This window comes from Ruditapes philippinarum, unplaced genomic scaffold (assembly GCF_026571515.1).
Source record: "Ruditapes philippinarum isolate M1 unplaced genomic scaffold, ASM2657151v2 ctg5942_1_1_1_1, whole genome shotgun sequence".
Lineage (NCBI taxonomy): Eukaryota > Metazoa > Mollusca > Bivalvia > Venerida > Veneridae > Ruditapes > Ruditapes philippinarum.
Genome location: NW_026853223.1, coordinates 1 through 55,238, shown reverse-complemented (window position 1 = coordinate 55,238; position 55,238 = coordinate 1). Strand labels below are relative to the sequence as shown.

Sequence of the window (55,238 nt, the reverse complement as noted above, 5' to 3'; positions counted from 1 at the left end):
CACGTCTGATACATTTCACTTACGACGTTCAGAATTCCTGTTCTTCTTTCTTCAGTTTGAGATCATCATCTGATATATGTCTTCAGACAGCATCGAAGCATAGGCACTTGATGGCAAAAAAACGTTGTTTTTTTTCGAATACCCATTGTGACCGACTACCCGCCGTGATTTTTATATTTTTTGTCTATAACACACACATATATCAATTCATTAAAAATCTACCGACAAAACGTCTTTTGTAAAAATAGATATATCTGCTGTGTATATTTAATGAATTGATCAGCGTGTGTGTTATAGATAAAAAAATATAAAAATCACGGCGGGTAGTCGATCTCAATGGGTAATCGTGCCTATGCATCGAAGCATTCATCACGTTCACGTTGTTTCATGCCCTAATACAAAATTAAAAAGTCAACATTGATTGCTGCTAACCATCTTTCCTCCGGTAGCCCATTCGATATTATACAATTATTGACATCATTGAATATGATGTGATATTCACCGGCAGATGACATATTGACCGAGGCGATTTAGTGAGCCATTGAATATGATGTGATATTCACCGGCAGATGACATATTGACGGAGGAGTGAGCCATTGAATATGATGTGATATTCACCGGCAGATGACATATTGACGGAGATAGCCATTGAATATGATGTGATATTCACCGGCAGATGACATATTGACGGAGGCCTCCGTCAATATGTCATCTGCCGGTGAATATCACATCATATTCAATGGCTCACTAGTCAATAATTGTTTTATTATATGAATTTTTTTGACGTTCTTTTTTATGGGATTTTTTTCTTATATTTGGCGCAACAACATAGAGTTCTTTCTGTTTTCAAATCTACTATATAACTGACTAGGAACTTGTTTTTCGTTGATCTTCACAGTAATTATTGTCAAACTAACAGTTTTAAGTATATGTAGATTTATATGTATATGTTAGCTATAGGAATTCAGTTTTGCACAACATCTTTCTATTGACGAACAATCTCGTTGCAGATCTTCATGTTTGTTCATAGTGCAGTTCATACTGCATGCAAATAGGATTTCCCCTTTGGGGATAAATATGATGCTCATAACTTTTGTTGTTGATCTATTTCCTTTTTCCGTTCCGGTCTATATAGGTCGAACACCTAAAGAACGCAATAAATGTTGTTGGCGTATATTCATTAAATGCATAAGGTTTAAGACTCTTTTCTTAACTTTAATTTAGTTTTTTTTTCAAACAAATTGATAAAAATACGCTATTCTTCAAACACTGCGCAAACATATTTTTATGGATTGTCCTGAATAGCTTCATCTTGAGTAAGCGCAAACAGGTTTGCTATACAAAGTTTACAACTACACACAAAAAGGATTTTTCAGTACGGCATTTCATTTTTTCATCCGGCTGACACCAGTATTAATCATTAGATTTAGTCAGAATAATTAAAACATTGTAACATCAACAATAACAACAGCTTCTTTATAAAGTGGTTTTAACTAGCATTTCAATTTCTATTATGTATCTACATGTAGTTGTAAAATGAAAAGAGGACTTTTACAGTTTTGAAATGTCAAACATTATTTGATAGTAATAGGTAATTTGTTCATAACATAACATGACATATATTTTATTCAACATAAATTGTATACAAACAATTTACAGTCATACTGTGTGGTGTAAAGTTTTACATGTTACAGTAAGTTAGCCGAGAGTATAAACAAGGGTTACGACATATCTAACAAAGTTTTTTTTATACATGTAAGAAACTAAGAAGAAATATATTTATTAACGTTGCATTATATCGTTATCCACCAATTAAACACCAATTACATGTATTGATATTTCTAAGATGACATAGCCATTATATATACTAAGCATTTGTTGTCGTAGTTATCTCCCTTTTACCAGTCTTCATAAGAAAAAAGTGTTTATGGATACTAAGGGCCAACATCTAAATCTATGTCCTTTCTTTAAACTCAAAACACATAATTATAACTTGCCAGATTATTAATAGTTTTGATATTTGTGCTTGTCTTTAGTGCATTGTAGGCAATCTACAAAAAATATGGTTTAAAAAACTTTCTACGTAACTAGTAATATTTTAGCCATTTTAATAAGAAATGATATTCTGTTTCTACCAAATTTAACGGACAATTCCGATATTTTCTATTTTCTCTTGGAATATTATCGTGCCTTCCCTTTTCTATCTCCAGCTTGTGAGTCTGTTAGAATTATTGATGTTTGACTACCAATTTTGTTTGTAAATATCTAAAATTCTAAGTTTGATGATACATACATTTATATTTAAATTGTCTTGTTGTAGCCAGACGTTAGACATGCCAATTTGATTCAGTATATTTTTTGTTTGATAAGCCCAGTTTCTTTCCCTGTGTGATAGCTCATTATCTGCATCTTTTTAAAGCATGCTATACATTTTTTAAAAAATTGAGACATCAGGTGACTTAAGCATTTTAATCCAATATTTAAATTATAATTTTGATTATATTTACGAAAATTAATCCTTAAGATAATTAGAGGGGGGGGGGGGTACAATAACTCTCCCGGCCTATGCTTCGAATAGTCGAGCTTTAAAATAAGGATAATTTGAAACTAAAGAGAGCATTTCTAACTTGGATGTGTTAACATATATCTAGCTTGCATTTTCAAAAGAAACAAAATATACAAATGTTGTTTTACAATAAAATGCATGCGCGACTTTCTGGTTCAAAACTATGATTTTTTGGTCTTGGTTTTATTTCAGTGTTTATAGAAACAACCTTATTGCAAAAATCGCTAGACTCAACAAAATCAGCCACAATTATATTCACATCACCAAAACTAATGTCTTTATCCATTGCCCAGTATAAGATAGTCTTTGTAGCTGGCATTGACAACTTATGTTTCAGAGTGCCATGGAAATGTGTGTCTAGATAAGTCCTGGTGGGAGTCATCACGCCATTTTGACACAAGAACATGTGTGGCGATCGCCCATGTTGATATTTTGATTCTAGTTTCTCAAATAAATCTTTTGCTGATTGACTTTCTGTTATGACGTATTCAGTGCAATCGTTTGGCCACACAGATGAATATCCATATGTACACTAAAATAAAATAACGGCGACTTTTTAATTTGAAAGCAAGACGTGATAATAACAAATTGATTTCACTGAAAATCGGACCGTGCCTAATTCAAAACAGGGCATGTATATAATTCAACAGAGTTAAGGTTAGATATACATTCAAATAAGACATGCTTGCCGGACATTGTTTGAAAATATGTCACGAACAAGTATCTTATTTGATACAATTTCCCATTCTTAAAATACAGATAAACAGAACAAGAATACTAAACCGATATTTTTCTTTTATAATACTGCACGTTTGTAACGTCGCTTTTCATTGGATAATCGTGACGTTAATATAGTTTTATATCCACGACTGTTGTCGATTCATGAAGAAATCTTACTTTTTTCTCTAAAAAATAATGTTTGCTGTATTATAAATTCGTTATATAAAGATTGTTGACAGATTATAAGGCCGTATATAAACGGCTGTTTACAATATAACCCTCGCCTACCGGCTCGGGTTATATTTACAAACAGCCGTTTATATAGGGCCATATAACCTGTCAACAATCTTTATAACTAATAATATAGTTCCTTTTATGTACAAACAACTCTGATTAAAACATATCACAATATATAAGAGTATTATTTAATTAAAATAAAACAAGTATTAGAATTTCCAAAAATTCTAGGAATCGCCGTTCAGCCGAGTATTCATAAAAAATTGTCGTGAAATAGACTCCTTTCTGAACATTTGAGCTAAGACTACACCAAAATTTAACAACAAAATAGGTAGGATATATAGAGATAATTATTAAATCACTATGAGTTATATTTACCTCTTTCGGGTATATAACAATGATTTGCTTTGCTAACGACCACATATTCCTTAAAGTTATTCCCTTCACGTTACCTGTGTACGGCAACAATTTCTCTTCAAACAAATCTTGGGTAATGTTTGCCAGAAGGTACTTGTGATGCAATGGGCTCATTTTGTTCACAACCCGAAAGTCTATAATGATGACCTCTTGTGGATGCATTCCAATCCACACTTTGAATTCTTTTAGAGCTTGCAAGACGTTTGGACCGTTTCTTAGGTAAACGTTTTTATCCTCCTTTTCCTCGCCACGTGCTGTCACTCTTATATCAAAGTATCGGATACCAAGATTGAGTTGTTGTGTGAATGTGGTTGTTTGAGTAACAGTCCATCTGTAATAATGGATATAACATGAACCACAAATTTCTTCTTTATGTTTTTTATGTTGGTTATCCATGTAAATTGTTACTATACGTGCAGAGCAGACAAGGTCTTTCTGTATTGTATATGAAGGATATTCATGATAATAATGAAAAATTCTTCAACCTCAAAAATGTTAGTTGTGTGGGTTTTTTCATTCGATCATGTGTATTTTATTATTGTTATTGTTCTAGTCAGTATTGCCGAGGGGTCAATGGCATACCATTCAGAGCCTTACAGTACTTTATTTGTAATCTAATGCATTGTAGTGTGACGGAAATGTACCTTATAGTTAATTTGATTGCCTCTCCTTTTTTTTTAAGTTCGCCGTTTGCATAAAAAAAATACAGTTCATTCGTAGATTTAATTAGATAGGAAGAGTAGGATTTTTAGTTGTTTTTATCGTCAAATATATATAAGTTAAAAGAATCATCCAGTGTTTATATTTTGAATTGTTTCTTTACTCACATCAATTTTTATGTAAATTTACTTCAAGTGACAGACGCTGATAAGGTTTAGTAAAAGTCCGTTTCATGAAACGCTTTATTATTTTAGCCAATCAAAATGATTGTTTTTATTCACTGCGGGGATGATGCTTCACAAGCATATAAATTGAGCGTGTTCAGTGTAAAAAAAATCAGCACCCTTCTCACTTCCCCTCGGATCGTGCACGTCGCTAAGAAGGCACAAGGCAAGAAAAAAATATTTTTGAATATTTCAAATCAATTCGGATAAGTATCCCAAGAAAAATTATATATTTGCATTTGAGAATATTGTGATTTTATTTTGTAGCTATAGATTAAATAATCAACAGCTCGGTACACGCTACAGTAGTATATGATGATAAAAATACAATGTTACAATACTTAGGGAAAGTATCAACAATTATCACACTAAATGTCATAAGAAATTTCATTCTTTTCGGGAAGATTTTTATTTAAATTATACATTTATGCTTACACTATAGGATCCTGGCAGGTTTCTCGTGGTTTTCATTTAATTTCCATGTTTCTGGCAAATACATTTTAAATGTAAATCTGTGTTTAATAGTAACAACATCAATAAATAAATCTATGAATATATATATATATTTGTATTGCCAACGAACATAATGAGTTTTATTGTCTCTTAATGTTAACAAAATGTTTAACCTGTAAGATATTTCGCCTGCAAGCTCACCAAATTCCTCAACAAATTGTCTGTAAATTGGATCACTTGGACGGTCTATTCTTGCTTCCTTGTCCGTGTAGAAACTGAAGGAATGATGGCTTCCTGGTGACAAGAAAGATATAAATATTAGGATCAAATTTTTTATCGCGACTCTATGTAAAATGATTCAAACATATTTTATTGCTCTTTTTATACACATTTATAACAGTATGTTATCATTATATTTACCCAAAAGAATCAAAGGATTTAACCACGAGTTATTACAACATCAGCAAACGGTTCTTCATAAGTGTCACCTTGGCCTTGAAACTAGGGGTCTATGTCAAGTGCTCGACACATCGTCTTATCATACTTCATATTTGTACCAAGTTATCTTAAAATCCCTTAATGCATAACGAAGTTATGGGCCGGATAAGATTTTCGAACACATATTCTCGCAATCACGCAGACAGGGGTAACACTATATGCCCCCTCCCCCCTCCTTGTCATAATCATGGCGTGGGCATAGTAATATAAAAAGGAAGTATTTGATAATGCAATGTTTGCAACTAGAGGAAGCATGTTTATGTTAATTTGGAAAATACAGATCTTTCTTTACATTTCAAATTTTAATTAGGTTGAACAGGATTTAGTTTACTAAAATAGTTTTAGTTTATTTAAACCAATGTATGTATATAATAAGTATAATACAATATCCGATTTGTTAATCATCTCTACGCTGCACCAATAACAGACTGATATATTTTACTATATTCCAGTGACAAAAAATGTGCAAGCGACTCGGATATGACATTACAAAAACTGTTAATATAATAAATCGCAGAAAAAAAAATTGCTTCCAGAGAAGAAAGGTTTACCGAATATTGAAACGTTTCCCTATATTGACAGCTGAAAAACATAAAATTAACTAGAGAAAGGCTTATAATTATTTACTAAACTATCACAGTTAGTCACAGAAACATTTTTTTCACTTAGCAAAGACAGACGTATTGGATCTGCTGTCCTTAATGTACCATTAATAACAAGTGATCACTCCCGAATTTCGAAATCTAAAATTCAATGTAAATGATATACGTAAGTGCGAGCTATTGTCGTAAAAGGTTGAACAAGAAATAAAAAATATATACAGACCTGGTATGGCCAAAGAGTTTAAAGGGTGATCCCATAATACAGGTGGGAGCTTCGACATCCAATCTGGTCCCGCCTTTAATTTTTTCTCCATTTTTATAACACGTCTCCTTAATTATCAAATGAATTATCCATACCATTCTTAAATATGATTTGAATACATGTCAATATAATACTTGTTTGTATGTTTCGTATAACTGAAATGATTTCAAAACAATACTTTATAGTGTATGTTACTTGATCCAAAGAATGACCTGCTTTATATTCGTGTCACTATGTCACTTAGCAAATCTATACTTACCCTTATACCTTTATTAATTGGTTGTTTAATTATTCTTGAATGCCTAAAAATTATGTATGTGTAAATTTAGTATTTTCCCTTTGCACGTTGAAGAAAATATTTTCTTTTAAAAATACCGTATGCTTTTTATTTTTATCCAGTTCCTCAAAATAAAAAAAAAGAATAATTTATTAGAGAAATTTGGCAAAATTTGTCCTGCTTTAGCAATAACCGATATTGATTAACCTGAGCAATGGCCGATGTTGATAAACTTAGCAATGGTCGATGTTGAGTAGCTTAAACAATGGTCGATGTTGGTAAACTTAAACAATGGCAGATGTTGATTAACTTTATCAATGGTCGATGTTGGTTAACTTAATCAATGGTCGATGTTGGTTAACTTAAACAATGGTCGATGTTGGTAAACTTAAACAATGGCCGATGTTGATTAACTTTATCAATGGTCGATGTTGGTTAACTTAAACAATGGTCGATGTTGGTAAACTTAAACAATGGCCGATGTTGATTAACTTTTATCCAGTTCCTCAAAATAAAAAAAAAAAGAATAATTTAATAGAGAAAATTGGCAACAATTTGTCCTGCTTTAGCAATGACCGCTATTGATTAACCTGAGCAATGGCCGATGTTGATAAACTAAGCAATGGTCGATGTTGATTAACTTAAACAATGATCGATGTTGATTAACTAAATCAATGGTCGGTGATGATTAACTTAATCAATGGTCGATGTTGATTTACTTAAAAAATGGTCGATGTTGATTATCTTAATCAATGGTCGATGTTGGTTAACTTAAGCAATGGTCGATGTTGGTTTACTTAATTAATTGCCGGTGTTGATTAACTAAATCAATGGTCGATGTTGATTAACTTATGGTCGATGTTGATTAACTTAAACAATGGTCGATGTTGATTAACTTAAAAAATGGTCGATGTTGATTTACTTAATCAATAGTCGATGTTGATTTACTTCATAAATGGTCGATGTTGATTTACTTAATCAATGGTCGATGTTGATTAACTTAATAAAAGGTCGATGTTGATTTACTTAATCAATCAATGGTCGATGTTGATTAACTTAATAAAAGGTCGATGTTGATTTACTTAAATAATGTTCGACGTGGATTAACTTAAGCAATCGTCGATGTGGATTAACTTAAGCAATCGTCGGTGTTGATTACTTTAATCAATTTTATTCAAATTTTTGTCATATATTCTTTTCATAGTTGTCAAACAATTGACCAAGAAACTGGTCTTCAAAATTGCAGTCAAAGAGAATAAGATGACTTTTTTAACAAAGTTGTCTAGTGTGTTGTCATATGCAACAATATAATAATAAGCCAAACGTCTGTCACGTCAAAAAGAACCCAAATCAAGTCACTAAGACAAAATGACATTTTTATATTCAATTCTATACGTTAACATGATCTTACGCTATGAGTAGAATATGAGTTAAACACATAATCCAGTATTTTAATCAACAACAAATAAAACCAAATAATAACTCACTATTTATTGGTAACAATTCTATTTCTTATCACAAATTACCCTTTTCCTATATTGTTTGGTTATAAATGACAGTGTGTAACAAACTTATTTTGTAAAAAGAAATTACTTTATTATATTTGTTTCCTTTCCGGAGATTTTACCAACAAAAGCAAAACTGAAATAATTTCGCATTGAAAATCAATACATTTCTTTATTGGTATTGTTTTAGTACATTTAAGTCCATGCTAAATTTATTTCACATCTTTGTATCGCATCAGACCGCCGCCGAAAGGTTTTTGAAACGTCCGTAGTTTCAGTTTAAATAGGAAAATGTATCTAGACTTTTCAAACGTGACGGCGATATCGTCGGTTTTCATACTGTAAGAAACAGACGAGGGTTTATACGTTAAGTCGGTCACTTTTGTGACTCCTTTGTCTGAATTCAGACGATATACGCTCCCGGGCTTATTGAATGTTCTTCTCTCCAGGGCAAGCGTGTAAAGATATCCGTATTTGTCTACAATAATATCTGTTGTTTGAGCCTGAAGCTCAGTAAATTCTTCTACAACGCTGAAATCTCTGATGTCATATACGGTAACGCTATCAGCATTTGCAGCGTACAATCTACTCTTATCAATACCAAACGTAAGATAGTTTGGTGGCTCTATTATTCCGTCACGAACAACTCTTCTTACTTCACCATCAAGTCCGTAGATTTTAATATAGACACCTTCCCTGTCTGAACTACAGCCTACGTAAAGATTTTTATCAATGTTGTTGAAAGCAAGTCCTAAACATTCACCATAGTTCGATTCAAAATTTATCACTGGAATAACTCTCTCTATCTTTATAACCATGGTTGCACCAACGGTTACCATGTAGATGCATCCATTATCCGCGGTAAATGCGACAGAATGTGGTCCAGTCGCTGTTATATCAAAAGGCTTTGGGCGTTTTTCATCCCATTTGTTCTGTTTGGGAATCAGAAAACTGGCAACAGGTTTACGGGTATAGTCAGAACTAAAAACACGGATTTTAGAGTTTGTGAAATCTGTTACAACCAACTCTCCATTCGGAAGGAATGTAGATCCTTTTAGAGAACATTCCACATCGAATTTAATCGTCCCAATTTCTGTCAGTTCTGGGTAAGGTCCTTGATTCGGTGTTGTAAGGAATGTCTTGCTTATTACAGACACACTATGTCTGTTCAACTTCACATCCTTTGTGTGCCCAGATGCGCATTCATGACATAAACCTACTTTACAATCTTGGCAATAGTAAGCACCTTTGGTTTTTCGTCCTCTGCGTTGGCATGAGGTACAGTGTACATCCTTATAGCTGACCGTATCGGACAGACCATATTCTGACTCATTTTTTGATCCTGATGAGTTTTCCTGTATTAAATCTGTCAAGGTAGTTCCTGAAGCCATTTTCAACACGTAGCTATATTTTCGGCAAAATCAGTGTTACCAATACAGCTTTAAAACGCAATTGAACATCAATGAAAAGGAATAACTTTTACAAAGCATGTGAATAAACTAAAAAAATAAGTTAGCGCTTATTGTCAATCAAAAAACTATTCAACGGTATACTATTGCAAGTTGAACATCGAATAAAGAATGTTTAGAGTTAAAACTTTAATGTGTATAACGAGGTTAAATGATTTCTTCAATTGAAAGCACCTATTGTCTTTTAACGCCAGGTAAGTAGATAGTGACACTCGAACAATGACACACATTAAATTGTAACAGTGTACTAGTTATATTTACATATTTAAATATTCAATACAAATGTAAGAAGAACTACATACTTTGTTATTATAACCTATACATACAGTTACCTCGTTTCACACAATCAATACATTTACAATTTTGTCAAAGTCACGTGACTTAAAAGCAAAATACAGAAATTCAAGATGATATAAATTTAGGATTACATGTATTTTAATCATAAAAAGTATTTGATATTTGTTATAAAGCGTTTGATGTGCTATATGGTCGTGTATAAAAAGTTGTTACTTATATAATACTGGACCATATATTTTCTTCAAACTTCATTACTAAGAACGCATTAAGAATGCGCTGGGATTGAATTTAGATGTTTGCATCTTTGATTCTTAGTGCATTACTTCCAGTTCCTTTTACGTGTTAGCTTGAAAGCATTGCAACTCGTGTGATATTATACACTTAAAGAACTCTTAGTCATATTGCATTGCATTTACTTTATATTTATGGAAATCCTTTTGATATAGTAAGTATAATATATACAAAAGAAAGATAGCGTGTATATGATAGATATATTAAGTTAATAAGGCATTAAGTTTATACTAGATTTAAGTTTAAGATAAAGGTATTGTCATTTATATTCCAGAAGAAATCAGCCATATTCGAAGGTAAACTCTTGATTCTACAATTTCTGATGAAAAATTTACGGTTTTAAAATTTAAACATCAAAACTATCCAAGTGAAATGAAGCCCGCAATAAAACATTTTAGCGATCGTCTTTGTTCAGAAATTTTCCTCCTTGTCCACTTTCAAAAGTCCTGTTTGGGGGAAATACTTAAATAAAGCGTTCAGTTGTTCCCATTCTCATCCTTTTTGTACTGATCGTATATGTAATGTAAAATTTGTTCTGTTCTTGCATATCAGACAGCATTATCTACTGTTTACACCACTGCTAGAAAAACCTTTTTTACACCCCCATGTAAGACAAGTCGCGGGTTCTAAAGAACGTCAAAAACGACAAACTTGAAAAAGGAGCATTGAACCAAACTCCTGCCCCTGGTGTGTCCTTTCGGTCAGAAATGAGAAATAATTTGTGCACACAAAACAACTTTTAAAGTCATCATATTATAAACAGACAAGCGGAACATATGCAATTGATACAATTAAAATATGACCAACTTAAAATGGGACACTTAAAAAAATTGAAGATCTATTTTCTAGACTTCAACGGATTTTGTGTAATTCCGTACCGGGTTGACATCATATATTGCGTATTAAATAAAATATAATTCTTTACATAATTTCTAGTTCACGTTCATTGTATGAAATAAGTAAGTTTTATGTCACGCCGACTGTATTCTTGTAGTGCCTGACCCATCCCACAAAATACCGGCATTTTTATTTAATACACGTGCAGAAGCAGCAGCTATGCTTGAGCTTGATGAACAGCTATATCATAAAGAAACTAAACTCGAACCATCATACACAGTTATCTTACCCAGTTATTGGTAGAGATGAGCAGGGGTATATAGTATAAACCATTCAGTATTAAATGTGAAACTACTTTAGATGTTTAAAGAGTTTATAAATCGTATTATTATAATAATTGGACAGGTAGTCAACCAATCGGATAGATGACGTTCAGTCAACCATAAAATGTTGGAAATTCCCGTCTTATATCCACACAATTTTCGCAAAATGGTGCGTGCATAAACGTCAGGGGGCACATTTTGGTCTTTGGGAAACTTAATTCTGGTATAGACGTAGGCGTCGTAATATTGATAATAAGGTAAATAAATGTTACTTTAAAATGTTTGTTTTTATGAATTTATTGTGTTTTCAATATTTGCGTATACGAAAATGATCTAAATGAGTATGTATATACATGTATAAGATAAAGTTGTTACAGATAATCTAAAGTTCGCAGCTGTATTTTTATTCTAAGCGATGCAATTTACAAGAGTGAGTGTATAAATGTACTTGGAACACACAATGTCACCTTGTCCCATTGTTAACGGCACATTATGCCTTAAACATTTTTTTCTCTTTCCGTAGAAAGGGCAAACATGCCTTTGACAATGTTATGATACAATAGATTTAGAACATATATATGAGATGCTTGTGCACCTTAAGGAAATAGGGCTGTATTCAAATAGTTGTGTTAAAGGTAGAAAAATGTAATTAAAACAGTATTTTTACCTCCATACAAAACACTATAACATAACGCAAAAGAAACAAAAGATAGCAGAGCAATATGGTCAATAAGTATCAATTTGGAAACTAATAGGACGAAAGATCGAGAAAGCTTTTAGAAAACAAATATAATAGCACATTGGCCCTTTTACATAGATTATTCATTAATTATATGATTTTCTTTATAGTGTTAATTGATTTAACATTTATTAAATTGAAGAAACACACGTCTGTGGAATTATAGGCGAATATCATATTAAAATTTCCAAAAAGTCTTCAAAAATTTATAACTATTTTGGTCTAATTATTAAAGTTATTCATGTGCATCTCCACTTGATTACATCAAAACATCTTCTATACTTATGCAACATGAAAAAACTTCTCTAGAATTAGGAGTTATACAATATATAGCATGTACAAATGTCAATACTTCTCCAATACTCCTCCAATATCATATTCGTTCTATTTGGTCCAATTTTTCTTGTTAAATTGGGCCGGGGACATATACGTGGTGATTTTTATGTTGTTATTATTCTTAAAGCTGCATACCACCAGATGAGTCAAAATATTTCATTAAAATCAAACTTGAAAAATATGTACTACGATTTTAGGAAAAGCAAAATGATTCAAGATTCAAGTAATATTTTACATGTTATGTGCGGTTAATGACTGATTTGTCAGTATTAACAACTATATTTCTATTGTGTTACTTTTTGACCAATTTTTTGGTAATTTACGTGTGTTGTAAGTGCCATTGATCATGCGCAAATTGCTTCCTTTTGGTTATTTCACAATATCATACATTCAAAAACATTTTCAAATTTTTCATGAAAATTAGCGTGAATTTTTTTTATATTATATTATATTAAATATTATATTATATTATATTATATTATATTATATTATATTATATATATTATATTATATTATATTAAATATTATATTATATTATATTATATTATATTATATTATATTATATTATATTATATTATATTATATTATATTATATTATATTATATTATATTATATTATATTATATTATATTATATTATATTATATTATATTATATTATATTATATTATATTATATTATATATATTTATATTATATTATATTATATTATATTATATTATATTATATTATATTATATTATATTATATTATATTATATTATATATATTATATTATATTATATTATTCTTTGTATACATGTTTCTACAGAAAACATGAAAATTTCACAAAACTTTAAAACATTTAAAAAAAGTTTAGACAAATGATTTATTTTGCTCGAATGGACAAGTTTTAAAACTTTCCTTTTCCTCAAACTATTTTTGTACCATTCGGATTTACCACAACCTAATTCAAAGGAGAGCTTACATGCTCATTAAGTTATAAAAAAAATTTTTATTATCGTATTGTTGATATTCTGTTACAGTTTCCGAAACGATACTCAGTACCATCTAGCTTTTCGGCCACTTATAATGTGACTCAGTAATTTGTATGAAGTCAAAACTTTTTGCTACATTTAAAGACAAACTTATTCACATTCAACGATGCTTTGTACACGTGATAATCATTTATTGAGCTCTTTATCCATATTAAAAAAATACAAAATAAAGTTTTGTCTTTTCTTTACAGGAAAAATCGAATTCATTTCTGAAACTTAATTTGCTTTCAGCAGGACGGACATTTATTTTTTTTATCTTTTTTTTGTTTTTGTTGTTCCTGTTTTGTACATAGTAACACAATATATAGATACTAAGTGTGAAAATTACAATTTAATAGCACACACACACATACACGCACACACGCATGCGCGCTAATGCATACTTGATTTCATAATTGTTGCAGTGCAGGATACACTATATAATTATGATTACATAAATAACCATTTATTCTTGTGCTAAATACATTAATTAATGTTAACGTCTACCACTCGATTACTTAACAAGCAAAATATTAATAAAATAATACAAAAAAACTGATATGAGATAAACACCTAAGTACGTTTGAACAAGTTTAAGATTATATTTAACACCTGTTATTTTCGGGTATTCGGTACTTTTTTGAAATTGTTATAGTCCGAAAGACTTTTTGCACCGTTTCAACTGTCAACACTCCTTAATCATTTAAAGTTTTCTTAGAAATTAACCTAACCATTCTTCCTTTACCTAATTTTGAACATATTAAGCTCTAAAATATATAATGAATGGGAAATAGAATTTCACCAAAACTGTTCAGGCATTTTATCAATGACATAATAAAAGGTATGATATGAAATTTCAATTAAAATGTGAAAAGAAGATTTCAAATTTGTTAACTTTGAATAGAGTGAATAAAATTTTCGACTAATGACAATCAACAGGGAAGTTAAAACTCTAGTAACTAATAGACCAATAGAATACACTCACTATTCATTCTTACGAACCAGTAAATTAACGTAACATCAGCTCATTTCATATACGCAGTTAAACTATAAATATAAGCATTGAAATATCTAAAACATTTTAATAGCAGTGACACGTGTTTTTTTTTAGATTTTTGCCCAGGTCGCGCATAGATTTCTTGATATTATTTTTATTATTATTTATTATTATTATTATTATTATTATTTTCATCATCACTATCATCATCATCATTATTATTACTGTATCATTATTATTATTATAATAATTATTGAAAAGATATTAGAGTTATAAAACTTGTTTTTAAGAGCACTTACAATTTGTTTAATATAGGTCAAACATTAAGCCATCTTAGTGAGTATACCTTTCTAAAAAATTCCTTAACTCAAGCACCTAAAGCAAATCGTCATCTCAGTCTGTTTCAACTTCATACAAGATGGGTTGAAATTCGCACCTGATAATTTAATAGAAGTATTGTTAATCTTTAACCCCCGGACCCAAAAATGATTAGCCTTTGGCACAAGTCAAACCAGGTTGAACACGTGCAGTCTGACCAGGTTCTATACTGGTGGCTGTTTATCTTGATATCCCAACTCGTATACCTGTCATCATAGTTATTCATTGAAAGAAGTATTTAAGTAGAATAAATGAAGACTAAAATGACAGTTTAAAATGAAACCTACTACATTATACAAAAGTAGAAAATATTTTATCACAAAAGATTATTGTTGAGTATCATATTTCAAGGAGAACGCTAGGTAATGATCACAATTGTAAAATATATTTATGCAAATAACCATGTTATATACATTAAAGCTTGAGATCGTTTTAAATGAAAGTACTAATATCAATGTTAGCATTAAAAATGTAAAATAAACATTTATACAGTGGCACAGGGGTGACATGTGTGTGTTTTTATTTATCTCGTGCGCACGAGATAATTAAATCGTGTGTATGAGCTACTAAATCGTGTGCACGAGATAATTAACTCGTGTGTACGAGCTACTTTGTGGTGCCAACGAGATAATTAACCAATCAGGTTACATTAAATATATGAATTTTACAAACTTGTATATAATTCCTGGTTAAAGTTTTATATCCAACACTACTGAAGGTTGTACTTCAAACTTGATGCAAGTCTTTAGGAATATATTAGGAGGTCACAATCCAAGGCCGATAAATCAGACATTCATTTTGACTAAGTTCTGATAATTATAAGTTTTTATGCTCCCACCTAAAAGTGGAGACAATCATGTGATTGGGTTGTTAAGTACGTACGTACAAACGGTCTGTTAACGTTGTGCATACGATAACTTGAGAAGAAATATGTCCTGCTTAATTTTATTTGGTAGGGACATTGTCCATAGCCATTATGACCTATATTGATGTTTGAAGTCATAATGTCAAAGGTCAAGGAAACCATGACACTTCATGTAAAATCCTAGTCTGATAAATAACTTGAGAAGGTATTAGCCATGGTTTATATCACCTAGTAAGTGCATTGCACCTGATCAGTAGATTACACCTAATGTTTTTGGTCAAAGATCAGGGCCCAGTGACGCTTTATTAAAAATCCTTCAATCAGTAACTTGAGAAGAAATAAGCCATGCGTTTTTTAACTTGATAGGGACATGTCCCAAAGTCCCTTGATGACCAGTAGAAAATCTCTATTGATTTTGATTATTAGGTCAAAGGTCAAAGACCTTAATGTAAAATTCTTGTCGAAACAATAACTCGAGAATAGATAAGCCATTGTTTATGTTACTTGGTACTAATATTGCTCATGGCGATCTGATTTACTAGTTATGTTGTGCGCACGACTAAATTATCTCGTGCGCACCACTTAGTCAATCCTGAGCACCACATATTGTCTCTTGCGTACAACTTAATTATCTCGTGCTCATGACTTGGTAACTCTTACGCACGACTTAGTAACTAGTTCGCACGATTTGTTATCTAGTGCGCACGAGATACTAAGTCGTGCGCACAAATTATTAAAACACACACATGTCACCTCTGTACCATCGAACATAAAAGTAAAAAAGAGATTTTTGCTTAAATTGCATTGGTGAAATGTTGACTTGAAATACTGGATCAACAAACATTTGAAATGAGGGATTTTTTTCCTTGAAATAATCTGCAGTGGTAATGCACCAACCATTTCTATCATCAACAACGGAGACTTCTGGCCCCTTCCCCGGTTAAGACCTGCATGGGATTGTACCCGGGGTTACAATTGGCTGATAACATTATTTTTTATTATGTTTAAGGAGGTTGCTCAACTGAAGCCGCGTTCTATATTTTATATACAGTATGTTTTAAAATTAACGCTTAACCTTATCCTTTACCAGAAAAAACATTTTGACCACATGTAACCTAAATTCCTGTGGTAACTCAAGGATTTGTGGTAAACAAAATTTAAAAGGACACGATGAAGTTGTGTTAAAAAGATATTATCTTAACAACAATTTCTATGGTATTGTCATATCTGATCTTGCAATACATAATAATAGTTATTGCGTTTTAAGTATATCTTATGTCTTTGATCTGTAACCTACATTAGATAATCTGATTGCTGTATTGTTATAATAATTTTCAAATTATCTACTTGTGACAGCTTTGACAAGGTTAACTAAGTTCAGCTAGGAACGTCTACATGTCTATTGAAGAATAAACAACAAACCGGGAAGTAAATAAATTGGTCTGTCATGTTTTACGTATATTACATTGCCTAAAATCTAATGCGGTTAGTTTAACTGCCTGCAAATATATCGCATATTTTTTTGTTAACGAAATGTTCGAGGAGCTGTTTGTAATTTTCCGGCATTGCATTTTCATATGATATTGTCTTTTCCCCCCTCGGTATTGTATTGCTGGCTTTAAGAATATAATTCACTGTCTTATGAATTAGTCAAGTAATAGAAAAGAGCACCGAAACACGAGGTTATCTGATTTGTACGAGGGGGCGTGGCCCCCGAGTATTAATCAGATTACCGAGTGTTTTGGTGTTCTTTCTCTTTTGTATCATAGTCAAACATAAAAACACGTTCCCTGTTGTCACAATATGAAACCCCGGAAAAATGAACCAATGAACGAACATCTGAATATGATATTTCTGTCGCTTTCCCTTTCTCTGCCGTCACAATTTGTAAACCTCAGCAAAAATGAGCCAATCAATGAGCATGCTCTGGAGTGCGGGTAACTAATACCCGCACTCCAGTTAACGCACTGTGCATGTATATGTATACGATTTAGCCCTGACACATTTTCAACAGAAAGGTCTCCAAACTATGATACAGAACATAAATATACCGTCAGATAAGGACGATGTGAAAAGCAATGATTATTATTATTATTATTTACAAAAAAAACGTACATCAAAATTGTTTGTATGGTTATATTTATTGTACAATATGTATCACAAAAAGAAAATGATGCAAAAAAGAATATAACAAAATAAAACAAAATAAAATCTTACTATGCACAAAGGTGATTAAAGATAGGAGAAAACACTATAAAACACAAGACTAAACTAGCTATACATGAGATCCCGAAATCTTGTGTGTTTTGTCTTTTGAAAAGAAAACAGCACCTGAAAAAAATCTCATTCAGACATGCATCGAATACAAACAAGTACCCGCGATCTTCAGTAACACGCTGCACATAGAATACAAACAAGAACCCGTGATCTTCCGTCACACACCGACACAAAGAATACACACAAGTATCCGGGATCTTCAATCACACACTGACACACAGATACACACAAATTCCTGGGATCTTCCGTTACACGCTGATACACAGAAAACACACAAGTACCGGGATCTTCAATAACACACTGACACACAGAAAACACTAGTACTCGGGATCTTCCGTCACGCTAACACACAAAATACATTCTTATACCCGGGATCTTCCATCACACGCTGACACACAGAATACAGACAAGTTTCTGGGTTCTCCGTCACATGCTGACACACAGAATACACACAATTACCGGGATCTTCAATAACACACTGACCCACAAAATACACACTAGTACCCAGGATCTTCCATCACACGCTGATATACAGAATACACACTAGTACCCGGGATCTTCTAACACACGCTGACACACAGAACGACAAAACAAGACTTAATTAGTGTTGTTAGTGTCATTAAAATAAATTGCTTCTGAATCATTCATTTCTCTTAAAATTGTAGATAAAATGGGAAATCATTTTTCACAACAGAAGAAGAAAGGTAACATTTCTAGCAGTAGACAGGTATGTTGGAGGTTTTGTAAATGTTTAAGCTAGTAATTTATCAAATAGTTCTTGTGTATTCCTATTCATGAAAATAAAGAAAACAGCAAGTTTTTGACAGGAACATACACACATTCCTCTAATGATTCAAATAGCGTCAAAGAATCTAAAACTAGTTGGTCCATTACAACAATGTACCAATTTAATCGAAACTTGTGCTCAGAAGTCCGAGGTTGCCTTTTCACTATTGGACTTAAGAAATGAAATCTCTTAAATAAATTCAATGATTCTTGCAAATATGACTGAAAAATAGTTTTCCCTACTACACTTAATGGCTTTGAAATAGGGAATAGCATGGCATTGAATGATTTAAGTATTGTAGAAATGTTTTTAAGATTCTGTGCCAAACAAGTCAACGAACAAGAACGGACATCGCATTAAGTATGCTTGGTTGGCCTTCAGTGTGGTCAAATATTGTCAAAAGAAAATTACGTTTACTCGAAAAACTATAAACAACGCAAATACATCTACTGGCAAAACAAATTTTCGATCTTAGATTTGCTATAAATGGAAATTCCATTATTCAGAAAGAATTTATACCTGATATTTTTAGAATTCTAAGAAAATATAATTTTACAGATTACTTCAATATACAACTATGCAAAAATTTCTTCTAAATGGGTGTAGAAAATGATAGTTAGGACTATTTGTAAATGTGTGTATATATTACGATGCATGTCATAAATTCATGTGCTTAACCTATGTTTAAACATGACCTATATTTACTATGTTTGAATTATTGTATAAAATGTAATGACTGTGTAAAGATAATTTTCTATTCAATTTAAAATCTATGGAAAGGGGAAATAAAGTGTAATAAAAGAGAGGAGAATTAATTTTGAATACCGTTATAAATTTCAGCTGAGGGCCAGTCGCTACCAGCAATGTCAAGATTATGGTGTCAGTGTCATAAGCGGTTGGGATCCTGCATCGTTACAAGGTGTTAGAAATGTTACCCATGACATAGAGGAGATTCCTAATGAAATTCCTGATATTAAAGAGAATCCCCCTGTAAGTCGATGTATATTCAGTTTTCTTTGTTATTTTCTAAAAATGAAGACTCAAACGCTGGTCTTATTTTCTTCAAATGATGATAATGTTCAGGTATATACAGTTTAAAAGAGTAATCATTTCACTGCAACATTTACCATATCACGATTTCAACATAAATCTAGTCAGAATTTATATGATTTTTACCAATGTACTAATTTTGGCATTTTATAAGGTCATACCATTTCTGAGAGAAATCAAATTCTCGTAAAACTGGTAAAACTGTGAAAGAGATACGCTGAGCGTAAAAAAATATTTCATTATGTCCCAGGTTTAAAGAATATGTGAAATCAACAGCACCAGACTGTCTCACCAAAGCATTTACTAGTGAAATATTAACACATTAAAATTATTTAATTTTAAATGCATACACTGTGCATACAAAAACCTTAATACACTAACTTTTTCACTTTTGTTTCATACATGATATTTCAGTCACCATGCCCGACCTTTCCTCGTAGACTTCAAAGCGGTCAGTCGGCAACATTAAAGGTAAACTAGATAAATACATTGTTTATGGATCACCTGATTTTCATGGCGGATTTACATAATTGGCGTCCGCGCCGAAGCGCGGCGCCTTTTATGGAATGAAATCAGATTTTGTGAAAGGGCGACATCAACTTCTCGAGCCTTTTATACTCTTATAATGAGCAGCAACATATATCTCTACTGTACCCTTGTTCATCAATTTATGTACACATTTCTGATTTTAAACCAAGGTCTATTTACTTCTACAAATTTAATGTTGCATTTCATTCACACATATTATAAAAGTCGATTAATCTATAACACATTTTAAAATAACTCGTTATTTCTTCACATTATAATGTCAGATTTTGATCTTCTCTTCAATAATTTCGTCTGATACATAAAATATTCAAGCGTAATCATTTACCAATCTCCATGCGGTGATCTCCCCTTAATTATTCGATTTCTGTACAGATCAGGGGAGGTAGTGATGCAACATAATTACGATAATCTTTTCTCTTGTTTATAGAATTCTTACGAAAACCCAGACTATTTAACAACACTGGAAGTTCTAAATGTAAGAGATCATCATCAAAGCGAACAGTCTATGTCTAGAACCGACATAAATGGAATAAAAGGCACATGCACAGGATTGGCAAATGATGGCGGAGAAGCTGAGACCAATGACAATGTATGTTTCACGACAAATTAGTTTATGCAAATTTATTTTGGTTCGATTGTCTTGGAAGCTTTCAGCTTATTATTACACTCTCGAATCCGTTCCTGGAACCAGCCAGTGGTAAGCAATGAATGTAAAGTTTCTCGGTCAAGGAAACAATGGCTTGCCCCTGACAGCATTTGAACAATCCTTAGATTACTAATCGCATTAATAACTCGGCCACGCCGCCAACATAACTTCACAAATTGCAATCAAAACCGTTGTACTTGGGATGAGGGTGCTTTATTTGTTTTCATCGTTTAAGCTCATCCTGCTATTTGATAACTATTGGTACATTAATGAAATGATTGAGTATGCCTGGTAATGAAAAAAATATAAACCAGATATAAGTGAAAACTTTTTAAGAGGTCAAATGCAGATTATTTTCTAGGCCATTTGCACATAAATTAATAAAAATAGAAATTATCCTTTATAATAATTATGACAAAATGGCAAATTTGGAAAGCAACATTAGTATTTGATAGTGCAGTAAAAACCCTCTATTAAGACCACCAGCGGACAGAACCAAAGTGCAGGATTGGTCTAATAAGTGGATATTTATTATCAGTGCATTTTTATAACCATATTCTTTTTTTCTCCTGTTAAAACAACATGTATTATAACCTTCAGATACTACTGTGAAAATGATTGCATAATGATTATTCTTTTGAGAGCTGAGCACAACACTGGAGAAATTTGATATTAAAAAATTAATTCTAATATGTCTTGTTTCAATAAATGTGCTGATGGTAACAAAACTATACTGAAATGATTTTTTCTTACCGAAACGTATACAATATTCCAAAAATAACATTTTTTAAACATTGTTCCATCAACTTTCATGCGTAAGAGCATCCAAGCAGAAACACGGCAGTCAACCGCATTTAATTTACCAAAACACAGTTCTGCCATCCCATTGTTCCTAGGCAGGCTGTCAAACAGCTTATTATTCATCACGTTCATATTCTTTTTTTTTTGTAAAAGAGAAATGCTATTTTAAATATCTTTTATTTCTACAGATGTCTTTAAGCGATGATGTTGATGTGTATGCTACAATTCATCCAAAGCCATCTGTACGAAAGGTAACTATAGTTTCGTAATTGTTTTAACTGAGTAAATGTATACAATGGAAAGAATTATCACATTGGAAGTTCTTTGATCACCGCTGTATCTCACCTTGATCTCACATTTGGATGATTCTTAATTAAAAATGAAGACTTCAGGTCAAGCTGGTGTCGAGAGAACTGTCTGTATGTTGCACCAACTACCACTTCATCAAACGGAGATTACAAGTTTCAATTTGGCCATGTTTGTCGGCTTTTAAGGTTTTTTTATTTGACTTTGATTTAGAATGAGAATGAAATCACTGTTTAAAAGTGAACTCTTATTTTTCTTTATATCGTTTGAAAATAACTAGTTTTGTACATTATTTTTTCATATAAAATTTTTAATGAGCAGACATTTAGCCCCTGATGCTAGTTAAAAAAGAGTAACCGCCTACTGATACTTAGCTGATAAAATGATACACACGAATACAAACGCTGACATATATAAAGCACGACATAAATACTAGAATTGACAATGAATCATGAATAAATTAACCGAATAAGTATTAATATACTAGTGCATATTAAATTTTAGACATAGAATTTGTATAATTATCTCTACATGTGTTATTTATATTTTAGCCACATGCAGTCGCACTTGCTGACGAGCATACAATAGGATGGGATAATCCTGAATACTTCCGGGTAAGTTAACACATGACCTCTCATGCTATTTGCACTACCCGTTTAACAGGATCATGTTAGTGAGATTTTGTGCACCATTAACATGTTTAAACACCCCAGAAAAGACTTTGCGGCTATCGTTCCAAGGCGGTGCCCCTATAAGTTTCATAAGATGTATGTATTGTTTATTACTACATTCTATTGTGATATAATTTGTTGTGTCCTTTCTTATTTTTGTCCCAAACTATCCTCTTTACCCTAGTTTGCCACCACGATCAACCCCACCCCTCCCCGGTCCTCTGGTTTCTTTCCCATACACCCCTATTCGTGTATGCCTTTTGTCAAAGATTGTCAGTTATTATACAATTTACAACAGTTATTATACAACAGTTTTTATACAATTTATCTATGATTCCACACGTTGAATTGATATTGAAATTAATATAATATGTTAGATCATTTAAACATAGTTGATTCGTATGCAATTGATATATTTTCCAAAAGTATTTCAAATATTGATTAAAACTCAAGGAATGTATCATTTGGAGATATTCTTATGAAACATATTTGTTGAAAATGTCCATAGTGATTTAGTATGATTATTCATATGAATAATACATACACATGTTAACATGTTCTACATTTTAAACTGCTGTATGTTTTTGTCTTATCGAATCATGTATCTCATCCTCGCCATCAATATCCATATTCAATTCTTTCTTGGTTTGTTGTCGCCTATGATATTTTATGCAAACAACATTATAAGTCATGATATTAAAGACCTTCCATTATGGACTATATCACTTTTAAATTTATTTCTTTTATTGTGTTATTAGAGGGGGTCATTCCCAAGGATGAGTGAACGAACAAATTCATCCAAAGATTCGGCGTTTACAGCAGACACTTCTGCGAGTGGACACACTAGTTCTAAGGATTACATGCGTGTAAATTGCAGCGTGTGTCGACCTCAACAAATTGAGTTCATGGTAGACGTTTACAAGAAAAGATTACAAATGGATCTGCGCGTTGAGGACCTCTTAAAAGATATTCACTGTATTGGTAAAGAATTTCTATACGAATTATTCTGATTTATAGGGAATCATTTACGAGATCTAGTATAAATGAGTATATATCTTATACTAATAATCGTATGGTATATGAACGTGTCAATAGCTTTAACTGATGAGCATTCCTCTGTGAATGGAACGTCTGAGAATTATTATTTCATTTGAATGATTTTCGTCTGATTTAACTGTTAATATATATCTTTTATAATTCATACTTGTTTTGAATTTAATTTTGATAAGACTTTTTATTACACATTTAAAATAAGAAGTTGGAGAGTAGTTGCTAAAATTGACAAAAGCGCTTCTCATTTTCGCTAATATTTGGCAGCTTCTGGCGAAATGGTTTCTTAATTTTTTTATGTCTAAAACAAATATTTTATCATTTTCCCTAGACGATGTTTACAAAGAAGAAATAGAGAGAAGATCAAAAGAATCACGGCAAGCAGCTGTACTGGTTGGGGACCACAAAAACCGGACAACCACTAAATCCGGACGGCCCCGAAAATGCTTAATTTAGTATTTTCTTTGTTCGGTGGTTGTCAGTCACTTTTTATCAACAATAAGTGCATGTTTCTTTTAAAATTAAGTAAATAAATGTATTTCAACCTCCGTAAATGGTAATATTTTAATTTATATTTCAAGAATGTTGACGTTGAAATTCGGGGGTAAAGAAAGCAATGCCTGACCTCAATTACCAGCTATAATCATTCGCAGAGTGAATAATAGAATATCCAAAAGTTCAGCATTTGTTGCTGACATACTGTATATCATGTTACAAATCAAAAATCAAAACACCCAAGCTTTTATCTGAATTAAATCATATCATGCACATAGCTGTCCGGACACATGGTACTGTAGTGTTGACAATTTAGGTAATTTTGATACCCTCCTTGTCGAGCCTCAGATGAAAGTGTCATTACAATCAGAAATAAACAAACTAGTTTGTTAGTTAGGAGAAGAACCTAGCTGAACTGTGTCAAATTTTTTGGTCTCTAGGTTAAAAATTATGAACTCTGTACTGGCAAATGTTCCAAAAGTGTCCGGTTGATGGTCTCCGACCAGTAGACATGTTACTTGGACATATCAGACACTCACCTGAACAAGGGAAATGGCAGAACTTTATAGAAGCTTTGGATAATAATGGTCGGTATCATAAAAAGATACTTAATTAGATATACAAATATCTGATGATACACAATTATAGCATTTAATTGCTGCTTAAACAGACCTTGGTTCTCTGGAAGTGTTAATCATACAATATCAAATTTCGAAATCCTGTGACAAATTTAGTTCATCACAATTTTGTTTCTGTCAGTCGTGCTCAAACGCCGTATGTTCATTAATTGAAATAGATAATTACTTGTGACATAAAGTGATTAATAAATACTCGTAGTGTCCGGTAGCACTCACCTTGAAGAAAGTGCCCATCGCTATAGTAACTATAGTAATTTCTACCATAAGTATAAATAAACAAATGGTGCTTAAAATCTGCATATACGAGTGTCTTATGATGCACCTTGACCTTCAATGTAACATATATTCAAAACTTTACTTGATTACGTAAGAAAAATTGAACCTTCCTTTTTCAGATAATATTGAAAAGAGGACATTGAAACTAATGTGTTATTTTATCTAAGTTTTTTCTATGTCTACAGGTTATAGTGCGATCGTCCAGCTGCTTAACTCAGAGACAGAAAATGATACAGAAGATAAAAGAAAATTACTTGCTCTTATGTCAAGACAGCTTGTCTACAACATCCATGTTGATGAATTTTTAGATTTGCTGTTTGAGGCAGAACTATTGAATGAAGCAGACAAAGAGATTGTTGAATCAGAGAAAAGGAACAACGGTCTTTTAGCGGCTGCTCATAAAATATTTAACATTATACCAACAAAATCTCATGAGTGGGTGCAACGGTTACCAGACATACTGAAAAAGTGTGGCCTGGGAGATGTTGCTGAGTTATTGTCGTTTTTAGAGGATCGTCAGATGTCACCCGTAACAGGTATGGACTACCGACGTTTTATTATTTCCTTTCCATTAATCTTTATGCAGATAATGTCTTATTTTCAAAGTATTGAAATCTCGAAATAAACACAAGCTGTCGTAATATTTCATAATAAACAGATGTATTTCAGCTATATGTATATCTTTCTTTTAAAGACGAGACTGATCTGAAGAAAGTTAAATGCAACCACAAGAAGTTTCACCACGAGGCTAATCACCATAGCAACAGTAGATATCGTCATGAAATGCATTACGAAACAATTCATAACAGAGTAAGCAGCACATATGATATGTGTAAAACTACCAGAGTTATAAATGAACTTGGACACCATATAAAAGTAATTGAGGGAAAGGCCGATTTGCACAGCTGTGCTTTAAAGGAATTGACCATTGCTCAACAAAAGGACATTAATGAATTAAAGCGTAATTTCACTGATCTAACAAACATGGTACATCATCTTAGAAATCAAGATTTTGATATCGAAAAAGAACTAAAATGTCAAAGAGCTCTTATTAAAAATATGGAACAAATGCACCGGCAAGAATTCAATGATTTGAAAAAGTCTTTGAGCGAAATAAGATCTTTAATCTCTGACCTGACAAAAGTAGTTTCTCCATCCCCACCAGAAGCTTGCAAGATTGCAATAAATGGATGCACCGCTGATAGCGGGTTTTCTGGTGGGTTGGGTTCAATACCCGAAGATGATTTTGACAGCGAAATAAACTCAGAGTTCGGTTTACTTGGATTAGAGGAAAACTGCACAAAATTATAAAATGTAATTAAGGCATTTTTATCTAAAGTGCTGAAAATATTAAGACCGATTGTGCTTAATAATAATAATATGGTCTAATAATAAAGCTGTCTGTTTTTCTTCTCATTTTTTAGAATACTGAGTTATTTTGTTCAATATAACAGCAATCTATATAAAACACATTATCTGCCTTGTACCAGTACTTAACCGTATTTGGAGTGGTGCAAAACAATGTTATAAAGGCATATAATAACTTATAAGAAATATTAACCTGTAAGTAAAGAAAACATATAAATGACACACCTCTCTATCGATCTTGAAAGGAGAGATTCTATATTTGTGAATACATGTATATTAATTGATTTAAATTAAATTTCTTAAAAATGTATTTGTTTTTAACTATTTTACTAACATGTTTGTATTAAAAGACTAATGATACATGTCAAAGGAAAACAAAAATAATATTTCAGTTTTGAACAGGAATCAGGTTCATTTCACTCCAGCTTTTTTATGCTCATTTGAAATCATGCTAAAGTTGGGTTGTTTCTGTATACTGTGATATGTTATGAATTTTATAAAATCAAAGTATAATAAAGAAGATGAGTTCAATTACTGAAATAAATCTATCTTATTCGATGTTTGTTTGTTTTTCTTTAAACCTCCAAATGATATTTTTTTTATCAAAGTCACATATTTTCAGCGTATATATTAATAAAGCATAAAATATCAATATAAAAAGATTGGTTTTAATTATTGATACAAACTTGTCTGTTAGAAAGGTAACATATGTTTAGTAATTACTTGTGATGAATTAACAATATGAATTGTTTCTTAAATTTATACATGGTGAAAAGTGTAAAGGCAACACTTTTATTGAAAAGTTTAAACTAGATAACTTGTTTTCAATTTATGTTATTATTGATTATTGCTCGGATGTAATGCATTGTTTAATTACACTACAAACAAGTAGTAGCATATAGTTCAATATACTTTGATTGGGGACAACCTTATTAAATTAATTGCATTACATCGGAGAAGTGTGCCGATCTTTTTTTCACATGAAACTTATTCTAGATAGTCAAATGAAGTGGACTCGACAATAATAAAGTATATAATCAATATAAAAGTTTCAAAAAGTAATTTCACAATAAAGCTTAAATGGATATGTTTAAATTGCTTTAATTGTGATACGGATTGCGTTGAAAGGAAAAGGGAAATCTTGTCGGAGCATATTTATAATGTTGGTGTTTAACTATTTGTAACAGAAGCACATAATTTGTTGGAATAAAATTTAAACATTTGTAACTGCACAGTTTGTTTCCGCATTTTATCACAATGCCAGTTGGTATGTATAGACCATAACGTATTGACTGACTTATTCCAAAATTGTCAAGATGATGTTTTGGGGAGTTAGATTATATACACAGCAGCATATTGCCGCATCTGTTGAAAATATAGGTAACTTGTTGTCTTATATCAAGACAACTGATATGAAAATACATAATAATGCTATACAGCAGTTTATTCAAGAAGAGTCATTTAGACTAAACTGTCTGAAAGACGTTGTCAAACATGACGAAATGGTAGATATAATTCATTTTAGATAAATATAAAATAAACCAGATGAGTTCAAATACTGAAATAAATCTTATTTGTTTGTTTGTTATTCCTTAAAACTCCAAGTGATATTTTTTATCAAAGTCAAATATTTCAGTGTATATATTAATAAAGCATAAAATATCAATATAAAAAGATTTGTTTAAATTATTGATACAAACTTGCCTGTTAGAAAGGTAACATATGTTAAGTAATTACTTGTGGTGAATGAACAATATGAATTGTTTCTTTAATTGAAACATAGTGGAAAGTATATAGGCAAGATTTTTATTTAAAAGTATAAACTCAATAATTTGTTTGTGTTACTGTGATAACGTGTTTTCAATTTATGTTATTATTGACTATTGCTCGGATGTGATGCAGTGTTTAATTACACTACAAAAAAGTGGACTCGACAATCATTAAGTATATAGTCAATATAAAAGTTTTAAAAAAGTAATTTCACAATAAAGATTAAATGGATATATTTAAATTGCTGTAATTGTGATAAGAATTGAGTTGAAAGGAAAAGGGAAATCTTGTCGGAGCATATTTATAATGTTGGTGTTTAACTATTTGGAACAGAAGCACATAATTTGTTGGAATAAAATTTAAACATTTGTTACTGCACAGTTTGTTTCCGCATTTCATCAAAATGCCAATTGGTATGTATAGACCATAACGTATTGACTGACTTATTCCAAAATTGTCAAGATGATGTTTTGGGGAGTGCTCCTATTTTTGATCAGGATCAGAGGATATACACAGCAGCATATTGCCGCATCTGTTGAAAATATAGGTAACTTGTTGTCTTATATTAAGAGCACTGATACAAAAATACATGATAATGCTATACAGCAATTTATTCAAGAAGAGACATTTAGAGTAAATTGTTTGAAGGAAGTTGTCAAACATGCAGAAATGGTAGATATATTTCAGAGTGACAGAGACATAGATATTCACGAGACACAAGGCTATGTGCAGCAAAATAGAAACGAACTTTTTCAAAATCAATTGCATGTTTACAGAATGCAGAAACATTTGATGAAATATTACAACGTCTCTAAACAGATTCTTATACAGGGAAAATATAACACTTCATCGTTTCTAGAAAAGATGATTCAGAAACGCATGGTGGTTCTGCCAAAAACAAAGGATTTACATAATGCAGCACTGGGTATGTAACTGTTTTTTTTAATGTTTGTGACATTTTAATCATTGCGGCATATACTTCTTATTGAATGGTACATGTCTGTCTCGCTTAAATCGAAAAAGACGCACTTAAAGTTTATGGCGTATTTATTGTCTTTGTCACCATGATTAATAATGGTGACAATTCAGCTTATCAAAGCACTTGTACCAATTTGAATTAATGCAATTTCATCAATTTCAAAAAAAACAACAGAAATTTGAAAGGTGAAGCCGCAATATTACGATTTTAAAAATTCACACCTGAAGGTTTAACACAACTTTTTAAATTAGATTTTTATATTTATAGCCTATAATATTTTTATTAATCACCATCCATGCAGTGCTTTGCTTTTGCAAGTGTCATGCGAGGTGTAACAAAATAAAATAATGCATTATGCATCTTTTAATAGACGTGCATTATCTAACCTATAAAATATAGTCATGTATAACTTTTTTCTAGCATGTCCTTACTTAATTTAGGCATCAACAGGATTCAAACAGCCTACAATCTAAAATGGAATGATATATTTCGCGGTGAAATCAATGGCAAGGTTTCCAGGCATCTAACTGTTGATGAAATTCTTGACATCGTGCAAACAATTAAACCAGATTCAGAAAGCGGACTAAGTGCTTTTAAACACGCATTGACATTCTTAGCAAATATCAACAGTGGTTTATATGCTAAAATAGACCAAGAAAATCATATTGATAAACTTGAATTTATGTCAAAAACATTAGTTACAAAGAAATGTCTTTGCTCACGGGAAAGTATTCATATCTATAACATATTGAATAGTAAAAATAATACTTACGCCAAGAAAATATCATCTGCATTAAATTCTTGCATTCGGACTTTCTCCGTGCATGATTGTAAACACATGAAGCTGGCGGTCCATTCGCAAGAAGGTGTGAATTCAAATGTTCTGTATCTCTGTACGGAAGCAATATTGAAATCACCCGTTATAAAAACACGGAAAAGGAACCTCCATTGTAAACTAGTGCATAATAACCAAGCTGCGTTGATTATTAATCCAGTTAAGGTAGAAATTATTTCAGATCGCCCACGTCTAGCTATTCTTCATCATATTGTAAGAGCTGATAAAACTCTAGATTCAATTCGTAGGATTGTCAAGGAACAATCATCTTCTTATGTAACAAAAAAGATTTACGTAGAAGACGGAAAAGCTGTGGCTTTTATAGATATTGATTTATCACATGTAACGTCATATAAATTAATTGAACAAAAAATATTAGCGCTTTCAAGAACCAAAGACTTAATCAGTTTCAGAGCTCGAGCGATTAATTACGGGATTGGAGGGTTTGGAATTAATGATTCTTCTGATCAACAAGTAAATTATTTTGAAAGAGAATGCATTTTTTCGGCTGTTTTTCAATTAACAAATGTAGATGACGGAGGGTTCGAAATTTTTCAGAAATTAGGACTCACTGTAAGATTAGAAAAAGGGAGTGCTTTGCTTTATGAAAACATGTTTAGAGATGGTTCAGAATATATAAGTAACGAACACTGTAACTGTCCGGTTCTTCATGGAAATAAATGGATTGTTAAAATATGTTTAAGCATCCGCTGAATGAAATGTTCCAAGGGTTTATACCGGGTATGCAGCAATTGAGTCTTCATCATGTAACAAGTCATGGAATTTTCTCACCTCAAACTTAGTTCTCAAGGAGTTAACTGCTCTTAAACCAGCACATATTGGACAGTGACCAATGAAAAATCTTGAGACAGAACTCAGAACGTAAACAAATTAAACCTCTATGCCATGAAATGCCCTGTAAGAGTATGAGAATTTAAGAAACCAAAACAGTATGCTTTCCTGAATAAAGGTAATTCGACTAGAGGTACATAATTCTGTAGGGAAACTAAAACTGACGCAATTCTATATGATAGATACTCGTCGCATTTGACAGATTTCTATGTCTTTAATGATATAGGCAAAAACATTTTCCATTGTAATTCAGCTATTCTGTGTCAAGTAAATCACAATAAGAATATACAAAGAAAACCATTATACTGGAGCACTGTTGGTCTGTTGGCTACAAATCAAAAATAACTATAGGGGGAATGTTGAAGCATGTTCTCTTGAAGAACTTACTTAACTGTTGTTCATAAACTGTTTGATGTTTGGGGTCATGGATTGTTTTAACTGGCATCAAATGTACAGATGTACTATGCTTCAATTTTTTGCCGGATGTATTTTGCTTTTTTTTTCAAGAAAAATAGTACAATGCACTTTTGGTCCTGTTATATAGGCAGGAAATTGAAAGGATTATTCCTTTAACGTATATATCCGTATACCCTTTTTTCATAATATTTATGTCTGTAATTAGATCATTATATTTCGTTTCAGACAATGTTAATATAGAAAATAATCTAATGAATTTTGCCAATAAAATGTTATAAAGTCAAATGTTGACACTATATTTGTATTCAAAACATTAATTAAAAGAAATAAGATACTTAAAGACATCCAAATAGAATAGAAACAAATTATATATTCTCTTTTTATTAATTAATATCTGACGACCATTTAATAACTAAGAAACCATATGAATCCAAGCGAACAAAATATTTCCAGATTTGTTTAAAATTTCACAATTGCCTTTTATAAAACTTTTTCATTCGGGGAAAATTTCTTTCCTACGTTCAATATTTTCATAGAAATGAAAACAAACAATTGATGCTTACTTATATAACTTTACTTAACAAACATCTTTTAATTATTGAGGATAGAAGAAATGTTCTTTTCGTCATTTATGTAATTTCATAATAGCTAAGCTTTTAATTTGTTAGAATGACATTTACTAAGTTTATAATGAAAAATAATTTGATTTATTGGTATGCTTGAAATATAATATATTCCTCTAGTTTTTCATTGCATTCAATGTTATGTTAAAGGTCACCTTCGAACATATAGCAAGCATTCCAAAATCGTCTCCGAAATTTCCGGACAGTAATTACAAAAATATTTTTGAAAATCGCATACTCGGTTAGATTAAATCTGTTTATAGGAAATAATGTTGTTTCTTTTTCTTTCTTTTTTGTTGTTGTTGTTACTGTTGTTGTTTTTGAATGTTTTTGTTGATTTCTGGGTAGAAGGTTTAGCACCAAAAATTGAAGTCTTATAACATCTGATCCCCTTTCAAAATTGCATTTTGTTTAGTTCTGCCCATTGTTTTCTCGTTTAGGGCACACGCATTTTTTACTTGGGGACCATATGCCGCTTTTCATGAAATGGCACTTATTGAAAGTTCTATGATAACCGCCATATATACACATCTGCGGGTGTGCCAAAATTCAAAATTGTACCAGTTCATGTTAAATATTGAATTCTGCTTAAGCCGGTGCTAGGGGGCGTGGACGGTAGTTTGCACTTGGCAGTACCGTCCATGAACAAGCTCAATCAAACCGAGCCTGCAACATTTTCAATTTTGCCGTGTTGGCCTTTCTTTAGGGATTCTTATTTTCTCTATTTTATCGCCATATCAGCGTTGTTTGCGCCGGGTGGAGGCTGTAAAAAGTCGACCAGAACATTCAATAAGTGGGGTAATATTTCCGATCCTTGAACACGACATTATTGTTGTGCTTGTGGCAATTTAGTTCTTTCTATTCGGCTATTTTCTTGCTGGGTGGTTCCAGAAAACTGTCAAGAAATATTCCAAAGTAATACCTGTCCACAAACTAAAAAAGGGTTGTTACTGCCAGCAATAGGCGACGCTGTTCGAGATGCCTTCTTCGTACTAGGGACGCTGAACGTTTTCATGTTAAAAGTATTTTATCGTGTAACAATTGATTCTGTCACCAATGAAACTGACAATTCTGCAATGTATCATGACCTGGGCACATTTGGTGAAATTAAAGATAAGCAACAATTGGTAATGAGTTTATCCATTTTACTAGTACGATACATCTCTCACTTTTCCAATATGTGTGTGCAATTAACTTTATCAAATTTACATTTTTTAACAAAACATCAATAGTAAATATACATGTAACTTTCTATCACAATCGGCTTTTCGTAAAACCTGTATCACAATATTTTCATCATAATCATACATGTCCATATCATACGTATTCAAATGTCATGTGATTTTTTAAGTTTAGACATTTTGTTTATAAAGATAATGCATTTTTGCACCCTCCTTGATAACACTACTGTCAATTCTACAATTAATGCACATTAATGAAAACCAGATGTGCATGTTGTTTTTATTGAATTTAATTCAAAAATAACAGTAATTGTATATTATAAATACACTACAGGTGACATTTAAGTGATTTCTTTTAATTATCAGCTACACTTACCCATTTTAAGATTATTTTTCTAACAAGAAGATAACTCAAACCGATTAATGAAAATAGGCTAAAGAAATATAAAGAATACACTGTGCCAATAACTGAATAAAGTTCATTTGACGTTTTCAATCGACATCTACTTCTTTAAACCATACTTTTCGGACTTACATTGCCTTTGAACTTTTGGTTTTATAAACTCAGTTCTACATTATTTACAAGCGTACCTAAAAGAGTCTCCTCAGGACCAAACTAATGATATACTTTAACAGAAAATGATGACAATACCTGAAATGACCCAAAATCGCGATCTTCCATGTTAAAACATGGTCTAACATATAATTTTGAAGAGAAATTGTTGTTATGTAGAATTTTTTCATTTTGTTTTTCATTAGCCCATTACCGCATGAGCATTTTGTGAAAAAATGGCTGTTTCCATTGAAAAGTCTCCCGTAACAAGTTCAAATTGCTGTAAAATTATAAAAACTGATTCAATACTAATTAAACTTGGCACAAATGTTGACTGGACCATTGCCATTGTAACAATATGCTCTATCTTAATTTTCCTGTTACCATGGCAACGAGGGGACATCTAAAAAATACCAAAATCGCTTTTTGCGTTATATTTTTTTCTATCAAAAGTGCTGCAACTTCTTAATGGATTGAGATAGAGTCAAAGGCTTTTTCGTTGATTACACGTTACCTTAAGATCGATCTGGAATCATTTTAGCCCCTCACAAGACCAGAGTTTTCTTGGCGATGAGGGGGCTGCCGCCCCCTTCAAACCCCTAAACAGAAGTGGGCACATCCCACTTCTGGCAACCCCTTGATGTATCTTTTGGATATGGGGCGGCGCCGAAAAAGTGTTCACTTTTTTAAACAACATTTCTCAAACAAAAACAAGTGTTTGGGGCATGAATAAGGCATTTTTTCACCATTTGAGACAACAAAAAAAGGGGGGGGGTAGTAAAAGGCGTAAAAAAGCGTGTTTATCTGGTAATGGGTTAATAGACACAGGTGAATTTTGTTGCGGGGATATGTTAATTTAGAAGTTGGTGAATAGTAAATTACGATATCTCAGACTTTTAGATAATTTTCAGCCGTATAAAAACAGCAGGAGAATCAAAAAGTCATTTCACCATATATCAAATAAATATATAATACAATAGTGACCAAGTTGGTATTTTTCCGTATTTCAAAGGATTGTTTTGACTTAAACATATCTCATTCGCCATGTTTGGCTGGTATAAACTCTATATCATGTAAACCAATGGCTGCGATTGCGATGTTTTGAAGTCCGTTTTGAAGACCCTCGCTGACCACCCCTCCAGCATTATAATTTACAAAATCCATGTTAATTTCACTGTTGCTTTCTACGTGACCATTACCATTGGCAACAGGGTTGCACAACTGCTTAGCAATTTTAGAACTATCCTTTATAATATCTGAAGACGAGTGCGTCTTGTTATTGGAACCGGATTTACTTTCGTCTTTGCGCTTGCGCGAATGAAATCCCTTTGTGATCGAGGCTGCGGTAAGCGAAATTTTTGCGGTGTTCATTTCTACAGCATTAGCTTCCGACTCGTCCATCTTGTTTGCACATATGCATACGCACGAACGGTTCTTCCTACACGACCGGCAATGTTTCCGGAACAAATTCCAGTACAGTTTCGTGATTCGTTGCGTACAGATAAATGAAATGAATATGAATACTCCCTGCCCTGCATTCAGTACAATGAAAATGTATTCAAGGGGCGTAAAATCGGTCCATAGATACAAGTAGCCAAAAATCCACGTAACTCCAGTGAGGGATGATAATTTCATGTATATCACTGTATTGGCGCGGTCGGTCGATTTTCCACGTCTACGCATAGTGGATGCTGATATTTGATATACGACGGCGAAAAAGAATCCCATGTTAAGGATAATTATCACGCCAACAGGCAGGGCAAACACCCAACCAACCATAACCGGGTTCGATATATAACATACACGTCCACCGTACCCGATTTCCTGTCCATTGGATCTATACATCGAAACTGTGATGTTTATAGCTACCATCGAAATAGCAATGCCATAGCAATACAATGCATAACAACAGACTTGCGGATCTAATGCTCTTACGGAACGATAACTCTGTCCAGTTACAAACGTCCGAAACATATGCAAAGTGCATGCGTTCATCCAGAAAATTGCAGTAAGCCAAAATAAATGAATGAAAACACCTAGAGCGATACAAAGCTTTGGGGTCTCCGTCTGATCCATGCCAAACTGATATAAAACCTGCGCGAAAAGAAGATGTACTGATAACATTAGGTTATTCTTTCCGGGAATAGAACGCAGCTCGTCGAAAACGACATACGTTAAGATAGTGATTAAAAGACCGGCAATTGACATCATATTACAAATAACCGAAACGATAGCCTGTGGTGAGTAAACCTGACCCTTGCGTTTCTCTTCGAGATATTTACCGGCGTCGCGGAGATAGTCGGATAGGCACATGCGTACCTGTTCATAGTTCGTGGTTCTTGCAAACTCGCCGGTATTAATACGAGTGTCAGGTTTGATTATGTCAAAGATGTCAATGTAATCGTGAATTTCGCTTCTATGAAGAAGCACTTGTGTGCAAAATGACAGTTTGTTTATTTGCATATGTTTGAATGAAGATTTAATGGCCTCAACATCGACCCTGTAAATGTTTATTAAAGCAGTATACTTAATAAGATCTATAATAACAATATCGCTAAGCGGGTATGTACTTAATTCTATTTTGATACCTACAGAAAACTCCACGTGGACACCAACGGTTCCGTTCTCCGTGAGGATAGCTATATCTCTATCATACGTTGTTTCATCAAAAATTATACTTTTGTTGACTGAATTCCGATCTATGCTTACCAGTATAAATGTATAAATGTAAGAGTTATCATCTGTTATAGAAAGAACAATAATTTCTGTAGTGATCTGATTGTCAAATCCAAACATCTGCGCTAAAACATCATCAGTGAAGATTGTTTTGTTTGTTTTCTCGAAAACGTCTTTTGACAAACTGTCTGGGATAAGCTTTAGAGATATACTGTATTTCGCTTTGATGACGTCTTTGTAAATAGGAATGCAGTTGACGCCGACACGCTGACGTCCATTAGGACAATACCAATCCCTGCATTTCTCCTAAAATATAAATGAAAAATATAATCACGTACTATGAAATAAATAACAATGTTATTTTCTATGGATGGATTGTGTTTTCTTTCTATATAATGTGCGAAAATGAAATGTTTAAAATAACGTCTGCAAATTATATCTGCAGAAACATTCAGAATTTCTAGACTCGTGTGGTTTTCCTGCAAGTCTGTCTGTCTGTATGTCTGTCACTCTCTCTGTCTCTCTCTCTCTTCTATCATATAAGCGTTGTTACAGACAAAGATAATCTTCTGTAAATTTAATATTGATGTTTTTATATGTAAAATGATCTTTCCTCTAAGATACTATGGTTTCCATAAAATGAAGATGATTTGAATGTGTTTTTGAACGCTTGACTTGTATTGGTTTTGCAAAGTGAGATGCACATTGATTTCATTTATGTTATCCCTCAGATAGTTTAGCTAATATTGTGAGGCATCAGGTGTTATAGCCAAGTTACAACATTGTTAGAATTTATGATTATTTCATAACTTACAATTATAAAAACCTTATAGAAAATTAAAATGATAGAAAAAAATAATGATAATTAAACATGTCATTTTACAGTGTAGCATATTCAATAAACGGTCTGACGCAATTCCAAGTTTCTTATTTCGTATTCGCACGTTAGTAAACTTTACTAAATGTGTTTTTCATTTGACAGAACAATCAAAATAATGTACAACAGTTACAATTTCTTGTGACCATGAATAAAAACTGTGAAGTGACAAATTAGGGGACAATTAGTGAAAATGTGACAATATCCAAAAAAAAAAAAAAAAAAAAAACACAAGGAAACAAAAAGAAAGAAAGAAATAATCAGAGTAAAGTATGTACGTGTTTGAAGCCTATTCTCATTAAGGCCAGTGTTTAAATGAGTATGTATTGGTAATAATTAACATTCTCGGTGTTTAGGGTGAAATATAAAAGTAACATTTTACTTAATGTGTTTCTCCAGCACGAAATTGACTTCTTTTAAAACACACAGAGAAGAACTGAATAAAAGTAGGATTTTCGTTGAGGTTGTTGCTGTTAAAATAACATTTAGTGATTAAGTATTTTACAAATTGTATTTTAAAATAAATAATATAGAATTAAATGTAATTTTCATTTGAGTCTGTGTTTTTTTAGAAGACACTAATTAGGCTGGTTGCCTAGGTTTTTTTGGCGGGATTTCTACTAAAATTTATTTATAACAACATTACAGGTTAACAATTATAATAATATTTTTGATGAACAAAACAATTCGTACACGAACAAACGAACAATATTTTATTTATAAGAAAAGAAAAAGGTAATTGCGTTTTCAGTTGATAAGACAAAATTAAAATAACCAATGTTTATACATATACGGTATATATACCCTGTACGTACAAGGTTAAATTTTGCACTTCAATCTAGGAAATAGTGTTAGTAAATGCTCAATGCCTGATTTGTTATTGAACCTGTATAAAAAGATAACAACTTTTCCTAGTACGAGAAATACGACTACAAAGTATGTATATACAGACCATGTTGGCGATTTGAAAACTATTATACAGTATATCTTGGCCTTCAGGAATGACATATAGTTTAATTGACCAAAAGTACTAATCTTGTCATAACGGTTGCTCATTTAACCAACGGTGAACATCCTTATACAGTTGTTGATTCTATAACTTACATGAAAATTGCAAACTCGGTTTAATGGGTATAATGAAAAAATGAAACATATCTTATGCCCTATAACACCGACTTAAGCGGTACATATTCAATTATCAACACTAAATGTGCTGGAATCATTTATTCTAAAGGAAAAGAAAAGTATAACAACACTGAAATTAATCTAATAATACGATCCTTGATACTACTCTTTTGTCCAAGCGAGGATTGCACGCATGCAGAGCTGCCTTTCACACAAAGATATGGACACCATATTTTATTTATATCCTTCGCTTTCATTCTGATCATGATGCAAAAATTTCATTTGTCCAATTATAGACATATCAATACATATCAATTAAGCTTTATAACGGATAATTATGCCAAAGTTATACTGCCAAATCACAATTGTCTAATTGATAAATATTATCCAGAATTCGACATATATGGGATTTTTTCCTGGCTAATATTTCGGTACAATCATTGCTTCGACATGCACAACATATTGATAGACCACGTGCGAATATTCGTTAAATCTGCACGATTTTCTTGCAAATTTAAAGCAGAAAATTATGACATTATTTGTCTGGCCCAGTACACCGTGAATATCCAGTAACGCAGGAATGTGCAAATAATGTAACCGTAACGCCGAATCTGTGAAACACTATTACCAAAACGAATAGCGCAGTAAGTAAACGGACCCAAATATTTTATTTTTAATCAAATTTAAAGAAATGAATGAGCGCATACGGCCGCTACGACATTATACTTAAACCAGCATTACAATTTTTTTCAGGAATGTGTTAACTTCTTTTGATCAGTCGTGAGAAAGTCAACCTGATTACCGTTTTGAAGGTGACTTTTGTGTTTCGTCAAATAAATATGTACATTTAACACATTTAAAACAATATTTTTTCATATCCTGTATACCTAAGACATTTGTCAAACTACAAGTGTTGTATAACAATAGAAGAAAGTTGGTAAAATAAGATTTAGCTACGTTTAATAAGATAACCGACGTTGCTTCAGTGCTCCATTCACGAATTCAGCGTTACCTCGTAAAAATGGTGTGTATAGTCTAAATTAAGTGTAATATGACACGAGTAGATTGGAAAATGTCTCGGGTACACCGCATATAAAAAGTCATAAAGTAATATGTAAGTTTTTAAAGATGCCAACAAAACTAAAAATCGCCATCAATACGATAGTTAGGTCGTCATTTTCACGAATGATCTTTAAAAATAAACATTTTCATGGAAATTGTTTTGATGAGGTTTAAAGTTAAATGTCTCAGCAACCGTATGCTCTAATTAATTTCTTTCAATTCAATTTGGTGTGCAATGAAAAATGTTGGCCCAATTACTTATCGCGGTGCATGTTTCAGACACTAAATTGCACAATTTTGCCTTACTTTTGCACAATTCCTGCGTTATTTGCACATTCCTGCGTTACTGAATATACACGGTGCAATAACACTGATATATTTTACAAAACACGTGTCACTGACGGCCAAAGAAATTGACCTATCAAAAAGCATAGCAATTAGATAATTGACAAAATTATCTTGAACACCAAAACTATAATTAGGCCAAATTTTCAACAAGGCACAGCTACACATTTAAATAAAGGTTTTTTCTTTCCTTTTCTTGTATTACATTAGGTCATTATTGATATGTCCAAATACATTGTATATCTAATATATTTATTCATAGTGTTGCCCCTCACATGTTCACGTGACTGTTTATTATTGTTTACTATTACATATGTATTGGTCTCAAGTTTTTGTATTGTAAATATGAAAACTCAGATATATATTCAATAAACTTGAAAGTCGCTTTTTAATCAACTTGTAACAGTTATAACCCTGAAAAGCTGTGAAAATCTTCTTTCAGATTCTTAATTCCGGGGTAAGACTATTAACCAAAATGTATGCCATATTCGCCAACCCTGTCGCGACTATTCAAAGAATAGGGCGACCCCCAAGGCCTGTACTCACCCAGGCCTTGGTGCGACACTTTGGTTAAGTCTTAAAAACTACTGAAGGGAATGGGTTGTAACTTTTGTAACTTGACACACTTATTTGAGAGCATGATAGAATGTCGCTGTCCAAGGCTTACTGTAGAGCACTCTACATGTACCATATATTTTGAACACCTCGGCTATTAGACATACTAACCTCGGACTTGATACGGATTAAAGTAGGTCTACCACGTGGTTTTAGATGTAAACAAAAACAGAGGGTATAATTTTTAATAACGTATAATGAATGTATATATTTGACATCAAAAGAAAAAGAAAGTCTACTTCGGTTATTATGATTGAAAATATGTTTGACAATCACAATGAATTCATAAATTCCCACTGATGAAAAATTATAACCTAATCCGGAGGTAGATATTTTTACTTTCGGTTTCTACAAGTATAAGATATAAAATAATGTACTGTTTACATTTATATCTATAAATTGTCTTAATAAAGTTGGACATTTACTCGCTATATTGGAATAAACAACTCCATGCATCCATGTGTACATGTTTAGTTAGTCCGGTCTGTGTATTCTAACTATTATGTTCGATGTCTATCTCCTTAATTTGACGGAAAGGCCGAGGAGGTGCGAGTAAGATTTAAACATAATTATGGCTACTTCTGAACTTAGAAATTTCTACATTACCTAGACTCTTATTTACTATTCCTACCGACAGCTCTTGTTTTACTTTGTCAACAATGTCCATCAAGTGTTATATCAACAAATCGGCAATATTTTTGCCCTTAAACATTCAAATTTAAACTTAAAAAGTGACCTCAAATTTTATTCTCACTTGAAATGTTCCTGTTCATGCAAAGTTAAAAAAAAATATTTAAGAAATGAATTGAATTGTGACAAGCAATTTATCGATTTACTAACATGAAGATGACTATATAAACTTACCAAGAAAGGGTCAAATGTCTGCTCTCCACATCTCACACCAGACGGTAAATAACTAGCAGGTGTAAGCTCTACGTCCAGCAATGGCGGAATAATCTGTGAATCGTCTCCCATACCATTGTTCAGTTCAGCAACCAACTCATTTTCGTCGTGAAGAAAAATATCTACATCAGACGGACAGGTGTGATTGTCCTTATCGCTGTCGAATGTATTACACAAATAGCAAAAGTAGTTTCCGTATACGAATGTTTCGTTTTCTTGAGCACTTATATAAGGCATATAAAACTCGCCACATGCCGCTCGTACGGAGGTGTTCTTGAATTCATCTGGACATACTCTGACAATGTTTGTTTCCTCGAAACAGAAGTCCTGTTTCACATCTGCTCCATTTGGCGGCAAGAAGTCAATGCCACATTCGTGGTAATTTGTCGTAGCAGTGTATGTAAAAACTGACTCGGCTGTAATAGGAAACAATAATATGTCTGCTTTAATTACATTCACCTTAGAACATGTGATGAAAGCTTTCCATGGTTCCAAGTAAGTAGTGTTGTCGTTACTGATATTGTTGCACTGGGCACAGAAAATATTTCTATACGTCAATCCATTGTCGAAGTCATATACTGGAGTGCTTTCGTTAAACTTTGTTGCATCAGGTTCCGTACAACGCGTTTCATTAATAGCTGGCAAACACCCTGTTACCATAGTTACTCCTAAGTGTGACTTGGAACCTTTTTCATCGTATTTTGACATTTGTTTCTGACTTTTATTCAAATTAATGGTTGTAGTAACGCATTCAGATTGACTCTTGTTTGGTTCAGTTTGATTTGCAATTTGTTCAGTTTGATTTGTAGTTTGTATATCAGGGCAGCAGTTACCTTTGTGTATGCAAACAGAAGTATCACAGGAGCATGGTAAACAACATAAAGCAGCACTTGCAGTATTGTAACAATTTTCGTATCCCGGGCATGCCTGATGTAAAGATTCAATTTGGGTTGTTGTCAACACAGCGTCTGAGTGAACCAAACTTAATACAATAATAGCCCACATCAGAAGATGGAGTCCACAATAACTGGAATCCATTGTCATGTAGTTGTCATTCAGACCTATACGTTCTGAAAGTCATTATTTGAACATATATAAATTTACTTATCATTATATCAACGAGCTTAAGTCTTGTCTCTAAAAACACGCATGTAAATTGCTTGATTATCTAATGTATTATTAATAATTATATTAACTTAATATATAATCTTAATGAAAAGACAACATTTACTGTTGTAATATAATTCAATGATATACTTACATGCTAATGTAAATGGTTATTTTCTAAAATTACAATCAATATAATTGCTGGCTAGAAATAAATTAACAAACAAACAAACAAAATAAAATCCTAATATATTTTAATAAGTACTGACTGCCTTTTGACTTTAAATTCAACTCCAGAGAAGCGTTTACCAGCATTGTTTTCAACTTCCGGCCAAACTTTTCATATTCGTTACATAATTTTGATGATATTAATAACATCATATTTGTGTTCTGCGCATTTAATTAAAAGACTTCGAATTGTAATGATAATTTTAAATAATAATCATCATCATCATCATCATCAACATGATAATCATTATCAAAAGAGCATACTTTTCATTTCGATGGTATTTGAAAATTTGCATTCAATTACAGTTACCAGATTATATGCCAAATTATTTTAGGATGAATGAGAAAGGAAAAAACATGTAAAGTATACGTACCGCATAGTTCACTAGTATACCATATAATTCTCTATATTCCTGCGTCGCAAATGATTAAATTATATATATACGATATATTTATATTTCGCACATACGACGACAAAGGATCATCGGTGAATTGCGATATACAAAACCGAGGTAAGCGTCGAAGTAGTTACCATGGTAACGAAGGTAAGGCGTTATTAGATTACGGCTGCTGTGATATTTATTTTGATACCTTGGCAGAGAGCGTGTTTTATTAAATAAAAAGACCAGTCGCCATTCATCCGTCCTTTGTATATAAACTGAAAAAAATCACATGTATATTCTAACATGTTCTTTAGAAAAGAAACAAAAAACAAACATTTAAATATCAAGCAGGTTTCCTGGAAAACATTTGCACAAAGAACGCAATTTTCTGAAACAGATATTACTTATTTGCCATTACACCTAAAATGACGTAATTCTAACACATGAGTATCGCCTATTATGATAGAAATATTATCATAAAATAATATATCAATGGCTATATTTTGTGGAAAGACAAACTTGATTCAATCAGTTGTTCTAAAATATTTTCAATGAGAAACTTTAATAGTTGGTTCCTTCAAGTTCTTGGCCATATAATTCAGAGTATGTAAGTGTTTAATGTTTTGCTTTATTGTTTCTTTTCTGGAGACTGACTTTGTATTTCTAAAAAAATAATCTAGTAGTTTTCCAGGCGATTTATAAATGTGCACAGTAAATTACATGTTTACAGTATATTGCCAAAACGGACAGCGATTGCACGAAAATGCCTTGCTGAGACATCATTTTTCCAGCAACGGACAAAATGTGTCATTACTTTATATTTTGGGCGATTATATTTTGTTCAACATTGACAGTAACAATGTTGAAACAAAATTCATATTGGTTGTAGTCAAAGAAAGTAACTTGATATAAAAATCGTATTAAGCTAGTATTAACATGTGAAGTAACTTAGATTGTTGCGGTAATTGTCGAGTCGGCTACAACTTGTAAGCCTGAGGTCCCCAGTAAAAGGCATTCGTCGGTACTGAAAAATACACAATGACCCTCGGAACGAAACTCGCCAAAAATATAGGTGTTCAAATAATGATACGATGTATACAGGATGTTTAACTTTCAACATTGTCGTGTGTAAGTAATTCATATCTTAAATTCGTTGAAAGACATATACATGTATTTGTGGCGCCTACAGATTTATGTGACCTTCCCAAACTTGCAGATACCAGTGGATATTTTTACATGGACAGGTAGTTCTACTATCAAGTATGTTATTTGGCACACAAGGAGCTGACAAGTTGTGCCATTACAATATTTCCAAAGGGTAAATCTGTCTATCATTTTATTTGTGGAACCCGTCTTATATGTGTGTCCCAAGTACAAGTTTCTAATAAATACAAATATACGTTTAGTACAAACAAAAGCTAAACAGTCCATTGATTCTTTAAAAAATATTCTGTTTTAAACATTTGGGATTGTGATTGCAGAATAAGGTTGTTGTATCGCATCAAAAAACATTGTAAAATGTCGATGCCTCATTCATGTAATACAAAAAATCAACCATGGTGCACAGAGACTTGGGGTTTGGAGCTCAAAACGCCTTTAAAATCCAAATAAAATGCATATTTGTCAATCCCAGCACATGTACTGATCATATATATCAAAAAAACTTAATATAAGCCGTTTTGAAAAAAAATCATATTTCAACATCTATAATAATGTATTATTATAGATGTTGAAATATGAAATTTTTTCAAAACGGCTTATATTAAGTTTTTTTGATATATATGATCAGTACATGTGCTGGGATTGACAAATATGCATTTTATTTGGATTTTAAAAGCGTTTTGAGCTCCAAACCCCAAGTGTCTGTGCCATGGTGCACAGTTACGTAAATAACAAACTAAACTTTAAACAGTATAGCCACATGGACTTTGTCTAATAGTTAAAAAGTTCCGTGAAATTATTTTGCTTAAACATATTATTTTATAGATGCAATGCTCTAAACTTTATAGCTGGTTCATGTCACAGTTATTTTTCTAACCCTACATCTTCAAACCAGTTGAACCTTGTTGACGTCAGCCGTTATAGATACAATTAGTCCAAAATGAAAATATATCAAAATGATTATATTGATAGTATTTATAGTAACATATGACAACAAACCATGAAAGAGTTACATGATTATACGGATATTGTTGGTAGGTGTGAAATACGTGATCTATATATAGATACCTATATATAGAAGATAATAAATAGTTCTAGAACAAAATAATAACGTTCATCATATTAATATTCATACTAAATCATTACGAACACTTTTGTTCAAGAGTTATATATTATAAGAATATCAAAATGATACATACATTTCTATTGTTTTTATCAACATTGGAAATACTTATAAAATTGTGTCCATTGTAGACCAATCCACTTTAAAACTGCATGTATCATTCTACTTCAAATACAGTATTACCTGTAGGTATATATATTTCAATTGTACATCTTAGAAAAGTTAGCAACAGCCAGTTTTTAAAATTTTAAACGTGTTTCTTGCTTGGATCATACTTCATAAGAATACAGCTTGTACTGTTTGATCAGAATGGATGTTATTGATAAGGTGCCCCGTAATTACCGAGCATCTATTTCTAACATGCACGGACGCTGTCCTGTTGACATTTGTGGGTCGAATTAATGTCTGATTCTCGTGAAAAGGAAAGGTGTTGTAATCGAACCCTTTTAACCTTAATTCAAATCTACACCCAATACCAGTTCCCTGTTTTGTGACGACAGTCACCACGTTGAAGAATTCCATCAGCTATTTTAATTGAAATCCAGGTAGAAAACATGTGTCCACATGTAAAACTTACGATATTGTTAAAATTATTTCTGACAATCTCAATTTCCATCAAATGTATTAATAAGACGATGTTTTAATATCTAAAGCACCAAAAATAAGATTGAAATAGTTTTTCAGACAACAATTTTCTTTGCATACAATGAAATTTATTGACGGAAAAAGTATACATTTTATCCTATAAATGCGAAATTGTTTTAGCTCTATAGGCCTGGATTTCAACATGGCATGCACGAAAGTAAAATAGAGTAATAAAGAATCCCTAAAGAACGCACGAAACGACAAAATTGAAAATGTTGCAGGCTCGGTTTGATTGAGCCTGTTCATGAACGGAAATGGAAATATTTATTCCGGAGAAATAAACCTTCAATTTATTGAATTTACATTAACTACAAAAGTGAATAACATTTTCCTTATGGTCTGTGTTCTGAAAACATGACGATGAAACTCGTGTTAAATAATGAAAACTTAGTAATAGTTTTCATATAGTTGTGAGAACTAATAAGTTTTTGTTCAGTTCTCTGAATGAACTAATAGATGATTTTTGAAATGGTTATTGTTTACCATGAATTATTTCGTCAATCTGTTTGGCTTTATATTTTGCTATGTTTTGATAAATTATTTCCGGAGAAATTATACTCATTTTACATACCGTTGTCATGGGAAACAGACATTACATTTACCTTATATAAGTAAGTTCAGATTTCGTAGCACTTCAAATTAAGAAAATGTACACTACGTCTCTTGGATTCGTTATAATACAGCAGAAAAAAACGAAAAATGAAAGTCTAACATCGCATGAGGTAAACGTTGTAGTTCTTGTAAATATATCGAGACTAAACATATCAATATTCCGAATGAAATATATTTGTAGTTGCAACAACAAGTAAAAGCATTCAAAAATGCTTGGAATCTCGCCGTCCATCCAGGTATAAGGGTTGACAATTACGATACATGCACGCAGTGGAGAGGCACAGGGCAAGCCAGATAGTTTAGCCGATCTTCACAACTTCTGACAATCCTAGTTTGTTAGACATTTTTTTAAACATCAATCAATACAAAAATGACATAGTTATAAATGATGGTCATTATTTTTAACAATGTTGTTCATGATACATGACCATTGTACGTCCATCTATATAACTTATTATTTCCTGCCATTATACAAGAGGAATATCTTAATCTATTCTGGAAGACATAACGGATAATTATTATCAAAAACATGTCTTGTTACCTCTAATTGATCTTGAAGCAGACAAAAATAAGCACTACATTTACATAAACATGCTCTTTGTAAATTAAAAAATCCGTAAAAGTACTTAACTAACTACATCGATGGAACTAAAACTAATCTACGTTATTAAATACTATTTTGTGCGCGATTTAAACCAAATATAAAGTACATTTAACAAACTTCATATATTTTTCCACTAGATGTTATCTAACAATATCATCTTTGCACACAAATGAAGTGCTGTTGTTGCTGTTGTTTTGTTTTGTGTGTGTTTTTTTGTGTTTTTTTTTCTTGTTTTTTTTTTTTTGTTGATGTTGTTGTTGATGACGACGACGACTATGATGATGATCAACATCGTCATCATCATAATCATCATCATCGTCGTCGTCGTCGTCGTCATCATCATCATCATCATCATCACCATCATCACCACCATACAGTAATCTACGAATGAAAATGTATTTGCGTTTTATACCATTAGTTTAAAATACATACCAGTATTAATGCTTTAACCACGTGATTTGTGTAATAATTTCAGATTGAATACGTATTGAAAGTAGTTCTACCACTGTCTTCAGATGTAAATAAATCGATCTTTGTATAAGGAGTAACGAATGTATTTATTGATATCCAACGAAAATGGTAAAATCATGATTGTAGAAAATGTTTGACGGTCAGAGACAATTAAACAATGCTAATTGACGTACAATTTAAACTAAATCCGAAGTATCATCCACATAATTCCATGTTCAACAAATATTTAAAGAAGTAATGCTCTATATACTTTTATATCAACTTTATTTAGATGGCCTTGTATTCCATATAATAGAATAAACTAAGTCAACAAGTACAATGATTAAAAAAAACAAAAACAAAAAAAACAACACTATTTGTTTACATGTTTAGTTTTTAAGATAGGTAAGACCGTAATACCTTATCCGTTCTGTGTTTAGGTCCTTATTCGAATACTTACTAACAGAACAGAACAGAACAGAACAGTTCTGTTCTGAATACTTCCGGAAAGGGCCAAAAAGTTGCGACTGACATGTATAACTGTTCTGGCAATATACAGCAAGATAAATAATAAATATTATTCACAGAATAGGTTTATGGCATTTAAGATTTATTTCAGAAATTTAAATGAATTCATGAGACCTTTTAAAAAACACTAATTTCAACTTAATTCTAAGATGAATTTTCGACTTATTGTGTATTTTGGTAATTATCTTGATTATTCACTAGCAATTTTATAGAGAAAAAAAATCACCTTTTCTTATGGTAATCATTTAATTGTCACGTCTTTTAAACGAATACGAATACGAATACGAATTTTATTAAGCATAAAACAAAATACATTGCTTATAGCCAATTTACAATGATACACATGTACAGTGAGAAAAATAGCAGTTAACAATTATACACAATTTTCTGAAGAATACAAGTTAATATGGGAACAAATAATACTTGTACTTATCAACAATATAGTTTTTCAGAAAAAAATATCAGATTAAGATATACGTTTCTGATTTGCCCAATATAAAAAATTTAGCTAAGGCACATATAGTTTTCTTTGAGTCTGACGACAAGATACTATCTAAATTTATTCATAGTAGGCCAATGGCAGTAGTATTTTTTAAAATATTTTGTTCTAAGATCTCGGTAGTTGGGACACACACAAGGAGAAAGTGGCATTCACTCTATATTTGCTTCATATTGCATGATTTACATGATCGCTGTTCTCTAGGAATGTTTTTCGTATCTACCAGTTTCTATAAATAAATTATGGGAAGAAGTTCGAAATCTAGTTAAAGCAGTTCTATATTTACTTTCTTGGACATAATCTAAATACTTTTCCATTTTCAAAAGAAATGTTTTAAATATACAATATGTTTGTAATCTTGGTGAATTATTGATAGATGCATACCAACTTTGTAGAAAGGTGTCAATTAATCTTTGTTTAATAGTATTGTATGGTATATCTATATCAAACTGATTGTCCCAAATATATGAAAAGCCAAGACTTGACAAGGTGTCTTTGATAAAAGAAGCCCAATTTTTTTCCGTTATAATTTCGACCAACATCTGTGTCTGACTTAAGAAGTAAATACGTCTGCTTAACAAGTGATGCATCATTAAGTTTTAAGTATTTTTGACCAATATCTTATCATGTTAAGTTTTCTAGTAATATGTAACGGGTGACGACCAAGCTCACCATAAAAGTGCTGACAAGTTAGTAGATTTTTTTAACCCCTAAGACTCTACGCAAAAAATTTAGTATGAATAACTTCTATATCTTTAGCATCGTGCATTCCCCATATCTCCGAATTATAATTTAAAAATGGAACCGACTAGAGAATCAAACAATTTACATTTCTGATATGTTGGCAGTTCTATATTTTTAAATACTTTAAACAGGTTATGTAAAGCAAATGAGGCATGTTGAGCTATTCTATTTTGAGTTCTAAACCAATTGCCATTTTTAAAAAGAGGGTAATTCCAAGGTATTTAAATGATTCTACAAGTTCGATTGGTGTGTTGTAAATATAAAAAATGTGCTGTGTATGCCTGCCTTTTTCAAAAATCATTGCTTTTGTTTTAGATGTATTTATTTTCAAACCCCATGTATTACAATAAGTTTCAATATCCGTTAGCATTGCCTGTAGAGATTCAGGGATTTAGCAAAAAAGTACCTTGGTCGTCTGCAAATAAAATGAGAAAAAGCTTAAGTTCATTAATTGTAAAAATACCCTCTAAATCAGTGTTAATATTGTCTATAAGGTCATTTACGAAGAACATGAAGATCAGAGGTGAGCTCGGATCTCCCTGTTTCAAGCCTATATGAGAATTGAAAAAATCTGAATATGTAGAATTATACCTTACACATGATTTTACAGTAGTGTACATTGATTTCATTGCTTTAACAAATCGCGTGCTAATATTTTCTGCAATAAGCTTTTGCCACAAAAAACGATCTATCTATTTTATCAAAACATTTTTCGTAATCAACAAAAATACAATATAACTTATTACCCGAATTTAGAACATTTGATATAACTGCATGAAAAAAATAAAGATACAATCAGACACTGATTTTCCTTTTTGGAAACCAAATTGTTCACTACAAATTTTTATCATGTTTTATTGACCACTTACTAAGTCTATTTAACAATATCTGGGAATAAATTTTCGCAAGAATATTAATAAGTGTAATCCCTCTGTAATTTTTAGCATCATTAACATCTCCTTTTTTGAAAACAGGCGTAATGATACCCTCCCCCAAACTTTAGGATATTCACTATTAATAAACAATCTATTGTAGAGTTTAAGCAACAATGGAGACATGATATCGTAGGCTGCTTTAAAAATTTCACATATTAATTTATCATAGCCTGGTGATTTATTATTATTTTTGAGAAAATATAGCTTCCCGTAACTCGCACTCATTAATTTCTGCGTCTAGATCTTCATCAATTAAGTTATCATTAAATAAAAAAAGTTTTGATTTTCATTTTGGCTTTCCTCGCCGAATAGTGCCTTAAAATGGTCATATAGTTGTTCAACATTTAATGTATCAGTCTTTTCTTTATCATCTTTATAAGTATTTTTTATGTTTTGCCAAAATTTCCGGGTTGAGATTTAGCTAAGTTATTTATTCTTAAGCCTTCTTTTATTTTGAACTTATGTCTTGCAGATCGTTTAATTTTATTATAACGCGTTCGCGTATGTATAAAATGGAGGCGATTATCAACTGTATTGTGCCTATTAAAAACATTACGTGCTTTCTTAAATTCCTTTTTTGCCTCGAAGCAATCCTTAATCAAACCATTTTTTGCTTAATTTTCCATGTTTATGATTTAAAATTCGCTTTGTTCCGAACACATCGAATGCATTGTCAGATATGAATTGTGAAATATTTTGTACCACGTGGTCTATTGGTTGATCTATGACCTCTTGAGTAAGTTTTAAACAACTATGACAATAAAAAACAGAAAAGATATTCCGAAAACAAAACAACAGAAAACTGTGATAATTAATTTCATTTCAATCACGATTTTGAACTTTGGACGCACTCTCCGTGATAGAACCAGACTCAAATATCTATATAATTATACGTCAAAGAATAAGGTGACCAATCACCATACATTAACTATGGATTAACTACATAATATATCTTGTTTTTTTCACAAGTTATAAGAAATATGATAGGAAAGTAATGTATTATAGAGGATACGAGTGAGAAAACGGATTTTAAAGTTCACGAGATGGGGACAAATACTAGTACATCTTGCATAAAAAACAACAAACGTTGTTTTTTTATTTTATGCTTAAATACAAATTAGGATGACATTTCTTGAACATTAACTTTCATATTAAAATCTGTTTTCGCCACTGGTAGCTCGAATTTCAGACGTATTTCTCATAAATAAAAGAAGACTATAGAGCTAAAAATAGTTTCATAAATCAACGTTACATGGTGATAATATTATTTATTTTATACAAAAATCATGAATGATGTTCAAAAAATCAAAGCAACAAAAATAAAATTAAATCTTGTTTGCAGTTTTTCTTCTAGACTCGTTAGTTGCTTTTTAAAAGTAGTACATGTACTTTTTTTAAAATAACTGTCACAATATATGCCTTTTTATTCTTTTTTTTTTAAAGTTTGGCTGCAATCTTGTCAATTCATGGAAGTTAATGTATTTTCTCCCTCTTGTATATTATAAGAAATTTTGGGTTGAAATATTTAGTATGATGACTATGTTTATCAGTGATAAATAAAAATTTCTTAACAGTAATGAGTAATTGCTTTATAAATATGTCTGTCTTGAGATGAAGTCTGTAAAACTTAGTGGTGAAAAATAACGTGTTGTTACGATATAAAAGTATAGACTTCTGTGTTTCCATCATTAATTGTTTGTTAGAACTGATAAAGGTTATACAGACCGGGAACATAGTCAATAACAAATGGCCAGCTAATGAAATATCCTGAAATATCGCTTTGTAACTTTAACAATTCTTACCATATTTAATAACCGTACACACCATTTAACATGTATACAAGGCACTCCTTTTACAGAGACAGACGGGTTTCATATTTATCGGCAGTTTAGTCACGACTTTTCTCGCATTCTCTCATTAGTGACGTTAAATTGAAGTACGAATGGTTACATAAAATCCTGAATCCCGGACAATCCCCCTCCCGGACGATTCCCCTTTCATATTATTTTCACCAGTTACATAATTTGATATTTTTCACAACCCACCTGCTGTTTTTGTTGTCTATACATGTATAATAAATAAATTGGATATAAATAGAAACATATCTAAATTGAAATTTTACGTTTTATTTTCTTCCTTATCTTAAAATGACGCTTGTTTGCGCATGCTCAGTATTTCTAGTAAATATATTAAGGCTTACAGAATAAATTTATATCTTGTGCTGAACACTAGTCTTCATTGTATCATTGATTGAATTTCTATTAATTAACGAACAATACAGCAATTTCCCGTTTCTATTGCTGATTTTTACAACCACACTTAATAAGTGGAATTGTGCATTTTACAATTTGGACATCCCCACCATTTTTTAAAACTTTTTTTGGGGGGTTGGGGGTGGGGGTGGGGGATCAGATACAATGTAAAAACATTTATTTTTTTATACTACTTTTCCTGTTGCTGAGAGATATTGTTCTAGATATTGTTCAATTCATAATTTCATTTTAGCAACGGAAGATTTGTGATATACATGTGAAATACCGTGTTTAAATGATTTGAAAATGGCTTGTTATATTGTAATCACATTTCGTTTATGTATACACGATGTTGAAGTGGTTCAGACTTTTTTTTATTAAAACGACATCCTCGGACTATTTTGGTCCAGCAGATGACTTTATTGGAATTTCATACAGGAAATTTTGATATGCTTGTACAAAAATCTTGATTAAAAACATATTTTACGTATTTTATTTTCATAATTACAGTTTGGTGGAATATCTGATATATCTATATATATCGCTAAGAAAATCATATTTTCGGGGATATCAAAATGAAAATTTCAAATTGGTCGGTAAATGACCATTGTATACACACCGGTCTCTCACAGACCTGTGTATACAATGGTTAAATGACTACAGCTAAGTCAGACTCTGTATAGATGTTCAGGCTTGCCTGGCTCTAGTGGCAAAAGTTGATCACGTTCGGTTTAGGGTATAAATGGCTAACCTTTTGTTTGTCCCCAAACGATTCTTTAGCTGTAAAACCAAATTAGTGGGGAACTTTCCAGCCTGCAGTGCGGTTGGTGTCTTACTTAGAATTTTGCTATTCTAGCAGAGCAGGGCTTTTACCGGGGATTAGATTATAAGAAGAAAAAGTTCCCTATAAGGTTAGGGCTGGTTGTCGGGGTGACAAACCACTGGTGCACAATGTGCAAAACTCTTCATTCCGGTTTATATGTATTGAGCGACATGTCAAATTATAAATAATATGTATATTGACCTCTAAAAACCGTGAAGAAACATATTTTCAACCTAGCCAAATACGTTTAAAATTTAGTTTTACAGATTCGGTTCCAAAGAGCCTATTCGTACTATGGATAGCATATACCGTTCAAGCCCCTAACACCAGCTTCTTCAAATAGTAGTATGTTAAATTTAGAAACATCCTAAGACGGTGATCATGGCACCTTAAATTTGATTCCTTCATTTCATTCCATGACAATCATTCATAGACTTTGGACACGCATAAAACACTTTTGTGGTATTTAATGGCTTTCGGACATTATAACTATGCAACAAGAAGTATTCTGTTTATTATAGTGTATCTAAATTTAAAATAATATATACCGAGTCGATTTAGATAAGTATGTGTACGTACATGTTGTCGGTTGATGTCCTTTTCTTTCTAGTAAAAAATATTGTATAGATGCCATCATAAGCAGTTCTGTGCCTATTGGATAAAATTAGTCTTGTGCCAGAAATTCAGCTAAAGCTTTAAAATCATTAACAGTCCGTTTCTTATCTTCTTATCATATTAACGGATTGATACAACAACCAAATAATAATAATAATAATAATAATAATAATAATAATAAAAATAATTTAGAAAAAAATGTTTTACACATGATTTGCAGCACTAGATGTAACATACATGTATATTGTACCAGTACATGTATATTGTACCAGTTTATATATTTTTCACCTGAAAAGATGTCGCATTATATGACTTATTTTAGAATTTTCCTCATTCAGTGCGTTACCTTAATCATTTTGATATTGTTTGATATTTATAAGGAATATGGATTGTTTTACTGTACATGTAGGATACACATAACAATATTCCGTAGAATGGTAAAAAATTTGCAAAACTTTGAATGAAGTTATCTCAACATTAGTCTCAATTTAGGTCACTGTCGTCCGTGGCCGAGTGGTTATGGTCGTTGACTTTGAACTATTTGCCTCTCACCGCTGTAGGTTTCGATCCGCGCCAGCGTCTGTGAGAATGCTATCCAGCTAACGTCGGTGGAAGGAGAAACGCTCAGGTGCCCGATCGTTGCCTGAAATAGTGCATAAAGGTGCACCTTAGATCTTTCTCCATCATCAAAGCTGGACAGTCGCCATAAGACCTATACTATCTTGGTAAACCCCAACCCAAAAATAATTATTGATCATTTGGCTAATTAACGATAGGCACCAACAAATTTTAGAAAAAAATTAACCACCCAACTTTGATTTTTTTTTGCCAAAAATTTT

General features: G+C 32.0%; 5 protein-coding genes across 5 annotated transcripts; 3 read left to right on the top strand and 2 right to left on the bottom strand.

Annotated features, from left to right (window-relative positions):
* Positions 1-2,539: 2,539 nt before the first annotated feature.
* On the bottom strand, positions 2,540-6,919 carry LOC132736162 (PI-PLC X domain-containing protein 3-like). Its single transcript, XM_060723250.1, has 4 exons — positions 6,601-6,919; positions 5,451-5,571; positions 3,902-4,271; positions 2,540-3,098 (listed from the first exon to the last, which is right to left on the bottom strand). The coding sequence occupies exons 1-4, from the start codon at positions 6,689-6,691 to the stop codon at positions 2,691-2,693; spliced, it is 990 nt and encodes a 329-aa protein (XP_060579233.1). The 5' UTR covers positions 6,692-6,919; the 3' UTR covers positions 2,540-2,690.
* A 4,798-nt stretch (positions 6,920-11,717) lies between these two features.
* LOC132736166 (uncharacterized) lies at positions 11,718-25,104 on the top strand. The gene is made up of 10 exons (XM_060723255.1): positions 11,718-11,895; positions 18,906-18,967; positions 19,868-20,017; positions 20,492-20,548; positions 21,054-21,215; positions 22,262-22,324; positions 22,931-22,993; positions 23,809-24,031; positions 24,432-24,493; positions 25,036-25,104. The coding sequence occupies exons 2-10, from the start codon at positions 18,911-18,913 to the stop codon at positions 25,102-25,104; spliced, it is 906 nt and encodes a 301-aa protein (XP_060579238.1). The 5' UTR covers positions 11,718-11,895; positions 18,906-18,910.
* Positions 25,104-27,435, top strand: LOC132736165 (uncharacterized). The gene is made up of 3 exons (XM_060723254.1): positions 25,104-25,182; positions 25,695-26,045; positions 26,204-27,435. Exons 1-3 carry the CDS (start codon positions 25,107-25,109, stop codon positions 26,818-26,820), a joined length of 1,044 nt encoding a protein of 347 aa, XP_060579237.1. The 5' UTR covers positions 25,104-25,106; the 3' UTR covers positions 26,821-27,435.
* Positions 27,436-27,473: 38 nt separating this feature from the next.
* LOC132736164 (prolyl 4-hydroxylase subunit alpha-1-like) lies at positions 27,474-31,463 on the top strand. The gene is made up of 2 exons (XM_060723252.1): positions 27,474-29,572; positions 30,067-31,463. The coding sequence occupies exons 1-2, from the start codon at positions 29,110-29,112 to the stop codon at positions 31,173-31,175; spliced, it is 1,572 nt and encodes a 523-aa protein (XP_060579235.1). The 5' UTR covers positions 27,474-29,109; the 3' UTR covers positions 31,176-31,463.
* Positions 31,464-35,086: 3,623 nt separating this feature from the next.
* On the bottom strand, positions 35,087-42,753 carry LOC132736163 (uncharacterized). Its single transcript, XM_060723251.1, has 2 exons — positions 41,652-42,753; positions 35,087-37,069 (listed from the first exon to the last, which is right to left on the bottom strand). Exons 1-2 carry the CDS (start codon positions 42,732-42,734, stop codon positions 35,123-35,125), a joined length of 3,030 nt encoding a protein of 1,009 aa, XP_060579234.1. The 5' UTR covers positions 42,735-42,753; the 3' UTR covers positions 35,087-35,122.
* Positions 42,754-55,238: the final 12,485 nt, after the last annotated feature.

Bases quoted from the DNA above. Each gene is read 5' to 3' on its own strand.
- LOC132736162 (XM_060723250.1), bottom strand. From the start codon at position 6,691: ATGGAGAAAAAATTAAAGGCGGGACCAGATTGGATGTCGAAGCTCCCA. The intron at 4,272-5,450 runs GTTAAACATTTT...CCATTATTACAG, and splicing joins GCAGGCGAAATATCTTACAG to ATGGACTGTTACTCAAACAA. The intron at 3,099-3,901 runs GTAAATATAACT...ATTTTATTTTAG, and splicing joins TTGTTATATACCCGAAAGAG to TGTACATATGGATATTCATC.
- LOC132736165 (XM_060723254.1), top strand. From the start codon at position 25,107: ATGTTACTTGGACATATCAGACACTCACCTGAACAAGGGAAATGGCAG. The intron at 25,183-25,694 runs GTCGGTATCATA...CTATGTCTACAG, and splicing joins AGAAGCTTTGGATAATAATG to GTTATAGTGCGATCGTCCAG. The intron at 26,046-26,203 runs GTATGGACTACC...TTTCTTTTAAAG, and splicing joins TCAGATGTCACCCGTAACAG to ACGAGACTGATCTGAAGAAA.
- LOC132736166 (XM_060723255.1), top strand. From the start codon at position 18,911: ATGGGAAATCATTTTTCACAACAGAAGAAGAAAGGTAACATTTCTAGC. The intron at 20,018-20,491 runs GTAAGTCGATGT...ATGATATTTCAG, and splicing joins ATATTAAAGAGAATCCCCCT to TCACCATGCCCGACCTTTCC. The intron at 24,032-24,431 runs GTAAAGAATTTC...CATTTTCCCTAG, and splicing joins AAAAGATATTCACTGTATTG to ACGATGTTTACAAAGAAGAA.
- LOC132736163 (XM_060723251.1), bottom strand. From the start codon at position 42,734: ATGACAATGGATTCCAGTTATTGTGGACTCCATCTTCTGATGTGGGCT. The intron at 37,070-41,651 runs GTAAGTTTATAT...TTTATATTTTAG, and splicing joins AGACATTTGACCCTTTCTTG to GAGAAATGCAGGGATTGGTA.
- LOC132736164 (XM_060723252.1), top strand. From the start codon at position 29,110: ATGATGTTTTGGGGAGTGCTCCTATTTTTGATCAGGATCAGAGGATAT. The intron at 29,573-30,066 runs GTATGTAACTGT...TACTTAATTTAG, and splicing joins TTTACATAATGCAGCACTGG to GCATCAACAGGATTCAAACA.